Below are 72,089 nucleotides of genomic sequence, written 5' to 3'. Positions count from 1 at the left end.
TTCGAGTCTCGTTCCTCAAATCAACAAATGCGGTCTAAACGACCCTTTCAAACCAAAACGGGTTCAAATACCCATTATTCAATACGTTTTATAAACGATCCCGACCCCGGTTAGCCCGGATATAGGACGGATCAGATGACTATTTGCTCATTCGAAAATCATGTTTGCAAAATGCTTTACTAAGACAAATGGATCACGTTATGCACCATAAACCTAATACGGTAAATGGATGTTTAATTTCCGTCTTGCATGCAAATCAACCATTAATCCAACTCGACATGTTATACTTGATACTTGGATTAAATCAACCGACTTAGAAAGCTCTCACATGTTAGGTTTAAATTCTTGGATGCGCATTCATGCATTTGAACCGTTTTATCAACTTCTGCATTCAACCAACCAAGATCGATCAGTAGAGGCCGCTACCGCGGGCGGGATTGGGTGTCTGATTAAAGGGCTTCCCAATACGTACCTTCACCTCTTACTCAGAAACTTTGGATAGTGGACGATCTTATCCAGGGCGTACGAGAGTCATTCTAGAGATAGGATGCTAAAGAGGGACGATTCCTTATCTTTAGTACTTATGTCAAACCCTGCTTTGTGGTTCGTTTGACCGAGGTATAAAGTGGATTCGAACGGGTTCCAAGCATCCCACAAATGCTTGGTGGCGACTCCGAACATCTCTAATCGTTTTAAGACCCTTACCGAGACGAAACCGACCGATCTAAAACGATCCGGTCGAAAGCATTTTCACGCCGCCGAGCGTGGCTTTCAAAAGACCGTTGTATGTCTACAGATCGGCTGGGCTTGCATGTAGGCCATGTCCACAGAGGGTAAAAGAGGGGGAATGAATAGAGGAGTGATATGTGAGGTGCGTTTTTCATGTTGGGTACGAGAGTAACTATTCACCTCCCAAATATATTACCCTCATGAAGGGGTAATACATTACCCACCCTCCCCCTGGGTAATGATTAAGGGAGTAAAACATCTCCTCAGTAATCATTACTCTTATATGCCAAATCTATCATCAAATAACTCATTACCCCTGTAATTAATTTCCCTAGTAATTATCCCCCAAATAAAATTTACCCCCTGATTATTCCATGGATTCCAGGCAAGCCTTAAGGGTAAATGAGCTTGTTATCTAAAGAATAGATATTAAATCTGCTCAAACATTTGAGGAGTAAGAAGGGAGCAAGAACCCAGAAGGTGAGAGTCGGTCTAAAAGAAGGAAAAAGCGCTCAAGAAGAACGTAAGGAGTTATCATCGGTTATTAAACCGCCACAAGTGATACTCAAATCACACGACGAACATACTTAACCGCATACATACACTCCCCGGATAATAAATGTGCACATCTCCCTTGTGACGGGCCCATAAGGAGAGACTCAACGGGCGGCCCTCCGCATACGATGGTGCCTAAGGAACCCGGTTACCCGTACCGGTTCCCCAATAGCAACAAGATCCAAGATCCAATGCCAATTCAATCTTTACAACAATATCTCAATCAACAATGCATCCATGATGCCCAACAATTATAATCCACTACAAGATATCCAGATTCTTTGTCACAAAGCACTAATAACTCAAGTAAAACGCATAAACACAAGAATCCAAAGTATTGAGTAGAGAAAGTCTCTATCTTTTTGCCATCCAAGTATAATTAAGCCAAACTGGTTGATACATCGCATATAAGTCGTCACCTACATATGTAATCGCATATACTAGCATCAATCTAACAAATCTTAATCATGAACTTTACCAATTTACCAAGAAACTATAGGAACCTTCTTAAAAAGATTAAAGAACTTACCAATGAAGGTTAGAATCGAATATAGAGAAGAATCCTTTGCTAGAGAGAGTTAATCCTTGTCAAATCTCCAATTGGCATCCAAGAAAATGATAACGTACTATTGAGAGAGATTAGGTAGAAGAGAGTTTGAGAGACTTCTAGGATTTCTAAGAAGACAAAGGTCTGCAAACAAAAATGATATGACCCATCAGCCCAAAATCTGGTTTTATATCTGCATTTCCGTGTCCGTGAGGTACGACTCGGCCGAGCCACTCGACTACTCGATCGCGTCCTAGGCTACTCAGTCGAGTCCTTCTTCGAGTTACTCCTGAATGGACTATCACGCGCAAGCAAAGGTTTCCTATCTATAGGCTAACACACATGCATTTCCCTTATAGATTTCCTATTATTCGGGTCGAGTTCTAATTCCAAAAAGTCCGGGTATTACAATCTTCCCTCCTTGAAATGAACTTCGTCCCCGAAGTTCACCCATCATCACTAGTCCCTCGATCTAGAAGTCATAATCTTCTCATAGGCCCTGTTTGGTAAACAACATATTGGCTGAAATTAGTAGATTCTGACCTAAATAGTATGTTGACCAATCAATCTACTAATTTGATTTATTTGGTAAATGGCATATTCTAATAGCATATTGTTAGTCGAAATCTACTGTTTTTGAATATGCTGTTGTTAGCAGCATATTGCAATAGCATATTCAATCTATACATGAAAATGATATAATTGCTCTATAATCTGCTAATTATCACACACTTTTTCTTAAATATGCTAAATTAATTTGCTAGTTAAACCTAGTACAAAAATTTGTTAACCGTATTTTGCTAACGTTATCGGTTATTATAAATTAGTTTCTACTATTTGCCAAACAGGGCCATAACCATTCTTCGCTTACCGATGCTATGCTACTAAGCTTCACCTTCATGGCACATCCTCAATGTACTCACTACACACACTCGCGATTCTCTATGGGGTTTTCTCCAGTATCCTCCCAACTTCTCTAATAGGTCATCTCTTCGAAAGGCTCGTGATGTGAGTACTCACCAACTACACATGAACCCTAACGAAATATTACAATCTACCCTCCATAAGAAAGAACTTTGTCCCCGAAGTTCACATACCTCTCTAGGGTTATTGGTTTTCTACATGATACGATCTCATTAGCGCGCCACTCATTACGCAATGGTCCTCGTTGTAAATTCCCAGATTCACGGAACCGCAAGAGTCTAAGGTAGGGATGACAACGAGTCGGGTCTGGGTCCGAGTTCTTATAAGATCAGGACCCAGACCCGTGACACTCTCCTTAGACCCATATCCGACCCTTACCCGATAGGATCCAAAAATATACAGACCCATACCCATAGCCTATGGGTCTGGGTCGCGTCCGGGTCTACCCGTGGGTCCGATTCTACGCACAAAAAATCAACATAAAAGAAAAATTAAGCCACAAAATTAAAACCGCACAAATTTTTGGCTATTGAAATCGACGCAATAACAAATATTAGCAAATTTCCTCCCCAAAAATGGACATACAATAAAGACAAAATAAAAGATTTAAATAGAATATTGATAATGAATGTTTAAATTAGTAATCTATATCAGAAATCGACAGTTACCATGATTGAGAGGAATAGAAAAGAAAACCTAAAATTATTTTTTTTCCCCAAATAAATGTTGAGAATGAAGCCAGAAACCCTAGAATCTAGTATCGCTACTGCAAGTAGCTGTCAATTGTCGACGTCGGTTATTGATGGTCCCCGATTGCCTGTGATTTGGCAAAGAGATGATCCATTTTGTGCTTGTGTTCGTGAATTAATGAGTATTGAGCAAAGTGAATTGTGATAATTTGTGAGTCATGACTTATGATCGAGAGAAATAGGAGATAGATGCAAATGAGTTAGGTGTGTAAAGTTTAACTAGCATTGGTGGTCGGCCCCGCCCGGGCTACCTCTATTTAGAATTAAAATTTATTTTAAATTAAATAAAACTACTTTAAATTTGCATAACTTATAAATTGATCATTAATATATTTTTCTATGATATATCTTAAAATTTTGATGAAATAAATTATGAGATAAATTCACTACTCTCGCTATTAATATTTTACTTAAATCAATTGGTTAGCTTGTTGTTTATATATACTTTCTTTTGTTGTTAGTCTTGTTACTTTTATTACATTCGTTATTACTATTGTTACTTTCACTACTCCCGCCGTAAATATTGTTACTTTCACTACTACTGCATTAATAATGATAATTTCACTACTCCCGTTGTTACCTCTATTATTTTTACTACTCCCGCTCACTGCTAATATTGATACTTTGACTATTCAAATGAGTGATTACTATCATATTAATATATCCATGGATACTACAATTCTTTTCACTGCTAACATAATTACTTTTACTATTTAGACATGCAATTTTAAGAGGCTTATATATTTATATAAATATATTACATATATGCATTAAATCAAATCGAAATTATTATGGAATATTATATTTTTTTGGAAATTTAGCTTGATTTGTTTACCTTTTCATAGTTTCCAAAATATAACATACTTATATTATATTTGTGTATGTTAAATAATTAACATCTTTATACGAATTAATATCATAAGTGGGGCATATTTATTTTAAGGAAAATCATCATATTAATTCCGGTATTCTCTAAATTTATATTTCAAGCAAAACTATATAATGTTTACATTGAAGTCCCTTGGTCATAACTATCCCATAGTTTAATTAATTTGTATAGATTTATTTACGTTGAAATCCTTTGATTTCCGGATTATATATATAGTATTGATGTAGAGTGTAAACCTAACTTTCTTTAGGTGAATTAGGTCATATTGTCGTAGTTTTTTTTGGCTGGTCTAAGAGTCGGGTCCGAGTCTCATAACTTGGGCTCAGGCTCGAATTATTTTTGGTGGATCCATGCCTGACCCATACCCATTTGGTTTAAAAAAAATGATACCCATACCCGCCCCATTAGAGTCAATGGCGGACCCAGGACTTTATAAATGGGAGTGCGCAATTTTTTTTTGGCGACTAATATCGTAAGTGATTATTAATTAGAAATTTTCCTTGTCATTACAGGTTAACTCGACATCAAAAAATTACAATTACTAAAGAAAATTTTATGTCATAGGATTTGATTACATGTTCTGAAATGCTCGGACAAGAGTACATGTTATCATTATTTTAGGTAAAAAAAATCTCTACCAAGTTGCTAATATTATAGCACAAATAGACAACAAAGTCTTAATAACAAGACTAATGATGAATCGAACACATTATAGAGAACTTGAGATTAACAATCTAAATTTCAAAATTGGAATTGGAAAAAGTTAGCCGTCGGAGCAAATACAATTTGAAATTAACAATCTAAATTATAAAATTGAGAAACTGGAATTTTGATGTCGGTTGTCGGAGGGAACATAAATTTAACAGCATCTTTAAAAACTTAACAAAAAAAAAGGAAGAAGGGAGTCTAAGGAACGTTACCTATGTCTGTAAAACTGAACAAAAAGAAGAGGGTGAAGGGGGAGGGAGATTAGTTTAAAAAAACTAAACAAGAAGGGATCTTATGGGGTTTCGAACTCTCGTCCTTTTCCTATTAGGCAATGACTTTAACCGCTGCACCTAAGTAGCTTTCAGACTCTATTATGCACACAAATCATATACATACTTGTTTTATAATATTTTTTTTTAAAAAAAAAATTCAGAATCCGAGGGTGCGCCGCCCTTGATTAGGGTCCTACCCGACGTATCTGAGTCAACCTACTAATTATGCCGGAATCTACTAGTTCCACTTAATATGTTGTTTACCAAACAAGGCAAAAATTTGTCAAAGCATGAGATGTGATACTTTGGTATAAGAGTCGAGAATGGGCAGGACCTTAGCCACACGAGCCATAACAATCGCTGGAACCATATAACCAATATCCCCATGACCAAAATCATGATCAAGGACAAGCCTGTAATGCTGTTCCAACATCATTCATGACGCAAGTTGAACATATGTGGCTCGGTTTAAACTTGTCGTCAAAAGCTACCAACCAAAACAATATTTATAACTTCATAAACTACTCTTAGCAAAGAGGCAAGTAAAGGTCGGATCCCAAGGGACGAGTATTGATGTAGGATTTTCAATTGCAAATGGTTGTGTCTTAGGGTGTCACAATTTGGGTTGAGATAGGATATCAACTAAACTAATCAACAATATAAAATTAAAGTGATGAAAACAAGAAATATGCTTAAAAGGAGATGTAAACAATTGATTAAAAGCACTAGGGTGTCATGGGTTCATAGGGGATTCATGAGATTTGATCATACAAACATGTTCTCTACTAGATGCAAGCACTTATTATTGTGATGGGATCGAGTTGGTGTATAAGCTTACAATCCCTAAGAAGGTTTGGGTCCCGGAGCCAAATCGATTTGAATGTACAACACCTACAAGTCGACTTAGTCCTTCCTATTCAACTATATGCATGGTCTAATGAGACTCGAGTTGGTGTATAAGCTTACAAGTCTCATTGAAAACATAGGTGATGGGTAAAAAATATAAGGATTCATAGGCTCGCATTTCATCAAACATAAAATGTGCATAAGTTGAAACCAGAAAAAGCAAGCAAATTAATTATGAAAACATATTAGATTAAGCATGAATCAATCCCCATGTTGGTTTCCCCTAATTCCCCATTAACCCTAGTTAAGGAAACTACTCACTCATTATCAAGTTTAACATGTTAATAAGGTTGTCAATCATACTAACAAGGCAAAAGATGATGAATAAATGAAAGTGATTAAAAATAATTAAACAAGGTTAAGAGAGAATTATACCTATGAAAATGATTCCAAATAATAAAGTAAAGAATAATAGAAGTACTTAATGATTGATGGAAGGTTGTCAATCCTCCAAATAAACCCAAATAATCTTCTAATTACCCAAAATAAATGAAGAACAATAGAGAAATTAAGGAAATATTAAGATTGAGAATTGTATTATAACTTGATTAAGAGTTGATTACAAGATTACTACTTGATTAAGGATGGATTAAGAGAACATTAAAGGATGATTACAACTTGATGCTAATATAGGTAGTACAGAGGGGTATTTATACTACAGATTAAGTACAAGGATTAGGGTTACTAAGGTCTTAAATGACTATTAAGTCCCTAAGAAAAGTTGAGGAAATGTTCTTCTCGAAGGAAATGAGCATATCCTCATGCTAGTCCTGCCACGATCCGTGCGTCTTGAAATATGGCACGGGCTCTCTTACTTGCGATCCGAGCGGATTGCCTGGAAGACGCTCGGATCTTTGCACTGCGGGATGCTCGTCTTGGGATCAAGACGCCCGGATGTTGATGATGGGAGATGCCTGGATCGTGTCTGATCCGCTCGGATCCTTGGGCAGTCAGCTACTCTTCTTTTCCTCCTTCACAATCCGCAAGGATCATTTCGGGGATGCAAGGATCCTTTCATCATTGCCCATTTCACTTTATTATCTACTTAGGCCTTCTAGTATTGTCTTCTCTTTGATGCTTGGTCATCAGATGCGATCAATTTAGCTCCATTCCGCCTCATAGATGCAAGGTTAGCACTCCTTTCCTACCAAAGGGGACAAAACCTCAAACAATATGTAAAATGGGAAACTAAAGATAGTAAATGACCCAATTATGTGCTATAAAGCATAGGAACGAGGTTAATTCGGGGACTAAATGTGCTCAAATAAGAGTCACATCAAACATCCCCAAACCGAACCTTTGCTCGTCCCGAGTAAAGAGGTGACTACAACTAGGACCTTTATTTAAACTAACCTACTAATATAGCCGATGTGAGATAATTAGCGTGTAACACCCCCATTTATTCAGGAGCCTTTAGCTAGACATTTCCAAATAAATAGGACTGTTACCATCTCGGTTTCCCGAGGTAGTGTATAACAAAGTACAACAAACCAAAGTACTTTAAATTAAAACTTTAATGATTACATGTTTATTACCAATGATCCAACTAAAACTTAGTAAAAAATATTTACAACTCGCAGCGGAAATAAATAAAGTGATATAAATTGTTCTATGTGATCTAGACTTCAACTATGGTCCAAGTCGAGCTCTCTTCCCAATGCTCCCAAGTCAGCTAACTCCAAACCTGCTATTTAAATCTGCTCCCCATTTAACCGGAAATATTAAATGGTTCACCACAGGATGCCATCAATTAAAGCAGGCATCAATTTTATTTTGACACAGAAGCAAACACGTCAACCAATGGTTGAGTAGGAATAACCAACAACAAGTCAAAGTAAAATGATATGATATATAACGCCGATACAACTGAGCTCATCACCCGAAACACCCATTCATCCCGCCAATCCCTGGCCCGGGGTATTCATCATTCCAACCGAAGTTGAAGTATTCACCATCCCAACCGAAGTTGAGGTATTCACCATCCCAACCGAAGTTGAGGTATTCAATTATACGTCATGCCAATTATCAAAATCATCTCAGACACGAGCTGAGGTATTCAATCCAAACGAAATTCCAATATAAATAATTAAACGATAAACAATCCAACAACCTATAATCCACATCCATTAATTCACCCAATTTCACAACACTTTTATAACTTCCACAAACCAACAAAAATAAGACGAGTTGAGTAGTTATCCTACCACGGCAAGCAATTCCAATTACGCAGCTCAATCAATCCAATAAATAAAGCAATCCAATTCGATTATAATTCTTCACAACCGTCACCTAATCAAAATATTATAATTCAATTCAATTATTTATTACTTCAAATTAATATTTATAAATTAATATTTATTATTCAAATTTATTATTTATTATTATGATTAAAGGTCTACGATACTTAAAAACCCGATTTAATTATAACCCGAGCTACCCAAAATAATTAATTAAAAACCCGTCACAAAACAACCACACATCACCCCATACACGGTTTATAAACCGTGACCAACACCCCTCACAAAACTCACCAAACCCGACACCACAAGCCACCCAGCCCACCACCCAAGCCCGACACCATCAGCCTGCAACCCCACGCACCCAACTCACCCTAAACCACCAGCTAAACCACCACCAACAACCCACAAACCCACGCCCCATCACACGACACCAACCGCGACACCACCTGACACCCCCACAAAACACGCTCGTAACCACCACCTAACGCCACCTTCACCGCCACCTACAACCACCAATCAACTCCCCTATCCTCCCTCGACAAAAGCCACTCAAAAATCACCCTACCCAGACCACCAACAACCCCTAAAACCCCCTCGAAAACCGCCTGCCCAGAACACGGGTTAATCCCCTGTTTTCGCCACCACCGCCATAAATGACCCACCGCCACCATTCCGCCACCACCAAAAGGACCGACCACCTTCCCCCATCACAACCCCTCTATACCCAGGTCAAGTCGAGGTCAATTAGGGGTTCAATTACTCATTCTAATCACCCACAACCAACCCGTATAACCCCTCCTGACCAGCCACCTTTAGCCGCCCTAAACACCACCATACCACGGTCAATTACGGTCAACAAAGGTCGGGTCGAATCTAGGCAGTCCAAGGTTGCTCTAGGTCCAAATCGGAGTCCTATGGGGGTCTATAGAGGTCACACGGTTGTCTTAAAGATGCTTGCATGAAAAAGAATATAAATTGATTTAAGACGGATAATTACCTCGAGCTGATTAATTGGTTTATGTTAATTCCTTCCTCTTCCGTCTCCTAAAGCTTGTTCTTTTTAATTTGTGAATTATTTCTCAGATTTGAGGCGTTATTTATAGTGTAAGATTTAGAGAATACGAGGCCAATTAGGAAACTACATAACTTTCCTTATTCTAATTAGTATAGGAATTGTCATTATAATGAAATCATTATTATTTATCATATACTATTAATCCTATCACAACTATAATTTTCTCATATAATATTTACTATTTTATTATTATTATCATAATTATAATTACCTTTATATAATATTATTCCCATATTATTTATTATTAATTCCCGACTACACTCGTACCAACTTAATAGATTTCGGTCCAAACAACAATGGCACACGGCCCAACGCTAAATATTAGCTAAACCCAATTCCCGACTTGTATTATGAATTTATTATTTAATTAACGTCTTATTATAACTACTATTAGAAATGTCTTTTAATTAATTATTAAATTACATAAATTATCTTCACAATTTATTATTAAAATACGGAGTATTACAGTCTTCCCCCCTTAAAATGAACTTCGTCCCGAAGTTCGCCCACAACTCCCATCATCCAACATTATCATTCAACACCATCATCCATTTACGATTATCATCCATACCAATCGTATCACAATGTACCACAACAACTAAAAACATTCGTAGTATTACATTCCTTCCCCCTAAAATTTAACTTCGTCCTCGAAGTTAGAAATATCAAACAATGGAACAACCAAATCATTATTATAATATAAAACATGAAACACACATTGCAATATAAAACAACTTTCATTTCCAACACTAATTAATGGTTAAATGAATACAAAATATTTGATTTACTTCTAAGCAAAACCAACCATATACGATATTCGAACTAATTTTCATTTAAACTTCAAATTATTAATTTAGCTATCGACGATTACATTACCAGACTAAATAATAATCCATAACAAAATACACACAATTGTTTAGTTTAATCTTTTCTTCAAAATGATATCTAACTTAGACCTGGATACATTTAATGTGAATATATATATAGGCTTAGGGAAACACATTCCGCATATCACTAGACATGGTAATCTACTTCACACAATTCACAATATTAAAATATCAAGAAACAAAAACTTTCATTTGTTCAAGACTAAGGAAAACATGTTATAACTAAAAATCATAAATAATTAACAACATAATTAATTCTTGAAAACTTATACTTTTTTTTTGAAAATAAAGAGAGTTACTAAATCATGAGCGAAAGAATCAAGTCAAAAATTCATAAGGTCAATTTATAATGCATTTTACAAATTGTTTGGTCGAAACAGAAATTTTACAGCAACTTGTCAGAAACTTAGGTCAACTTGTAAAAATCACCATAAATTGTCAAAATATTTTCTTAAAACGTGGCTTACCAATTTAGAAACATACATGAGTCTACTAAACAGTGGCGTTGGAATTATAACAAATAATTAAGTAGTTTTTAAATGACAAATTTTACAAAAACATGGCGCGAAAACGTCACTGTACAGGAACATTTCGACTACTGTCCACAAAAATATTTATTTCTCTTAAACCGTATATTATTTGAACACGAGACCAGTGGCATATGAAAGCTAACTCATAAAGATATTACTCATAAAATTTGCATACGATAATTTTAAACAGGTAGTAAATGGCAGCCAAAACAATCAAGGGTAAAATTTCGAGAAATCAACCAAAATCGTATTCTTCACAATTTCACGCAATTCCTTCAACACTTCACATATTAATCATACTCACACCTCCCACATACATGCCAACATACCTTCCCCATATCAACATGCTCATAACAATACTTAAAAGAATCATCCGCAATCATTAACGAAAACAGTCATACAAACAAGACAAACAAATTCCTAAAGAAAATATACTATATTCATTTTAAATTACCCCACTCTGAAATGTCTCTCAAGGTTCCCGGTTCAAAGCTGAGAGGGCCATGGTACGAATTAAGGCGCGCTTCTTAACCGCACAAAGAGGGGCTCCTAACAGTTTCTACCCGGGGTTCATTTTATTTAGACACATCCTAAGTTCATTATTATTCATTGGTTAGGCCTGAGGATCGTTTTGCTCTGATACCACTTTGTAACACCCCCATTTATTCAGGAGCCTTTAGCTAGACATTTCCAAATAAATAGGACTGTTACCATCTCGGTTTCCCGAGGTAGTGTATAACAAAGTACAACAAACCAAAGTACTTTAAATTAAAACTTTAATGATTACATGTTTATTACCAATGATCCAACTAAAACTTAGTAAAAAATATTTACAACTCGCAGCGGAAATAAATAAAGTGATATAAATTGTTCTATGTGATCTAGACTTCAACTATGGTCCAAGTCGAGCTCTCTTCCCAATGCTCCCAAGTCAGCTAACTCCAAACCTGCTATTTAAATCTGCTCCCCATTTAACCGGAAATATTAAATGGTTCACCACAGGATGCCATCAATTAAAGCAGGCATCAATTTTATTTTGACACAGAAGCAAACACGTCAACCAATGGTTGAGTAGGAATAACCAACAACAAGTCAAAGTAAAATGATATGATATATAACGCCGATACAACTGAGCTCATCACCCGAAACACCCATTCATCCCGCCAATCCCTGGCCCGGGGTATTCATCATTCCAACCGAAGTTGAAGTATTCACCATCCCAACCGAAGTTGAGGTATTCACCATCCCAACCGAAGTTGAGGTATTCAATTATACGTCATGCCAATTATCAAAATCATCTCAGACACGAGCTGAGGTATTCAATCCAAACGAAATTCCAATATAAATAATTAAACGATAAACAATCCAACAACCTATAATCCACATCCATTAATTCACCCAATTTCACAACACTTTTATAACTTCCACAAACCAACAAAAATAAGACGAGTTGAGTAGTTATCCTACCTGGCAAGCAATTCCAATTACGCAGCTCAATCAATCCAATAAATAAAGCAATCCAATTCGATTATAATTCTTCACAACCGTCACCTAATCAAAATATTATAATTCAATTCAATTATTTATTACTTCAAATTAATATTTATAAATTAATATTTATTATTCAAATTTATTATTTATTATTATGATTAAAGGTCTACGATACTTAAAAACCCGATTTAATTATAACCCGAGCTACCCAAAATAATTAATTAAAAACCCGTCACAAAACAACCACACATCACCCCATACACGGTTTATAAACCGTGACCAACACCCCTCACAAAACTCACCAAACCCGACACCACAAGCCACCACAGCCACCACCCAAGCCCGACACCATCAGCCTGCAACCCCACGCACCCAACTCACCCTAAACCACCAGCTAAACCACCACCAACAACCCACAAACCCACGCCCCATCACACGACACCAACCGCGACACCACCTGACACCCCCACAAAACACGCTCGTAACCACCACCTAACGCCACCTTCACCGCCACCTACAACCACCAATCAACTCCCCTATCCTCCCTCGACAAAAGCCACTCAAAAACCACCCTACCCAGACCACCAACAACCCCTAAAACCCCCTCGAAAACCGCCTGCCCAGAACACGGGTTAATCCCCTGTTTTCGCCACCACCGCCATAAACAGCCACCTGCCACCATTCCGCCACCACCAAAAGGACCGACCACCTTCCCCCATCACAACCCCTCTATACCCAGGTCAAGTCGAGGTCAATTAGGGGTTCAATTACTCATTCTAATCACCCACAACCAACCCGTATAACCCCTCCTGACCAGCCACCTTTAGCCGCCCTAAACACCACCATACCACGGTCAATTACGGTCAACAAAGGTCAGGTCAGAATCTAGGCAGTCCAAGGTTGCTCTAGGTCCAAATCTGGAGTCCTATGGGGGTCTATAGAGGTCACACGGTTGTCTTAAAGATGCTTGCATGAAAAAGAATATAAATTGATTTAAGACGGATAATTACCTCGAGCTGATTAATTGGTTTATGTTAATTCCTTCCTCTTCCGTCTCCTAAAGCTTGTTCTTTTTAATTTGTGAATTATTTCTCAGATTTGAGGCGTTATTTATAGTGTAAGATTTAGAGAATACGAGGCCAATTAGGAAACTACATAACTTTCCTTATTCTAATTAGTATAGGAATTGTCATTATAATGAAATCATTATTATTTATCATATACTATTAATCCTATCACAACTATAATTTTCTCATATAATATTTACTATTTTATTATTATTATCATAATTATAATTACCTTTATATAATATTATTCCCATATTATTTATTATTAATTCCCGACTACACTCGTACCAACTTAATAGATTTCGGTCCAAACAACAATGGCACACGGCCCAACGCTAAATATTAGCTAAACCCAATTCCCGACTTGTATTATGAATTTATTATTTAATTAACGTCTTATTATAACTACTATTAGAAATGTCTTTTAATTAATTATTAAATTACATAAATTATCTTCACAATTTATTATTAAAATACGGAGTATTACATAGCGGGTCTCACTCTGCCCCTTTAACTCAAAACAAGACAATCATGAGGTAGGATGCCTTCTTGCAAGGCATGGTGGGGCTTGCCAAAATGGCGACACATCCAAGAATTAAGCAAATAAAGATAAGTAATGGATGCATCTATAAAAATGAATAGCCACTTTCCTCATCTAAGTGGCGGAAATTATCTACAAGGGAAGCAATCTAAGGGTACACACTCCATCATAGATATGGTTTCTTCAAACTACTAAGCATAGAAGGATACCAATAAATCACCTCCAAGTTGTGTCAAGCTATAGTACCTTTGTCCTCAATTGTTAAATGCTTTCGTCAAGAGTAGAATTCCTATGGTGTTAGAAACACTGGAGGATCGCGGAATTCCCCTTCTTTCCTAGACAAGAAGAAGGGTCGTCCCCTCTCTACCATGCACAAAAGTGGATTCGATGGAAAAAGGATCAATATGTTTTGAGTTTCATGTGTAAGTTTGGTTTTGTTTTTGTTATTCCCCCCAATTTCTTGTGGCATTTGATATTTGAGAACACTTTCTTTTTGCCATTTCTTTTGATGTTTGGCAATTCAATACTTGACAACTTTTAACTTTTTGCATTTTCTTTTGAACATTTTCAAAGCCACCCCATTTATAGCGAGGGTGCTTGGTCGTGATCCCTCGTAGGGTTTAGTTTTCAGTACTTGTCGTTAGGAGCACCTAGACCAAAACACAATTTATAACTTCACCAACAACTCTACAATTAGTAAAGAGGCAAGTAAAGGTCGGATCCCAAGGGACGAGAATTGAGATGAGATTTCTATTGCAACTAGTGATGTCTAAGGGTGTCACAATTGGGGTTTGAAGTAGAAGATCACTAAACTAAATAGCAATGAAAGTAAACAAGCAAGATGAATTAAAAGGGATGTAAACAATTGATAAAAAGCACTAGGGAGTCATGGGGTCATAGGGGATTCATGGGAATTGATCATACAAACATGTTCTCAAATTATAAGCAAGCAATTATTGTTGTGATGGATCGAGTTGGTTTATATCTTACAATCCTAGGAAAGTTTGGGTCCCGGAGCCGAATCGATTAGATTGTACAACACCTACAAGTCGACTTAATCTTCCCTACTCAACTATATGCATGGTCTAATAAGACTCGAGTTGGTTTATGTTTTACAAGTCTCATTGAAAATATAGGTGATGGGTAAAAAAACGCAAGGATTCATAGGCTCATATTTCATCAAACATAACATGTGCATAAGTTGAGATCACAACAAGCAAGCAAATAAACTATGAAAGCATATTAATTTAAGCATGAATCATTCCCCATGTTGGTTTCCCCTAATTACCCATTAACCCTAGCTAAGGAAACTACTCACTCATTATCATATTGAACATGTTAGCAAGGTTGTCAATCATACCAACAAAGTGAAACATGATGAATAAATGAAAGTGATTAACAATAATTAAAAAGGGATTAAGAGAATTATACCTACTAATGATTCCAATAATAAAGCAAAGAATAAAAGAAGTACTTGATGCTTGATTGGAAGGTTGTCAATCTCCCAATAATAACCCAAATAATCTTCAATTACCCAAAATAAAGGATGAACAAGAGAGAGATTAAGGAAATAAAACTTGTATTAAAGCTTGATTAAATGTTGATTACAAGATTAAAGAGAGATTTGATTGATATTAACTACACTAAAGATTGCTAAGAAGAACATGCTCTTCTAATTAGACTAATGGGGTATTTATAGTGGGGATTAGGTACATAAATCAGGGTTTACTAAGGGCTTAAATGACGATTAAGTCCTTGAGGAATTGCCAGTCTCTAAGGAGACTCCGGTCTCTTTTTCGCCGGTCTTAGAAAAAGATGCGCATCCTTCCTTGGAGCTTGTAGAAGACGAAAGTACTGTCTGGGAATCCGGGCGTCTTTGGCACGGGATGGGCGGATTTGGGAGTTCCTGGACGGTCATCCAGAGGGGGAAGACGAGCGTCTTGTGGAGGTTTTGCTCGAGCGTCTTGTGGAGGAAGACGCTCGGATTGTGGGAGAGGGACGGGCGTCTTCAGGGCAATCCGCACGGATTGTCAAACAGTTTCATTCCTTCTTCTTTTCTTCCTTTTCTTCATAAAATCCTTGAGGATTTCCTCGGGGATGCAAGGATCTTTTCTCATCATTGCCCATCTACTATAGTATGTACAAAGGCCTTCTAATCTTGTCTCTCCTTGATGCTTGGTCATTGAATTCAATAAATTTAGCCACATTTTGCCATGAAAATGCAAGGTTTGCACTACTTTCCTACCAAGGACACAAAACCTCAAAGAATATGCAAAACAAAGGACTAAAGACAATAAATGACCCAAATATGCACTAAAAAGCATGGGAACAAGGCTAATTCGGGGACTAAATATGCTCTAATTATGGTCACATCAAATATCCCCAAACCGAACCTTTGCTCGTCCCGAGTAAAGAGGTGACAAACACTAGGACCATTATTTAAACTAACCTAATAACATAGCCGATATGAGACAATTAGCGGGTCTCACTCCGCCCTTCAACTCACAACAAGACAACTATGAGGTGGGATGCCTTTTTGCAAGGCAAGGTGGGTCTTGCCAAAATGGCGACACATCCAAACATTAAGCACACGAAATCAAGTAATGGATGCATCTACAAAAGAATAGCCACTTTCCTCATCTAAGTGGCGGAAATTATCTACAAGGGAAGCAATTCAAGGGTACACACTCCTTCATAGATGTAATTTCTTCAAACTACTAAGCCTAGAAGGATACCAATAAATCACCTCCAAATTGTGTCAAGCTAGGGTACCTTTGTCATCAATCGTTAAATGCTTTTGTCAAGAATAGACTCCCTATGGTGTTAGAAACACTGGAGGATCGCGGATTTCCCCTCTTGCCTAGACAAGAAGAAGGGTCATCCCCTCTCTACCATGCACAAAAATGGATACGATGGATAAATGGATCAATAGATATTTGTGTTTCACTTTGGGAGTTTGCTTTTGTTTTTGTTTCCCCCCCAATTTCTTGTGGCATATAACATTTGAGAACACTTTCTTGCCATTTCTTTTGATTTTTGGCTTTTCAACACTTGAATACTTTTCAACTTTTTGCATTTCTCTTTTGAACATTTTCAAAGTCACCCCATATGTAGTGAGGGTGCCTTATATTTGAAGCATTAGGAGTCTATTTTTGCTCCTCTTTTCATTTGATGCATTTTGCAAACTTTCTTTCACTTTTCATTTCTTTGAACTCAAATCAATTTCTTTTTGTGCCCATTCCATTTGATGACAAAATATATGGTAGAACATGGATGATGGATGCATGCATGGTTTCAAGGGTCACCTTGGAATAAACGGTAGCCAAGGAGTTATCACACCACAAGGTACTCTTGACTAGGCCTTAATCCATGGGTCAAAGGATACTAGCATGACACATCCTAGGGTGTTTTACAAGTATTCTAACAAGCAAAGTCTTAAGAAGAAAAAGCATCTACTAGGGCCTATATACACTTGTCAGGTTTTCTAAGTAGACGGTTTCACAAAATTTTCTAACATGCAACTACATACCATGATGCAACTAACATTTATACATCCTAATGCATATGCTTCTACCAACTAATATGACATATAAACTAAATGCAAGTCCTAAGTTCACATTGTTATACCGCATCAATCAAAATAAAGCCACATAGTCATTAACATAAAGAGGAAAAAGGAGATTGGAAAGATCATACCATGCGGTCTTCATGATCCTCATGTCTCGGATGTGGCGTAGTCAATCAATGTGAACAAGGATAGAACAAACATAATATATACAATAATATATACATGACTCCACTACAAAGGAAATGAACTTGTTTTTGGATTTTCAAATTTTCAAATTTTTATGGTTTTTCGAAATTTTTTGATTTTTTTGATTTTATTTTTGAGTAAAAGTTAAGTTAGAATTCCCCATCCCCACACTAATATGGGCATTGTCCTCAATGGCCAAAATGATGGGAAATTATGCAAACATGATGCATGAATTCTATACTAAATGCAAGCTATACTAATCTACACTACATGATGCATGAGTTTTTGTTTATGACGGAGAGCGTAATTTATATTACCTCCTGTTGCGTATGCATGTACTTCCCCAAACTGAGATAGAAATTATTTCTAATGTCCTAAAGTTGTTGGTAGTTCATGCACACAAGATGCAATGCATGAAACTAAATTTGTCATTTTGGTATTTCAAAAGTGGGAACAATGAAATAAGAACACCTCAATGGGGTCGAGGTGTTAGTCCTCTATGTTTCTAGGACTCTCCAACCATGATCAAGATAAAATAAATAAAACAAAGAAAGAAGTAGACAAATTTCAAGAGGGTAGGAGCCTCTAAAGCTTGCTAGTCGTCCACCATGTCATCATTGTCATCATCTTCCTCAATAGAAGTGGACTCATCACCACTTCCCTCTTCACTTCCTTGCTCACTTCCATCATCGTCTTCTTCTTCATTAGCCTCTTCCTCTTCATTTACCTTTTCATCAATGCTTTCATCAACAACCTCATCACTGACAACCTCATCGTCACCCGGTATCTCACCCCTAGATGCACTTGGAAAGAAGACTTCCCTATCCGCCCAACTAGGCAAAGGACATGAAGGATCAAGTAGTCCTTGCCTAGCTAAATGAAGGAGGGGTGGATATTGGGCTTAGTATGCATCTTCCCGATCCTTATAAGCTTGTTTGTGCATTTCTTGCATAAGTAGAGTCATGTAGTCATTGCTTGCTTTAACACCTTCGGGTTTGAACTCTTGATACTTGAATTGATAGGGTGGTGTGACAATGGAGGAGGAGGGCATTTCAATTTCACCCCTTTGTTGACGGATGATGTATTCGGCTTCTTTTGAGAGGGGAAGAAGGTAGTTTGTCCGATGGACACTCAAACGGCACATCTTGGAAGGCAAAGTAAAAGATCTAGCATCATTGGTGAGCCACCCATATTTGGTGTCAAGAGGGTTATGAGTGACCCACTTGTATTGTTAATCATGGCATCCATGTCAATGAGATGACCCCCTTTTTTCGCCACATACTTGTCGTCCTTGTTGAAATTCGGATCAAAGTACTTAGCCAAGAAAGTGACTAGACCTCCATGCATTTACAATAAAAGCGGTGCCTTGCTTTCCACAATCAACATTTAGCCATCTTTCCACCAAAAGCCTTAGAGAATTGTAAGGCTTGGTGAATTCCCTTCCAATATTTAAGGCTGACTCAAGTAGAACACAATCGAGCTTGGTAAAGTGGTTAGTGACTTTTCTTGCAATGATAGTATTCCCGATGACCTTGTGCCATACTCTAATGCCCGGATGGTGGACTAATAGAGCGCGACTAGCATGATAGTTCTCAAATTTCCTCCCGGAAATCGCCTCCCAAAGAGGAGCGGGGTCATATTTTTCGGGCTTCTTGTAATAACTAGGTGAATCACTAAGACCTAATGCTTTACCCAATTCATCAAAGGTGATGCGCCTACTCACATTGGCAAGGCGGAACTCGATGTTTTCTCTAGTCTCTACCTTAGTCACTTTCAAAGAACTCAAGAATTCCAAGGTAAGGGAGGGGTATGTCAATTCTCTTGTAGCAAACAATTTTCCCAACCCCATGGCTTCAAAGAAGGCTTTTGTTTGTTCAAGGACACCCAATTTGTTCAAGGCATCTTCACATATGAATTTGATGGGTAGAAACTGTAACACCCCGATTTATGAAGGAGCCTTTAGCAAGACATTCCCTAATAAACCGGACTGTTACCATCTCAGTTTCCCGAGGTAGTGAATAACAAATTAAACTCCAAGGCAAATTATATAATTACTTTAACTTAATTATTACAAAATCTCTTTTACATCAAATTACACAGAACTAACATAATTAAAAGTGAAAGTCTTCTAAATGATGATCTAGCTACTAAGTCTTCTGATCCAGTGTCTCACGCCCATCAAGCTTCCATCCTATCTCATAAATCTGTCAAATCTGCTCCCCAATATTTGGATCATCACAGGTGTTCACGAATACATAGGGTCAACCACGAGGTTGAGTAGGGAATACAATGAAACAACAAAATATGATATGCATGCTCCTCCGACACCTCCATCTCCATCTCAACTCATATCTCATAACCCGGAGCACCCAGCTATACCGATCCCCGGTAGACTATATATCGACCGTAGCCGATCGCCACCGCAGTTGAGGACACCAGGGCAAGTCCTGCAGAACCCTTTGGGCCTTATCACAACATCATCTTCACCACACCATATCACCACAACATCCTCCATCTCCAATGCATATGAATGCTCAAAAGAAATTAATGCAACACAATATATATATCATTGAACTGATCAATCATAAAATCATGCCGGTTACCAAATGTTGTGATAACATACTCAATATGATCAATTCAGTCAATCACCTTCCAGTATATGAATCATAACATAAATCAACAACCACGAATCAAGTCAACGTTCACAGTTTGGTCATATGAAACACAAACAAGTCAACACAATTCAACATCAACGATAATAAGTCAAGTGTATTTCCCTACCTCAGTACTGCAGTCAAATGGACAGATGCTCAATAATATTCCACAGCAAATTCGCCCTCTGAAAGATAAATAAATGATAAGGGATTACTTAACTATTCTCGTTCCCAAAATAGAAGGTTACTAAAATTAGAAACTTCCTAACATGGGAAGTTTCCTTAAATGGAAACTTCCCCGATATAGCAGTTTTCCATTTTAACCAACCCGACTCAAAACCCGTCTCTAATTATTTAAATAACTCGGGAATTAAATTAAATAATGAATACGATAAATAAAAGATTAAACGAATTATACGATTAAGAAAACCGAAACAAACATTGAAACGCTACTCAAACAATATTTCCATCTCAAATTCAATATCGATATTGTCAAATATTCCATTAAAGGAACTGCTCATCACTTAAAGTACAAGACTTTAAGCTACTCACCCGCGAGTCAAGATCAAAGGAAAGACAATTTAAACACAATATAAATCCAACCAACCACCAATTCGTTATACTGAACCGCTATCACTGACATCATACAAATTATAATATTCCAATGTCAAGAAAGGATGACCACCACCATCATTAGTACTCAAGATAACCAAATCTCATAATTTCACATTGAAGCTAACAATTTGTCCGTACTCAGTGAACCAACCAGCCATCATCATCCTTTTTAATCTACTACTAATTCCTTAACGATGTTCACAATGATATGCCCATATCACGAATAAGGGCTACGTCACGCACACCACCCATCTCACATAACACCAAATTAACAAAATAAATATATAATATATAACAATAATAATTAATATAATATATTTGATAAAACTTCCAGCACATAAATCCGTATCAACAATTAACAAGTATACTCACATACGAATAACTCCAATAAACAAGGTACAATTAGCACATATACATACAACCTCGAACAATAATAAGAGTAATAGGATCGGTAGAATCGTGTTACCTTAACAAATTAAAACTGAAGCAAGAGGGTGGCAGACTAAATAAACACGGATTAGAAGGAATAGCACGAGGAAAACGATCCCCATAACAAGAAAGACGTTGCGACACCGACACAATGCTATTAAATTAATAGCGTGACAAATCGCCGTGCAAAGATTTGCAGTAAGAACAAAATTGTGAATGATCATTATAAAATATATTTAATGATGATGATGGGGTATGATCCAAATAGCATAAAACACATAAGATGGCAGAAGAGGATTTGATTACAAATTGTATATCAACAGGGGAAAAGCTTTGAGTTAGGCGGCTAAAAAGAGACCAAAAATAGAACATGTATATATATACAACGAAAGGGTTAAACCCTATTAGACGAGTAAATCTACTTTAAATAATATTTTCTTTAAAACGAAAGTGAAATATTAGAGAATAGAATAAACTAGTCAAATAAAATATTAAATTATTTGGGATATTACAATCTTCCCCTCTTTAAAGAACTTCGTCCCGAAGTTCGAGTGTAGAAAATTTAAACAAATTTAGAAATTTTGGCGGTGTTACATTTTACCCTCCTTAAAAATAAAGTTCGTCCTCGAACGTAAAATTTTCGAAAATGTATAAAATGACAACTCAAAATTTAAGAAGAGTTTAAAAAGTTAAAAGAGCGGTGCTAAGATGTGACGATCTCAACACCTGACCAACAAACCAAACAACCCGACTCCCACAACCCGTGACTTCACACTCGCCCAAACCCTCACGCGCCGCCTGAACCACCACGACAACTACCAGGCCCGATCCCCAGTTCGACCCAACCGTCGACAACCGACCCCAACCTGGTCGACTGTTGCCGGCGAGTCAAACCAGGGCTGCCAACAGCCCTGACACACCGCCTAGCAGGGGTTGCCGCCACTATCAGCCTCCCCTTGCAACCCTATAGCCACCACCGTCATCAACAATCTACGAATACTCGATCTTACGATATCAACACGATTAAATAGCTTAGCGTAATAAATCGATATAACCCGTCTTAATTAGTCATATAAAATACGGAGTATTACAGTCTTCCCCCCTTAACATGAACTTCGTCCCGAAGTTCGCCACCCCGTAACGATAACCAAACATCCACAAGCATATGACAAACACAAGTAGTACATATACATAAGCTCTAAAACGCGAAGTGTTATATTCTATCCCCCTTAAGAAACTTTGTCCCCAAAGTTGAACATACGACAGAAGTATGTGGCACTTAAAGAACCACAACATTGACCGAATAATAACAAACAAAAGTATGTGACACTTAAAGAGCCACAACATTGACCGAATAATAACAATTAAAATAGCAGACTCCATGCATGGTCAATTCTCAGTCAGCCAATCATAACATACCACTTAGCCAGATCGTAAACCATCAAGATTTTACAATCCTATCCTCCTTAAAACATGGTTACGTCCCCGTAACCCCATTATAAAATTCCACATCCAATGTTCAAGAAGATTACTGAAACAATAGACACAAATCATCTGATAAGCTAATTACTCTATACTGGCAACTGACATCCGACTTTTCAAGCAACAAAACACACTTGTCAATTTCATGCTACGCATTACACAAAATCAAGGTAACAAATGCTTGGATGCTTTGACACCAAATTAACACATTTACATCAATGTAGACAATCAACTAACTCATAGTTCATACTTGACGAATTAAAATATTTCATATCAGTAATCATATCATAGAAGTAAAATCCATATTTCTGCAAATCAGGTTTAGAGAAAGACACTAGGCAAAATTCAAGCAATGTAATAGCGTTTGTATAATTGAGACTACTTTACATAAAACTCACCGAAACGAATAAGATTATATTATCATATAACAAGGTTCATACTCATATCATATGCCTACCGTTCATGCTACAGAATTCATATCAGAGTATTACATGGTTACATCTCATAATTCATATTTGATTAAACTTTTATATGAACTCACATAACTTACAATTTCAACAATCAAACATCATGCAACAACTTTCAAAATTCATAATTAAATAACCGCTTGGCTATTTGGCGAGCTATTATCGTTTTTAGGAAATATAATGAATTAACTAATCATAGGAAAGAGAATAAATTGCAGAGCTTAAGGAAATTTATTTATAACAAATTTTACAACTCAGTTGGTCGGAACAAAAACTTTACAGCAATTAGACAGAAAATTGGGCAACTTGCAAAAATCACTATTAAATAACGACTCGTTAAGATTTTACGTGGCTTATCATTTTGAAAACGTGAATGAATATTCTACATAAACAATAAACATGTTTTAAATGGTTTCTTTTTCAAAAATATGGGTCGAAACAGAACTGTGCAGTAACAATCTGACCACTGTCAACTAAAATATTTATTCCTCTCAAAATATAATTCATGTTAGCATGAAACTAAAAGCATTGAAAAGCTAAATCAGCATGTTATCACACATAAAATTTTCACCATCATATAGAGAACACATTTTAAATGGCAGCCTGTACAAACAAGGTAACATTCTGGAATTTATTAAAATTTTTGGTTCCTTTAAATTACTTCACATTATCATACAACCATTATTCCTCCAACACATGTTACATATCATTTGAGGCACTGAAATCACGTTGCACCATATACATGTAATTGCCATCTAGAAACGGTAAAGATTGCGAAACCGAAAATAAAATCAACTAAATAACTCAATAATCATGTATGTATAGACAATGCATTAGTTTCTCATCGTAACAATCACAACTTATTTAAATACGAAAATATATCCTAGAAATCACTAAGGTGTCACTTATTGAATACTAACCTTATAACTAAATTAAATGTATATAATTAGACGTAAAAATTGGCATGAAATTTTCAACACACAACTATATAACATTCATGGCTTAGGCCTTAGGGCAACACATTCCACATACCACTAGACATGGATTGCTAAGGCAATTAGTAAAATAATAACAATCATAAATCTCAAAATTCGATCACATTTGCCTAGTAAGCAAAACAGTAAACTCTTGCAAAGAATAAGACATTCAACAAGAAGTATATACACACTTAGAATAACAGCAAAACAATTATCAACGGACACGACACCCGTTTCGGTCTACTAGCTTTACACATAGGACTTAACTTGATTCTTCATCCTGTAATAACATAGCCTGGTTGGCTCTACTAACCATTCCAGTCAATCATGGTCATATCCCTCATACATCTAACCTCTTAGGTAGCTATAGCTTATGGTGCCTCTATGATCAACTCATTAAACATATCATTATATTATATTTCTACCTAAGGGTCCAGGGATCAGAAAACCACATGCATATCATCATATAATTCTTAATTCACAACTCATGTCATCCATACACTAAAATTTCACTCAATTATTCAAATACGTCAGCATTCCAATATCAACCATATTCTTTCATTGCACATCTTTAACCATGTATCACATCATTACTTACCTCATTCCGCTCCTGCAAAACTGTTAGTATAATATAGGTAAGGTCTGATCCTTTATTTTGTTACTACCCACTCTCTGCATCACTCAAGGGTTACCAGGTTAGACTGAAAGGGCCAGTGGCTTGGTTTGAGGGGGGCCCTAACTCATTCCAATCCCGGGGGCTCCTAACAGTTACTAGCCTGGGTTCATTTTATTTGACTCTTCCTATGTTCATTATTTTTGTTCATTTGTTTTTAGGCATGAGGATCGTTCGCTCTGTTACCACTTTGTAACACCCCGATTTATGAAGGAGCCTTTAGCAAGACATTCCCTAATAAATCGGACTGTTACCATCTCAGTTTCCCGAGGTAGTGAATAACAAATTAAACTCCAAGGCAAATTATATAATTACTTTAACTTAATTATTACAAAATCTCTTTTACATCAAATTACAAAGAACTAACATAATTAAAAGTGAAATTCTTCTAAATGATGATCTAGCTACTAAGTCTTCTGATCCAGTGTCTCACGCCCATCAAGCTCCCATCCTATCTAATAAATCTGTCAAATCTGCTCCCCAATATTTGGATCATCACAGGTGTTCACGAATACACAGGGTCAACCACGAGGTTGAGTAGGGAATACAATGAAACAACAAAATATGATATGCATGCTCCTCCGACACCTCCATCTCCATCTCAACTCATCCCCCTAAAACTTAAAGAATAAGAAAACACCAACTTTTTCCCGCTCAAATGCTCACACCTATAAGTGGGCCTTTTTTTTACATATTACTATGCTGGGCTTAGTGTACACTGTCAAATTATCTATAACATATACACGTCCACTAAAATCTACTGTATAACATTAGTACGCTGTCAAATAATCCTAAATGGAGTAATAGATCATAGAGGAATGTATATGCACCAAATAAGTCCACCAATATCAATTAAAATATGCACTAAAAATATCCAAATTTTACATATCTTTGTAATAAAAATATACAGCAAAATTATTCCTAATTATACTACTCAATAAAATTTTACATATCTTTGTAAAAATACATTCCTAATTATACTACTCAATAAAATCTTTCAATATACCCCTAACAACCTCTCCTTAGTTAAGATCTTTTGATGAATTAGAGATGGTAGCATAAACATGTCGTAAAAAATATATTGAGATGGTAGCATATACTTATTTATGAATATTTTTTGCTGAAATTTTATTCTCTCCCAAAATACCAATTTCTATTGCTATATATCACTAATATTATAACGTACATTAGAACTTATAATAACTACAGCTCATTTATACAAATATCTTAAATGACCACTATATAAGCAAAACTCACAAATATCGTTCTTTAGCTCTCAAATACCGTGCTTTAGCACGGGATCTCAACTAGTATCTCATAACCCGGAACACCCAGCCATACCGATCCCCGGTAGACTATATATCGACCGTAGCCGATCTGCCAGCTCGCAGCTGAGGACACCAGGGCAAGTCCTGCAGAACCCGCCTGGGCCTTATCACAACATCATCTTCACCACACCACATCAACACAACATCCTCCATCTCCAATGCATATGAATGCTCAAAAGAAATTAATGCAACACAATATATATATCATTGAACTGATCAATCATAAAATCATGCCGGTTACCAAATGTTGTGATAACATACTCAATATGATCAATTCAGTCAATCACCTTCCAGTATATGAATCATAACATAAATCAACAACCACGAATCAAGTCAACGTTCACATTTTGGTCATATGAAACACAAACAAGTCAACACAATTCAACATCAACGATAATAAGTCAAGTGTATTTCCCTACCTCAGTACTGCAGTCAAATGGACAGATGCTCAATAATATTCCACAGCAAATTCGCCTTCTGAAAGATAAATAAATGATAAGGGATTACTTAACTATTCCCGTTCCCAAAATAGAAGGTTACTAAAATTAGAAACTTCCTAACATGGGAAGTTTCCTTAAATGGAAACTTCCCCGATATAGCAGTTTTCCATTTTAACCAACCCGACTCAAAACCCGTCTCTAATTATTTAAATAACTCGGGAATTAAATTAAATAACGAATACGATAAATAAAAGATTAAACGAATTATACGATTAAGAAAACCGAAACAAACATTGAAACGCTACTCAAACAATATTTCCATCTCAAATTCAATATCGATATTGTCAAATATTCCATTAAAGGAACTGCTCATCACTTAAAGTACAAGACTTTAAGCTACTCACCCGCGAGTCAAGATCAAAGGAAAGACAATTTAAACACAATATAAATCCAACCAACCACCAATTCGTTATACTGAACCGCTATCACTGACATCATACAAATTATAATATTCCAATGTCAAGAAAGGATGATCACCACCATCATTAGTACTCAAGATAACCAAATCTCATAATTTCACATTGAAGCTAACAATTTGTCCGTACTCAGTGAACCAACCAGCCATCATCATCCTTTTTAATCTACTACTAATTCCTTAACGATGTTCACAATGATATGCCCATATCACGAATAAGGGCTACGTCACGCACACCACCCATCTCACATAACACCAAATTAACAAAATAAATATATAATATATAACAATAATAATTAATATAATATATTTGATAAAACTTCCAGCACATAAATCCGTATCAACAATTAACAAGTATACTCACATACGAATAACTCCAATAAATAAAGTACAATTAGCACATATACATACAACCTCGAACAATAATAAGAGTAATAGGATCGGTAGAATCGTGTTACCTTAACAAATTAAAACTGAAGCAAGAGGGTGGCGGACTAAATAAACACGGATCAGAAGGAATAGCACGAGGAAAGCGATCCCCATAACAAGAAAGACGTTGCGACACCGACACAATGCTATTAAATTAATAGCGTGACAAATCGCCGTGCAAAGATTTGCAGTAAGAACAAAATTGTGAATGATCATTATAAAATATATTTAATGATGATGATGGGGTATGATCCAAATAGCATAAAACACATAAGATGGCAGAAGAGGATTTGATTACAAATTGTATATCAACAGGGGAAAAGCTTTGAGTTAGGCGGCTAAAAAGAGACCAAAAATAGAACATGTATATATATACAACGAAAGGGTTAAACCCTATTAGACGAGTAAATCTACTTTAAATAATATTTTCTTTAAAACGAAAGTGAAATATTAGAGAATAGAATAAACTAGTCAAATAAAATATTAAATTATTTGGGATATTACAATCTTCCCCTCTTTAAAGAACTTCGTCCCGAAGTTCGAGTGTAGAAAATTTAAACAAATTTAGAAATTTTGGCGGTGTTACAGAAACGATTTCCTAGCATACTTGGCAAATGTATCCCTATGGGAGTTAGAAATGAAAATTACCTCCGGATAGTTTGATAATTGAGCAATTTTCGGAGTTGTTGATGTTGTTGCTTCCAAGGGAGGAATTTGTTGTTGAACTTCCAAGTTTGAACTAGCTACCACCATAGCCAATGAGGCTTTTTTTGCTTGAAGACATTGTTGTCTTGTTGAGAGTGCCTTTGCCTTAGGTGCCTTTGTTGATCCTTTTGTCCTTGCCATTGATGAAAATACCAAGAAAAGAGTGAAAATCTTCAATTTCCAAGTATACCCAAATCGATTTTAAGATGAAAGGCTTTGCCTTTATAATTCAAAAATCGACTCAAAGGTTGAAGATTTTGGTGCTTGGTTTGATTTTTGTTGGAAGAGGAGTGATTAATTGTTTTTAAAAGGAGGTTTGGATTTGATTTTGTTGAATTTAGTTGAGGAAATCTTGTTTTGGTGATGGAGAGGATGAGGGTTTTGAGTTTTGGGGTTTATGGGTAGTGTTTTGAATGAATGAATGAAGAAATGAATGTGGTATGGGGTATTTAAAATACCCGAAAATTTTGAAACTGCAGGGGAAGATGGGCGTCTTTCCTTCGGGACGCTCGGATTCTGCCTATTTTGGGTTCAGGATTCTCGCCTAAAGACGGGCGTCTTTCAGCAAAGACGCTCGGATTTCTCGATTGTAGGACGCGCGGATTCCTCTGAAGATGGGCGGATTCTGAGACAGCAAGCTTTCTTTTTTTTCACAGGCAAAACGACGGGCGTCTTCCTGCAAAGACGGGCGGATTTCTGAAGACGAGCGTCTTCTTTACCAGGACGCTCGGATTCTTCGACAGTCCCAAAATTTCAAATTTCAAGTTAAAATGGACGGGCGGATTTTGTCAAAGACGCTCGGATTTCCCGTAGACGAGCGGATTCCCCTTGAAGACAATCCGATTCTCCCTGTTTTACCCGGATTCAGTTCCATCCGTGCACTTGCATATCCCTTGTCATTTTTCATTCTTGAAATCCCGTGTTCCTCATTGTAGGGGCATTACTAAGGCATGAATAGCCTAGGCAATTGCTATCCCCACACTAAGCTAAAGCACTACACATCAATTAAATCATTAGTCTCTCCCTCACTTCTCTCAAAAATGATAATTACCTTGATCAAAGCATAAAAATCCAAAAATGACAAAAACTGCAATGTAAGAATTAAAATGCAAGTTAGGGAGTTAGAAATATTTACAAATGGTGGTTTAGGGAGGACTCCACCAAACTCTCATCCTTAGTGAGATGTCATGGGGGCATGTCCAAGGTGTTGTTGATGTTGTTCAACACCTTGAAGAAGTAGTCAAAAGCTTGTTCATTATCTTGATAAAGATCTTCTATAGACCTTTGCCCTTGTTGTGCTTTATGTTGGTCTTTATCGATAGCATTACCAATATGGGGATTGAAAATCCCTTCAAACTCACCGTCCCAAAGACCACAAACTTCATCTACTTGATCACTAAAGATCTCTTGAGTTGATAGAGACAATTCTCCCACTTTCTTGTCTTGGCCAATGAGGCCATCCTCTTCATTGCTTGACTTTGGTGAGCTTTTCAAGCTCTCTTTGTTACAATTCACTTGCTTTTTGAATGGAGCATCATCAATTTTTTTCTTCCATTGGAATTCCGACTTCTTTCTATCATCCTTCCAGCTATAATGATCAACCATAAAACATGGTTCATACAAATGGGGAGCTCTCATGGTCTTGTCAAGATTGAAAGTTATGCTCTCATCTCCCACTTCTAGAGTGAGCTCTCCATGCTTCACATCAATCACCGCACCCGCGGTGTGTAAGAAAGGTCTTCCTAGAATGATTGGAATGTTGGAGTCTTCTTCCATGTCAACAATGACAAAGTCCACCAGGATGAAAAATTTTCCAACTCTTACGGGAACATCTTCCCATATCCCTAATGGTGTCTTCGTCGATCTATCGGCCATTTGGAGTGTGATATTGGTGCATTTAAGCTCACCCATCCCTAACCTTTTACTCACCGAGTACAGCATAACACTCACACAAGCCCCTAGATCACATAAGGCTTTGTTGATCGTGGTGTCGCCAATGGTACACGGTATTGAGAAGCTTCCTGACACGCCTGTCGTTGACCTGTCAAAAATAAACCTAACGGTCTCAGCTAAATATGTAGTAGAGGCAGTCGAGTATCGAATCCTCAGGGAGGTAATGCAACTACAGCTGTCTATCTCTAATTCTATGGTAACAATGGGGTTGATTGAATTTTTGGTTCTAAACTACGGAGTAAAAGGAAGAGAAATAAGGTAAGAGCAGTAAAGCAAGAAATACGAATTAACTATCAATAAAAGGGGGACATGCCGGGAACTCGGTTCACTACGGTAGTTTAACAACTTAGCAGTAAATGACTCAGACGAACTAATGCGAGACGGATATTAGAAGGTCCTTTCGGTCCACTTCCCACCCTAAAATACCACTAACTTAACTTTCGTCCTCATTAGGGCAGTCTACTGTTTATAGCAGGCCTATTTAATCCAATCTTTCGATCCAGGACTAATTGTAGCCAGTTTAATAGGTGACATAGAAGCGTGCACTCAACTAGGTCGGTGATTACAGTTATATTGCTATAGTGACAGAGTCTCTTAGTCAATTCGTCTAATTCATTCGCTACGTCGTCATTATTCTACCGCAGATCCCCTAATCCCAACATGAAGGGGAATTAGCTACTCATATTCATAACTAATCTAACAGCACATAAAATCCCAGCAGAAGACATAACGGAATAATAAATAAACGCGATGATAGAAATTAGGGCAGGTAACAACAAATGCATAAACAATAATTAAAGGCAACAAGAAGGTTAATTATTATTAAGAAAAGGAGGAGATTACAATCTGAGCAATCCGGCGTAAAGAACGACGAAATCCGAGTGCAATAATCCCAAGGTGAAAAGCAACGTAAAAGTAACAGTAGGTTCTTCTAATATCCAATTGATAGTAAAAGAGATAGTCTAAGAGTAAAAAGTAGATTAAAAAAGATCCTCTAATTAACCTAGTAATCCTCGGTTAAATAGGAAAAGTCTAAGTGTTTATGCGGAAATACTAAAACACGGACTGATTAAGCCCACGAAGTCAAAAGTCTCTCGATCGAGTAGATTAGACTACTCGATCGACCATCAGCTCAGGGGAAACTCCTCGATCGACCTTCAGGGAACTCGATCGAGGACTGGTCATGTGTGGATCACTCGATCGAGTAAGCAGTAGCTCGATCGAGTCTTGGGAAGCTTAGGAATCACTCGATAGACCACCTAACAGCTCGATAGACCAACTGGGTCTTCAATTCAGCTCACGTCTTCACCAAAATGCCTCGTAATGCGTGCAACGACTCTTCAAGTCTGACATCTCACTGGGATAATCCCGTCTCCTCTAAATGCATGCAAAAAGGACGAAATAGAGCATGGTTTCGCTACTTCCGCGATTATTCCTACAAAAAGGACAAAATACACCAAAGTAGCCAATTCGGGGCAAAATACTATAAAAACAGTATATAAATGCATGGAAATACGTGCTGAAATAGGCCAAAAAGACCGTACATTAGGCACGTATCAAATCTTCCCAAACCAAACCTTTACTCGCCCTCGAGTAAACTCAAAACTAAACTAATGGAACGGAAATGATAACTCAGAGCTAGCCTAACTTGTCCACTTGAACCACTTTAATGCAACAAAATCAACAGTTAAAGCTAGATAGTCAATACGCAACCGAATTAAAAGCTGTTCAGAAATAAAGCTGACCTATCGACCTTGCAAGACCAACAAAACCGGACTCTCACGTGGTCACTCTTCTCTCATGAAGCAAAGGGCGAATGTTATATGTAAAAGAGAGAAGAAAAACAGTCACTCACCTAACTGCGACCTACATAGCATGCATGCAACAAAAATGAAAGACAATTCAAGTACTAATGCACACACTCCAACCAAAAATGTCCGTCACAGCCGAGGGTTTGCAAATAATATGGGAATAGTGAGGTTCAGGTGAGAAAAGGCAAACATGTTATGGAAATGTGGAGGTAAAAGCGTCAAGCTAGTTCCTAACAGGACCATAATAAACCATCCGGATCTCAAACTGAATGAAAGATAAACACGGGTGCCCTTCACTTGGCACAAAACTCACTAGACTGGAAACACAATCTCCTCAAAAAATGTAAAATAAGAGTGGAGGAGTCAGACGGTCACAAAGTTCCCCTTTTTTTTAAACACATCGTCTGAATTAACTAACTGTAACAACTAACCCTCTTGTCGATTGTACGTCTTCAAACATCTTCTCAACTCTGACAAGAGGGTCCGATTTTTCACAATCTATCTCTTTTTTTTCTTTTGTTCACTGTACACGTGAATCTCAATTTTTTCTTTTTTTTTTCTTCTTTCTTCACGTTTTTCCTCTTTTTTCAATACTTTTTTTTTTCTTTTTTTTTTTTTCTTTTCACTTCCTCCTTCCTCAATCCAAACACCAACTCCAAACGAGAATTACGGACCAAACTGCAACTGAAAACATACCACAAAAGGACAGACTAACTAGCTTGACTAGGCAGGCTTAGTTTGGAATGTAGCTAATGGGTCAAAAAGGCAAGTTTTGGTCAATGTGGAGCTAAATGGGTGATAGATATAAAGAAAGGGTAATTGCAAGACCCTCCCTGCATGTGACACCAACCACAAACCCGAATATGTGCATTTGACAAGAAATTGAATGTCATAAATGTGCAAATGAGACGAACATGCTATGCAAGGAGTACTACTCAAAATTCCTAATGAACTGGTCATGAATGTCACCAGTTATGGGCTCTAAAACTCAGAATTTTTAAGTAGTTTGCCAGTTTATCAGGTCAAGTCTAAACAGTCAGCTATTATTTGAACAGAAATTCGTAGACTATGCGAATTGACAAGGCTAAAAACCATCAATAATGTGCAAGGCTCAAGTGAATTGACAAGTTAAGTGCAATATCATCACGGGAATCTACCGTTCCGACTCAACCTATATGCAAAAATAAACGTGAAATTTTTTTGAATTTTTAACATTTTTCTAATTTTTTTTCGGATTTTTTGATTTTTAAAGAAAATAAACAACAAATGCAAACTGAAAAATTAAACGTGAATGCAAAACAAATGCAGATGCAGACTCAAAAGGATGCAATACCCTCCCCAAACCAAAACGGACAACGCCCTCGTTGTCCTCCAGCATACACCAGCAGAAAATGGGGGATGGGGGTATACAACCAATAAAAAGAAAAATAAAGGAGACGAAAAAATAAAAAGAGTGAGAGAACATACAAAACACGAACTTCCCCAAACCAGCCAGAAAACTGGGGAAGTGAGTAGACCAGTAGCTACTCGTCGTCGGCACCGTCTCTCGTGCACTCGGACTCAACAAAATGGTCTCCCCAAACCAAAGCAACAAACAAGGGGAGACTCAGTCATCTCCATCCTGATCCTCCGGACCGGGTACGAACGGAGGGTCACTCGCCTCCTCTCTGGCAGCTCTCGCGGCCGCCTGCTCTGCCCGTAACCGCACCTCTCGTTCTACCGCTGTCTCCTCCTTCTCCTCATCGAAGGCATCTTCGGTAGAGGTGTGAGTGCGCCCTCCCTCGTAGAAACAGCCTCAGAAGGGCTGAAAGTAACGGCTAACTGGCTAGCCTGTGTCTGGCTAGCCCGCGGGTGTGGCCTCGGTGGTAGCATACCGGGTTGCTGGTAGCGGGGAGTGCGTCCACAGTCCAGCAAAGAGAAAGGCTTAGGAGTGCTGGTAACGGCGGAAGCTAAGGTGGTTACCAAGGCAGAAGTGGTGACAGCAGGGACCACTAACTCCTTCCCGGACGAGCTGGAAGAGCTGGAGGACGTGCTAGTAGAAGACAAGGAACTCGCGTCCATCCTGCAAATTATCAAAAGGGCATGAATGAGAAATATGCTGCTAACCGTGATTAAAACGATCGCTAACCAACATGTGACAGCAAAAGAGCAGCCCTATTAGTCGAAAATTCGACTTCCAGAATACAAAACCAACAATTCCTCAATAATTTTCGAAAAACAGCAAGTGAGTGGTGATAACACGATAAAACAGTGACTGCCAAAGGGCTAAACAGCATGAAACCAGAAATGGGGGCATGTATGACTCTGGCAGTCGAATATAATCACTCACAGCGCGAGATTTCCCAATAATTTACATCAAGTAATGGCAATAGGGGACGGGAAACAGATAACAGCAGCAAAAGGCAATCAAGAGCTGCAGTTATGCAAGCAAAGCAATAGAAAAACCGTCGGACAGTCGATGAATTCGACTTACAGGGACCCTAGTTGCGGAAATCGCGAAAAAATTCGAATTTATCATGCAAGATCAGTGAGGAATTGTGACAACATCAACAATAAGCTAATCAAGGGCAAATAAACACAATACAATCGAAACAAGTCGACTAGTCATGGAATTTTCGAGCCCTAAATCAATCACCTCAAAACAATTCTAATTAAATCAAGAGAAATAGCAAGGAGTGTGATATAAATACTTACTTGATGATGATTGACCTACAAAAAGTAATTAAACTCCAAAAACAGACAGCAATGGCGGAAATTTGATCGACAAAACCGCAAACCCTAATCCCCTTTGAAAACCGTAAAAACGAGCACAAAAGAGGGGAAAATTAAGGGGTTATGGAAGATTAATTAACTAGCAAGAGAATGTAGGTGTTTGATTAGGTGATTTTTGGGCAAGAGATGGGGATTTGGGGGAAATCAATCACAATTAGGGGAGGAAGTTAGAGGGAAATTATAAATGAAATGAAATAAGATTAGGGAATTAAAGAGTTTAAGATAGAAAACTCCCTCGGTCCCTGTTCAATCCACTCGATCGAGTGGTTTTAAGTCACTCGATCGAGGACTTGTTGATGTCTCCTTACTCGATCGAGTAACCAACCTCTCGATCGAGCTGTTCTGTCGTGGCCTTCCTCGATCGAGTAATCAGCAGACTCGATCGAACCATCTTTCACTCGATCGAGTACAAAAATACTCGATCGAGGACTTCCTCGTGCATATTTCCTTGAATTTCTACCGTTTCTTCCTCGAAATGCGTGCATTTCCCCAAACCTGCGTAAAACAAATCCCAAAATACCAAATATGCAGAAATACAGTCTATAGTCTTAGTCTTACGCTAAAAATTGTCTAATCTAATTGTCCTAATTAAATGTAATAAATAAAAATTCAAAAATAATTCAACGAATATCTATTACAATTTGTTACACGGGGCATTTCCCCGTTTAATTCCCATCAGCTGTCAGTAGCCCCTTCGTGGGCTTCTGACTGGAGGACGTCACTTCAGCGACACTGACTGTCCTCTTTGACTTCCATGAACTTGAATTTCTGAGAGGAGGAGGAACATAATTCCAATCTATGTAGGTCCGAACTACCTTCGTTTTCGCCCCTCTGTCATCTTCCTTGGCATCCTTCGCTCCAGGTTGATTGATAATGATCTTACCACGTCCTTTGACAGCTCCTTTCTTGCCTTCATCTGTACCTGCAGTAAGGGAAACAGACGGATCTTCCTCCTTTTTGCTCTCAGTATGAGGCGGAGGGTTAGCAACAATAGCAATATTCTCCAAAATTGGAGTGTCAATAATGGGGTCAACAGAAGAGAGGGCATTGCAAGGCCGAGCCGCATGGGAGCCCTCCGAACTTGGGTCGATGAAAGGTCGGCTCCTCATCCCCTACCGGAAGGTCAAAGTCTTCCCGACATCTATCACTTTGCACGGGCAGTGGACAAAAATGGTCTCCCTAAAATGATAGGGGTATGCACATCTTCTTGGATATCAAGGACGACAAAGTCAACGGGAATAAAGAACTTCCCGATCCTACAGTACGTCTTCCGCTACACCTAGTGGCCGTGATAGACTACGGTCGGCCATCCGGACGATCATATTGGTGCAACTCGGCTTGGTCACACCAAGTCTCTTAGCTAGAGACAAGGGTAAAACACTTACGCTAGCGCCTAAATCGCATAGCGCATTATCAATCAACTGCATTCCTATGTGACATGGGATCGAAAAACTACCCGGGTCTGATTGCTTGAGAGGTAGCTTATTTTGAGACAGGGTGGACCCCATCTCAGTCAAAGCGACAGTCTCATTATCGTTAATGGTCCTCTTACGTGCTAAAATATCTTTCATAAATCGTAAATAAGAGGGTACCTTCATAAGCAATTGATGAACGGTACGAAACTTCCAAACTCTTCAACAGTTCAACAAATTTGCTAAATTGTTGATTAATCCTGGTATTCTGCAGCCGCCTCGGGAAGGGAACAGTAATTGGAATCTCAAGTCCCTTATTTCTCGCCTCCAAAGTGTCTTCCGGCGCAAGTTCGGTGTCCTTTGGGCGTTTCTTACCTCTCGAACGAGGCCTTTCTGGTAATTCATCGCTTAAACGAGCACTAGCAGGCTCTCGAATAAGCTTCCGTCGATAATATCACTCGATCGAGCAATGTGTCCACTCGATCGAGCTACGTTTTTTTCAAGAACCTCGTCGATCGAGCAACAGTACCACTCGATCGACCATCCTCAGCTTCCAGTGCACTCGATCGAGCAGAGTGACTACTCGATCGACCAAGATCTTCACCATTTTCACTCGATCGAACTGGTTCGAACACGGACTTGATCGATCGAGTAATCGCTTCGTCGTGAGTCCCTTTTTCTTTCCGAACACTTTGTTCATCGACGATTCTGACTTCAGTCCGATTTCGTCATTTCTGGTCCTTCATAAGAAAGACCGCTTCTCAACTCTATCAAATGTACCGTCTCATTTGGGTTCTTGTCATTTTGAGTCGGTAAATGACCTGGCTTCCTCGAGGATTGATTCTCAGCTAATTGCGCAACTTGAGTTTCAAGTGCCTTGAATGCCGTGTCCTTTTGCTGTAACTGCTTTGCAATGGACTGCATCATGGTCTTCAACTCACCCATCTCACTCACCCCACTAGATGACGAGGCACCTTGGTTAGGAGGGTTGAAATACGGGGGCTTCTGATAGCCTTGTTGCTTCTGGTGTGGCGGAATGTAAGGCTGCTGCTGCTGATTTGGAGGAGCGGTGGGGTTAAGTATGTTGTTCTGATTACTCCACCTCAGATTGGGGTGGATGTTTGACTCGTAATGAGTGTTGTTTTGCCTGTAATGTTGGAAGGCAGCACATTGCTCATAAGGAGTAGGACAGTATTCAGAGACATGTCCTTCTACCCCGCACCTCGTACAGACGAAAGGACCGTCTGTCATAGCATTAACCTGGTACATCCCTGGCTTGAAAGATCCCCCTAGCTCATACTTATCGAACCTAGCAGTAAGGGCTTCTAGTGCAGCCACTGAAGATGACTCAGCAGCTCTCCTTTGGTTTCCCCTCGAATTCCCGTATTCGGCCCTGTGAGTGGCTAAATCGTCAATGATTTTCCAGCCCTTCGTCGGCCCCAAGTTGTCAGAAAATCGACCGTTGGCTGCTGCATCAAGTATGGCTCTCTGATCATCATATAAACCATTGTAAAAATGGTTACATAGGCTCCATTTCTCGAAACCGTGGTGCGGTATGGTTCGCACTAGTTTCTTAAAACGAAGCCATGCCTCATGGAAATTCTCGTCGGGCCCTTGTTTGGCGGTTATCGGGCTCGATGGCTATGGTTCTCGAAGCAGAGAAATACTTTTTGTAGAACGCCAAAGCTAGCGAATTCCAATCCGTTATGGCGTGAGCAGCTCGGTCCAAATCCCTGTACCACTCCCTTGCAGCATCGCGGAGTGAGAAAATGAACATAGTTTCTTTGATCTGATCAGCTGTGACACCAGCGGGAGGAGGTATGGAGCAGCAGTAATCAATGAAGGTCTCCATATGCTGAGCTGCATCTTCTTTCGCAGCTCCCCCGAACTGGTTTTTCTCCACCATGCTGATGTAAGAGGGCTTTGGTTCGAACTTTCTGGCATCTCCCGGCAGTTCGAACCCTTTATAAAGATTGTCAGCTGTGGGCTCGGAGTGACTAGCAATGGTTGCTTCCTCGGCCATTTCTGGAAGTTCTGGAAAGGTGATAGACTCGAGTGAGTAATCGGAAACTGGAGAGGACGGCGGGTTATTTTCGAAAAGCTCGTTCTCGTAAAAACTGCCGCGAGAACTAGGCTCTTCCTCTTCCTGTTGCTCTCGAAATAGTCTCCTTTTTGCGCGACAGGATCTCTCAATCTCGGGATCAAAAGGTAGCAGTGGACCACCTTGCGACCTGCGCATAAGACGAAACTACAAGCAAGATATGAGAATAGTCTAAGGAACGATGTTCCCTAAACTAAAAAGAAGAATTAAAAATAAAAACAGCTAGTAATTGGAACAATTGCCTCCCCGGCAACGGCGCCAAAATTTGACACGCCTGTCGTTGACCTGTCAAAAATAAACCTAACGGTCTCAGCTAAATATGTAGTAGAGGCAGTCGAGTATCGAATCCTCAGGGAGGTAATGCAACTACAGCTGTCTATCTCTAATTCTATGGTAACAATGGGGTTGATTGAATTTTTGGTTCTAAACTACGGAGTAAAAGGAAGAGAAATAAGGTAAGAGCAGTAAAGCAAGAAATACGAATTAACTATCAATAAAAGAGGGACATGCCGGGAACTCGGTTCACTACGGTAGTTTAACAACTTAGCAGTAAATGACTCAGACGAACTAATGCGAGACGGATATTAGAAGGTCCTTTCGGTCCACTTCCCACCCTAAAATACCACTAACTTAACTTTCGTCCTCATTAGGGCAGTCTACTGTTTATAGCAGGCCTATTTAATCCAATCTTTCGATCCAGGACTAATTGTAGCCAGTTTAATAGGTGACATAGAAGCGTGCACTCAACTAGGTCGGTGATTACAGTTATATTGCTATAGTGACAGAGTCTCTTAGTCAATTCGTCTAATTCATTCGCTACGTCGTCATTATTCTACCGCAGATCCCCTAATCCCAACATGAAGGGGAATTAGCTACTCATATTCATAACTAATCTAACAGCACATAAAATCCCAGCAGAAGACATAACGGAATAATAAATAAACGCGATGATAGAAATTAGGGCAGGTAACAACAAATGCATAAACAGTAATTAAAGGCAACAAGAAGGTTAATTATTATTAAGAAAAGGAGGAGATTACAATCTGAGCAATCCGGCGTAAAGAACGACGAAATCCGAGTGCAATAATCCCAAGGTGAAAAGCAACGTAAAAGTAACAGTAGGTTCTTCTAATATCCAATTGATAGTAAAAGAGATAGTCTAAGAGTAAAAAGTAGATTAAAAAAGATCCTCTAATTAACCTAGTAATCCTCGGTTAAATAGGAAAAGTCTAAGTGTTTATGCGGAAATACTAAAACACGGACTGATTAAGCCCACGAAGTCAAAAGTCTCTCGATCGAGTAGATTAGACTACTCGATCGACCATCAGCTCAGGGGAAACTCCTCGATCGACCTTCAGGGAACTCGATCGAGGACTGGTCATGTGTGGATCACTCGATCGAGTAAGCAGTAGCTCGATCGAGTCTTGGGAAGCTTAGGAATCACTCGATAGACCACCTAACAGCTCGATAGACCAACTGGGTCTTCAATTCAGCTCACGTCTTCACCAAAATGCCTCGTAATGCGTGCAACGACTCTTCAAGTACAGCATCTCACTCTGGGATAATCCCGTCTCCTCTAAATGCATGCAAAAAGGACGAAATAGAGCATGGTTTCGCTACTTCCGCGATTATTCCTACAAAAAGGACAAAATACACCAAAGTAGCCAATTCGGGGCAAAATACTATAAAAACAGTATATAAATGCATGGAAATACGTGCTGAAATAGGCCAAAAAGACCGTACATTAGGCACGTATCACTTCCCGGATCTTTGAGTTTTGGAGGTGAACTCCCGTGAAGGATTGCACTACTCACCTTAGTGAAGGCGATAGTTTCAAGGTTCCGGATTGACTTCTTCTTTCTGAGGATGTCTTTCATGTATTTTGCATAGGCCGGCACGTGATTGATTAATTCCGTGAAAGGAATCGAGATTTCCAAATTCTTCACAATTTCCATAAATTTTCCAAGTTGGTCATCAAATTTGGGCTTGGCTTGACGACTTGGAAAAGGAAGGCTAATCATAATGGGCTCATTCTCCTTGATCTTGTCTTCATTTTTCTTTGAAATTTCTTCTTTTGATGGTTCTCCATCTTTGGAGTTTTTCACAATTTCTTCCTTGTCACTAGCTTCCACAACTTCATCCTCAACTTGCTTCTTCGGTGCTTCATACCTTGTACCACTCCTCAAGTGAATGGCACTAACCGTTTCATATCTTGGGGGATTACTTTGAGGTGGTAATTGCCCCTTTTATCTTTGTGAGCTTGAAGATGCTAGTTGAGTCAATTGGGTTTCCAACATTTTGGTGTGAGCTAGGATGTTGTTGATGGTGATTTCCTTTGCTTGACTATCCTTTTGCATTTGAGTGAAAAATTCTTGTTGATTCTTTTGCATTTGGAGGACCGCTTTTTGAACATCAAAACCTTGGTCATTTTGTTGATTGTATGGAGTTTGATTTTGGTAACCTTGGTTTTGGTTGTAAAAGGGTCTTTGATTTTGGTTTCTCATGGGAGGTGGGGTGTATGTTGGTTGAGGGTTTTGAACATTTTGGCTTTTGTATGAGAGATTTGGATGGAAGTTGGTGTTTTCATTGTAATAGTTTGAATAAGGGGTACCACTCTTGTATGCTTGAAAAGCATTCACTTGTTCATTTGTTCCCCTACATTCACTTTGGTCATGTCCCAAAGTTCCACAATTCTCACATACCCCACTTGGGATTGATGAAGATGCCGTCATGGCATTAACATGATGCTTTGGTGATTTTGAGGCTTCTTCAAGTCTAGCCATAGCTTTTTCAAACTTCAAATTGATGGTATCAATGTGAGCACTAAGTTGGGCACCTAATTGAGTAATGGAGTCCACTTCATGCTTTCCTCCTCTAGTAGCCTTGCGAGGTCTACTATATTGTGAGTTATGGACCGCCATTTCCTCTATTTTGTTCCAAGTTTGATTGTCATCAACTTCGGTGAACATTCCATTTGATCCCATGTTGAGAATGTTCCTTGAATCTTTAAAAGACCGTTCCAAAATTGTTGTACCAAGAACCACTCGCTAAGTCCATGATAAGGACATGAGCGACAAATTCCCTTGAATCGCTCCCAAGCTTCATACAAAGATTCCTCATCCCTTTGCTTAAAGCCCGTAATTTGAGCTCTTAGCATGTTAGTATTTTCCGGTGGATAGAACTTTTTGTAGAAAGCTAGAGCCAACTTTTTCCAAGAATCAATTCCGAGAGTAGCCTTATCAAGGCCTTTCAACCATTGTTTCGCGGTGCCAATTAGAGAAAGAGGAAATAAGACCCATCGAATTTGGTCTTGAGTTACACCAGTTTAAGAAATCGCATCACAATAGTCACAAAAAGTCTCCATATGAGAATGAGGGTTTTCACTAGGCATCCCCCCAAATTGGCTTCTTTCGACTAATTGGATAAATGCGAATTTGGCAATAAAATTTCCGGTTAGATGTTGTGGTGTGGGAGTACCATTGGGTAGGTTCTCCTCGGTGGGTACGGAATGTAATGAAAACTTAGGCATTGTGGGTTGATTTTGTGTTGGATTTTGTGTTGGGTTCTCCTCACCTTCTCTTGCAAAAGGGTTGATGAACTCAATAGTATTTTGTTGAATATCTACAACCTCACCAATACCTCTCAAAGTTCTCCTAGCAAGTCTTCTATTGGTTGTTAAAGTCCTTTCAATTTCATGATCGAAGGGTAACAAGTCACCTTGTGACCTTCTAGACATGCAAAATATCAAACAATTCGAAAATAATTAGAACAAACCTTGAGGAGTTTTACTTCCCCAAGGCAAAGAAAGACACAACTAATAACAATACAAGAAAATCTAAAATCAAGTTAACACCGTCCCCGGCAACGGCGCCATTTTTGGTCGTCATCCCTCGTGGGGTTTAGTTTTCAGTACTTGTCGTTAGGAGCACCTAGACCAAAACACAATTTATAACTTCACCAACAACTCTACAATTAGTAAAGAGGCAAGTAAAGGTCGGATCCCAAGGGACGGGAATTGAGATGAGATTTCTATTGCAACTATTGGTGTCTAAGGGTGTCACAATTAGGGTTTGAAGTAGAAGATCACTAAACTAAATAGCAATGAAAGTAAACAAGCAAGATGAATTAAAAGGGATGTAAACAATTGATAAAAAGCACTAGGGTGTCATGGGGTCATAAGGGATTCTTTGGAATTGATCATACAAACATGTTCTCAAATTATAAGCAAGCAATTATTGTTGTGATGGATCGAGTTGGTTTATATCTTACAATCCTAGGAAAGTTTGGGTCCCGGAGCCGAATCGATTAGATTGTACAACACCTACAAGTCGACTTAATCTTCCCTACTCAACTATATGCATGGTCTAATGAGACTCGAGTTAGTTTATGTCTTACAAGTCTCATTGAAAAGATAAGTGATGGGTAAATAAATGCAAGGATTCATAGGCTCGCATTTCATCAAATATATTTTTTTTGGTGAAATGTGAATTCTCATTAATTAAAAGATAGCACACATACAATCCTTTCCATACATTATATCACCAACACTACTTGCTAGGTCAAACTAGAGCTAGTCTATCTATCCAAGACCTATTGAGTCTAGTGCTCCCTTTCACATGGTTAAAACGCCCCTACAGGTTACATTTAATCCATCTCAGAATTGCATTAGGATGTTGAATAACACCCTCAAGTCTCGCTGTATTTCTATTCTGCCAGATACTGTAAATCAGCGTAGCCACCGGTGCCATTATTACTTTCTTCCTCAACAGAGATTTACATCTCCAGGTAATAATCCAAGTACTGAAGTCCCCAGTCCAGTCTATGTCTAACCATTGATTCAGCAATGTCAAACATCTCTGGCTGTAACTACAGTCAAAGAACAGATGTGAATGAGTTTCCTGAGCACTCCCACAAAGATCACACATATCAGAGATAACAACACCATGCCTCAGCAGACGATCCTTTGTCATGAGCCTGTGCAATACATACAACCAGCAGATAAAATTAACTTTAGGCAAACACGGCCTGTTCCATACCAGTGGCACCCAGGAGACTGTTACATGCTCCATGATCAGCCACAGGTATACTGCATGAGTGGAATAGGCAACATTCATCCAACCATTGAGACTGAAACCAGAACACAAAGTGTCCCTGACTTTGCAAATCTGGCGCCAACTCCAGCTGGAATTAGCAGAGGGGTGATAAGTCCTATGAAAGCATAACATGTGCATAAGTTGAGATCACAACAAGCAAGCAAATAAACTATGAAAGCATATTAATTTAAGCATGAATCATTCCCCATGTTGGTTTTCCCTAATTACCCATTAACCCTAGCTAAGGAAACTACTCACTCATTATCATATTGAACATGTTAGCAAGGTTGTCAATCATACCAACAAAGTGAAACATGATGAATAAATGAAAGTGATTTAACAATAATTAAAAAAGGATTAAGAGAATTATACCTAATAATGATTCCAATAATAAAACAAAGAATAAAAGAAGTACTTGATGCTTGATTGGAAGGTTGTCAATCTCCCAATAATAACCCAAATAATCTTCAATTACCCAAAATAAAGGATGAACAAGAGAGATTAAGGAAATAAAACTTGTATTAAAACTTGATTAAATGTTGATTACAAGATTAAAGAGAGATTGATTGATATTAACTACACTAAAGATTGCTAAGAAGAACATGCTCTTCTAATTAGACTAATGGGGTATTTATAGTGGGGATTAGGTACATAAATTAGGGTTTACTAAGGGCTTAACTGACGATTAAGTCCTTGAGGAATCGCCGGTCTCTAGGGAGACTCCGGTCTCTTTTTCGCCGGTCTTAGAAAAAGATGTGCATCCTTCCTTGAAGCTTGTAGAAGACGAAAGTACTGTCTGGGAATCCGGGCGTCTTTGGCACGGGACGGGTGGATTTGGGAGTTCCTGGACGGGCGTCCAGAGGGGGAAGATGGGCGTCTTGTGGAGGTTTTGCTCGGGTGTCTTGTGGAGGAAGACGCTCGGATTGTGGGAGAGGGACGGGCGTCTTCAGGGCAATCCGCACGGATTGTCAAACAGTTTCATTCCTTCTTCTTTTCTTCCTTTTTCTTCATAAAATCCTTGAGGATTTTCTCGGGGATGCAAGGATCTTTTCTCATCATTGCCCATGTACTATAGTATGTACAAAGGCCTTCTAATCTTGTCTCTCCTTCATGCTTGGTCATTGAATTCAATCAATTTAGCCTCATTTTGCCATGAAAACGCAAGGTTTGCTCTCCCTTCCTACCAAGGACACAAACCTCAAAGAATATGAAAAACAAAGGACTAAAGACAATAAATGACCCAAATATGCACTAAAAAGCATGAGAACAAGGCTAATTTGGGGACTAAATATGCTCTAATTATGGTCACATCAGTGCTTATATTTGAAGCATAGGAGTTCTTATTTTGGTACTCCTCTTTTCATTGATGCATATTGCAAACTTTTTGACTTTCATTTCAATGCTTGACTCAAATTTGAACAATTTTTTTTCCCATTCCCTTTTGTTGACAAAATGTGGTAGAATGTGGAAGATGGTTGCATGGTTTCAAGGGTCACCTTGGAATAAACGGTAGCCAAGGAGTTATGACACCAGAAGGTACTCTTGACTAGACCTTAATGAAGGAAATGTAGATTCATATACATACTAACATACTCATATATGTCGAAATTAATTTGTCATAAAATTAAATGTGGATTTTATGCATGCAAACAAATAAACAAAATAGAGAAGAAATCATATTCTTACAATGGGTATTTCGGTTTATATGGGCACAAAAGAGATCTCCTTCTCTTTTGTTCTTGAGCTCTCCAAATGGAAGAACAAGGATTCAAATGTAGAATCCCTCCTAAAAGCATATACCCAAGGAATACATCTTAATAACCAATATTATTTAGATCTAGTAATAATATTAGTTTTTGCTATAAAATTGATACAAAATAAATTGTATTTTTGGCTCTTGAATCACTCGGTCAAGAGGGAGTATATGTGAGATTTTATTTCTCTAGAAAATTCATATATTGTAGAGATTCTCTACTTTCTTACACTAGAAAATGTTATACGTAAAAATGATGAATGAATGAATTGAAAAGAAAAAGCTCTTTTTCTTTTCTTGTATGGTTGGCCGAAAATTGGCTTGGGTAGGATGCCCAATACTTTTTGATTTTGCTCTTCTCAAAAGCATAGATGGGCATGGCTAGAGATTAGACTTTAATAATTATGTTTTCTCTTATTAAAATAATCAACATAATTATTCCACTAATACTCCTAATTTTCGGTTTATACAAGATAAAATGGAAGGTCCATTTTATTTGTCATTTGTCAAGTGTGACATATGTGACATGTTACTTGACATGTGAATTTGTAATGTATTTTTAACATATTAAAAATCAACATACTCATAAAATATGTCATTTACAAAATCGACTAGTAATTCGTAATTACTTGTACCAAAAATGTTTCCAAATTATAAACTACAACATTCTGTATTTATAATAATTTATTCATTCCATTTCAATTGTTTCTGTAAACAATAATTTCATCTAAGTAATAAAACAATTCGATTACTTAGACCGTGTCTCATTTAATCATATTTACAATGAGATACGTAAATTATACTCACAAAATTATCCGTCAATTTTAAGCAATTTAATTAACTCGTATCGGTATACGATTAATTAAATAATCAATTAAGAGTATTTCCCTATAGGTATGACCTAAGGGGATCAATAGATCACCACCGTCGCACGACAATAATGTCAAACTCTAGTCACCAATCATTACCGATATGTGTGGACCAGTTGACTTGTAAAATATTACATCCCACATGTATTCTTAAAATGAGATTTAATAATGATATTTAAATCATGTGATCGCACTATTGTTGAGGACACATTTCCCAACAATCTCCCACTTGTCCTCGACAAGTGTGCGTCACAAATTCTTTTGTCCTATTACTATCTCCCACTCAATGCAAGGTGTCTTTCAGGTCGTACTTGCAAGTGATCATATCGAGAGTGGTTTCCTCGATCTGGAGAATAACTGATTGACCGGATTTATCTATCATAGATACCTTCCGAGCGTGGCCACGCATTTCCAGTTCATTACTCCTCGAGTGGCCCTGAGATATTGTTTTAACCCTGACAAGGGGATGGACAATTCCTATCGCACTCATTCCCTTCGACTAGCCACAACCATCATAACCCAAAATATGCCCATTTGACCCCATTTACGAAGGTCGTAGTAACACAAATCAAAGTTAATCTGAAACTGAGCCATCTTAGGTGAATAGTCTTTAGTCAAAAGAATCGACTCATTTGAATACTATAGCAGCTCTCGCCACGACCAGGCTATATAAATTTGCCAGAACTCTATAAGCGGTCATAAGGCCCGACAAAGTGTTCCTAACAATCTGCCTATGTGATCGACTAGTCATCTCACATGACTGTATGGCACTTGAACTTGCCATCAATCGCATCACACTCTAGTCACTTCGAGACGTCACCTCATACAAGTGACTATGGGCGAATACAATGCTAATCCGCGTTCACTTTAACGGGGTTCAATTGTCTTTACAACCCGTTTGGATGTAACAAAGTATAATAAAAGAGTTTTGAAGTAAAAACTCGAACGACAAATGTGATTATCACATATGAATAGTCAATGCCTGATTACTATTTCATGTTCTATAATCTAATTTGATCTTGTATGTAGTTGCTCATTTCAATTCGATTGAAATGACATGGCTCATCATGTCAAGCCTATGAGAAGGCTTTGGTTAGTAGGTTTTATCAATCTTCTTTTACCTTACTCAACCTTATTACATACTCGTTTTCCTTTGTAATGTATACATTTGCATTACAAAACTTTCTGAGTACGTGTCGAGATCCAATCAAGACATAGGTCCTCTAGCCTAAGAATAGCTCCCACTGTTTTCGCAGTGTGCGGGACTCTTCCTTCTTGCACATCCCATGATTGCAAGTGTACTCAATTTCCGTTATAAATATCTCTCATTGTTCTTTATTGCCTAGAACGATTCTAGAAAATCTACTTCTTAATTAACATTGCCACAATGGTATCTTAACCATCCTAATGTGTTTTGATTATGGTATTGTCGGAAACCATGCGCAATCTCAATTGTCAATTGTCACTTGTGTAACACCCTTACACAAAATTGCATCATAAACACTTTGCTTTACTTCCTTAATGCTTCTGCAAGCACTTAAGGGTAATCTTTACAGCTTACTTGGTAAAGATTACTTAAATTCGATTTTTTTTTTTTTGAAAACAATTCATCATACTTAAAGCATATGAAGTGTTATACATCATTTCTTTTTAATTGATTCGGCAGCGGAAGCAAATGAAATCAATCAAATATGTTCAATTTAATTGAACTAGTCATGAATCTTATCAACATAAGACTTCTTACTGACGCTAATATCATGTGGATTTATCTTCATAAATCCGGATATTCAAGATGTATTATAATACTCCAAAAGTCTTAAATCATTCTCAATGATCAATATGTCATCCACATATCGGACTAATTAAAACTTCCGTAACTCCCACTAAACTCCATGTATAAACAAAACTTCTCGACTTATCGAGAAACGTTTTATAACATGATCAAATCATTGATTCCAACTCATTGATGCCCTACTTAAGATTCTCTCTTAAGTTTCACATAATCTTAGGATTGCAAGAATCTACAAAACTCAAGACATGTATTGAATACATTCCTTCTTTTGAAGAAGCGGGTTTTAGATTCACTTGCTACGTATTTCATAACCTCATAATGAAACACAATCCTTAAGAAGATCCAAATAGTCTTAAGCATTTTAATTAGTGCAAAACCCTTTGAAACCAATCTTGCTTTGAAATATCTCTTTATTAGTGCAAAACCCTTTGTCACTAATCAAGCCTTTTTGTTTCGGATTTTCATGGTTCTAAGCCTTGTATTGAGTTGTGACTTTAAACACTCTTATGTAAGTCATATGTTCATTACTTTCTAGAAGTAATCAACTTGAATCAAACAATTTCTTTTGTAAGTTATAAGCTCTTTACTTTCTTAAAAGTTGCATGAATTTATCATTTTTAACAAGTGACGAATTTAACCTCCTAGGTTTTGAAGAAACAACGTCTTACACAAAACGTCTCATGTAGCCAAGAAAGACCAGTTTCTTGCGACATAATATTCTTTGTGGCATTCTTTGTGGCTCTTGAAAAATTTCTCCCACTCTGTCTTCTAGAAATAAACTTGTATTTTAGAAAGACAGCTTCATGAGCCGCAAACCCGTCGTGCTCGTGATAATTGAAAAGGGGAAAAATGAGCATTTGTTTCTTGTGAAAACTTACAACCATGGTACCCTTACCATTTCATATCTCATATGATTCGATTTAGTGGAAAAATAATTTAGACAAAAATGATAAAATCCCCAAAAGGATCAAGTAACTCAAAGTAACTTGATTGAAGTTCAAACCATATCGAATAGCGTTTGATTTCTTATCCAACCACACATTATTTCATAATGCGTGATAAGAGAGATTAACTTGTGATATTATATCACATTTCCTTTGGCTTATATCAAAGTCTTCACTTTGATAATCCCATCACGACTAAATCGTGATTCCTTGAACTCTTTGAAATTCTTCAAAGATTTCTCTATTTACCTTATTAAGTGAACATATTAGCGTCAACTTAAATCGTTGATAAAAGAGAATGATCAACCTATTTTGGATCAATGATTTACAACCTCGGTCTCCTTTTCAACCAAAAGGCACGAGACATCTTGCTTTGAATACAAGATACGCATATACCATTAACAATCTAATGGTTTCAAGAGTACTCGATAACTCTTTACGTTCATCATTCCAAAATTTAAGGTTTAATCTTGGGTTACCAATTTGAATCTTACATCATCTACATGATATATCATTCTAGTTTGTTTTAGAATATAATCACCTTGATAATGGGCTAGCCATACATCAAATCGTGGTGTATAGGGTCACAAAAGTGAAAACCCTTTTTGTATCTTAACAAGTTTATATTCTTATTTAGAGTTTATGCACTTAATAGTCACAATTAAGTACAACTTTAAATCCAAAAACTAGATTGAGTACACAATTACTCTATCTCTCGACATTATTGTTGCTAGTCGTCATATTCTAATCATCCTATGTATCAAGTACAATGATGAAAACCTCCACTGGTTTCTAATATTGACGAAGTGGTACTAGCAAAATTTATGTTTAATCAAATAAACATTTAAAGAAGAAGGTCCCATTAGATGTCCCACAACTAACTTGTTGATTCTTCAATAATTTGGGGCAGTTTCCTTTCTTGTGTCCAACATTTAAGACAATGAAAACTTTATTGGTCGGGATTGATAGGTTTAGTATCGTCATTCCTCAATGACTTTACTTTCAACATTACCTTGTATCAATTCCATTATTATCTTTACTTCTTGAACCTCGTCCTCATCTTAACGGTTTAAGAGAATGCTCCCACTTATTTCAATGAGTCTTTGCTTTGAGAAGCAAAATTGAATTCATGAATATTACTCTTCATTTGTTCGTTTTAGTCTTAAAACTTTCGTTGAAGTGGTTGCGTTATTTTGGTCAATTATGAATTCCAACAAATCTAATTACCAAAACAATTTATCATTTCAAGGTACTTAATTCAATTAAGTATATGAAACATAACAATCCATTGTAAGTAGATGTGTTAGTCAAGAATCAAAAACCTGTTTGATAATGAATAACCTTTATCTATACTCTTTACAAGAGATCCTTAGCAATGGTTCACTTGAGGTTTTAGAAGCAAATTCATATTTGTCTTTAGTTACGATGTTTTAATGGAGATTTGAATCAAAAACGAAATGATATCGTATATGAATTTTGGTAAAGAAATAGAACAATATAATAACGGAATAGTGAAAACAAAACATTTATCGTTATATTAATACTTGTAAATAACAAGTAAAGCATTTACATAGTGACCTCTACCCAACTATGATAAATGATTCCAAGACCCAAATTCATATAGACTTAGGCACGGGGTAGCCGATTCAACCTTTATCAATATAACTGGGTGGATTAACCTTTTAATCGATTCTACTTTTAGAACTCTTGGTCGATAAAATTACTCTAATGTTTATCTATAGCCCAAAACACATCAACAAGGGCACGGGGTAGCCGATGCAACGCTTATCAATAACTTTTGTTGAGTTCAATCCAAATTCGAATAAATGTGTCCATTATCCAAACCCACATCAACTTGGGCACGGGGTAGCCGATGCAACCCTCATCAACATGAATTCGGTGGATAGACATTTATCACCCACTTCCCCTACGTAACAAGGTTTGTACCGGCCGAGTGCACTCCCTCACGAAATAGGTTTTCATGGTTTCTACTATTTGGTAAGGCTATGTCTCAATTGTTTGTTTTAGCGAGAGGTCATGTCAATTTATTATCTATCACGTTTTAAGTGAACTAAAGCGGTGAACTACAATAATTCGAATTGACACGGTCGATAAACTCGATAAAATAAGGATGCATGTTTTAGTTATGGCGATTTAGCGATGCATGCGACATAAAATAAAATGCAAGCATAAAATAAATAAATCCTAGTATGGCCTTTCCTAAAATAGAAAAACTATTTAACTATTACATATTCGGAAACCAACTCCATTGGTCCCTTGAACTTCGGTTGTGGCACGCATCTCGAGGTAACACCGTCTTTATGTATCGCCATTCTTGAAGAAATCCGTCTTTGGGAACTCCGGAATGAATAAAATTACATAATAAATTACATAATTTCCTATTATACATTTGTAACTAAAATAAAATAAATCTATTAAATTACAAAACGGTGATACGAGATCACAATAAAAATTACAACCGAATCGATATTCCCATACATTTCGGGCAATATCAATTAAAACTAAGGCCATACTAAGTAAAATTACATAATTCAAAATTACATAAATTAAAATTATGACAATCATAAAGAAAATGCAGCATTATAATATGTATGAACATGCTCAATTTTATGCTAAATCGCCTTTAATTAGCCAATATCGTATATTACTCGGTTTTTACGGATTTGCGTGATTTCAACATTTTATAATCACAAAAATACATAAACTCATATTTATGCATATGTTAATTATCCTAACCTCTTAGGACTCAAAATTTAGTCTTCACTAATAATTTGACCATAATTAACCCATATTTTATAAAATTGTTCATAAATGGACTAAAAAATAACAAAAATAAGCTATTAAACTTCAAATAAATCACAAAATTTCAAATAAATTCAAAATTTGAAATTTAAACTCATGAACATTCTGGAAAATTTCCATGACACTCATAATGTTCAAAATCTTAGGTTAAAAATTTCGAAATTTTTCCGGAAAAACAATGTTGCGGTTTATCGATTTTAATAAAATAATCATAAAAACATGGAAAAATTATTTTCATTAACTTTTTAATTTTAGATCTGGAAAAATATAATAAAATGCAACATTAGACGTTTTTCCTAAGTCATAGATTATGTTTTATTAATTTTCCACTAATAATGTAACTATTTATGCTATTTTTCTTCAAAAATCCATAAATCATGCAAAAAAACTTCTTTATAGCCAATTATTTTACACACATCTTGTAAAATTGCATGTGATAACATATTAATGTTCTATGACCAGATTCGAAATTTAACTCATATTAACCTATTTTTCACTTAAATCCGAATTTAATAATGAAAAATTCATTTTTCGAGCATAACAAGTCCAAAAATTATGAAAATTTACAGGTTATCTTAAAATAATATATGTGACAACATATCCAAAAGTCAACTTAAAATTCGAAGTATAGCTAATTGTAGACCAAAAATGACATTTTTACTCATAAAATCATATTTAAATGCCATTATTGTAAAATATGAACAATAAAAATCCGAAAAATTAACCAAAATATCCTAAAACATTTTAGGACCATAAATTTTAACATGCATGGATTAATTTCGTGATATATCATAATAACACAAAATTTACAAGTTTTATTTGTTATTCTTGTAACTCGGAAAAACTTTTAACCGATTTGCATGCAAACAACCGTGGCTCTTGATACCGATTGAAGGAAATGTAGATTCATATACATACTAACATACTCATATATGTCGAAATTAATTTGTCATAAGATTAAATGTGGATTTAATGCATGCAAACAAATAAACAAAATAGAGAAGAAATCATATTCTTACAATGGGTATTTCGGTTTATATGGGCACAAAAGAGATCTCCTTCTCTTTAGTTCTTGAGCTCTCCAAATGGAAGAACAAGGATTCAAATGTAGAATCCCTCCCAAAAGCATATACCCAAGGAATACATCTTAATAACCAATATTATTTAGATCTAGTAATAATATTAGTTTTTGCTATAAAATTGATACAAAATAAATTGTATTTTTTGCTCTTGAATCACTCGGTCAAGAGGGAGTATATGTGAGATTTTATTTCTCTAGAAAATTCATATATTGTAGAGATTCTCTACTTTCTTACACTAGAAAATGTTATATGTAAAAATGATGAATGAATGAATTGAAAAGAAAAAGCTCTTTTTCTTTTCTTGTATGGTTGGCCGAAAATTGGCTTGGGTAGGATGCCCAATACTTTTTGATTTTGCTCTTCTCAAAAGCATAGGTGGGCATGGCTAGAGATTAGACTTTAATAATTATGTTTTCTCTTATTAAAATAATCAACATAATTATTCCACTAATACTCCTAATTTTCGGTTTATACAAGATAAAATGGAAGGTCCATTTTATTTGTCATTTGTCAAGTGTGACATATGTGACATGTTACTTGACATGTGAATTTGTAATGTATTTTTAACATATTAAAAATCAACATACTCATAAAATATGTCATTTACAAAATCGACTAGTAATTCGTAATTACTTGTACCAAAAATGTTTCCAAATTATAAACTACAACATTCTGTATTTATAATAATTTATTCATTCCATTTCAATTGTTTCTGTAAACAATAATTTCATCTAAGTAATAAAACAATTCGATTACTTAGACCGTGTCTCATTTAATCATATTTACAATGAGATACGTAAATTATACTCACAAAATTATCCGTCAATTTTAAGCAATTTAATTAACTCGTATCGGTATACGATTAATTAAATAATCAATTAAGAGTATTTCTCTATAGGTATGACCTAAGGGGATCAACTGATCACCACCGTCGCACGACAGTAATGTCAAACTCTAGTCAGCCAATCATTACCGATATGTGTGGACCAGTTGACTTGTAAAATATTACATCCCACATGTATTCTTAAAATGAGATTTAATAATGATATTTAAATCATGTGATCGCACTATTGTTGAGGACACATTTCCCAACACTTAATCCATGGGTCAAAGGATACTAGCATGACACATCCTATGGTGTTTTACAAGTATTCTAATGAGCAAAGTCTTAAGAAGAAAAAATATCTACAAGGGCCTTATATACATTTGTCAAGCTTCCCAAATAGATGTTTTCACAAAAAATTTCCTAAAATGCAACTACATGCCATGATGCAACTAACATATATACATCCTAATGCAAATGCTTCTACCAACTAGTATGCCATATAATCTAAATGCAATTCCTAAGATCACATTGGTGTATACCACATCAACCAAAATAAAGCCACATAGTCATTAACATAGAGAAGAAAAAGGATATTGGAAATATCATACCATGCGGTTTTCATAATCCTCATGTCTCGGATGTGGCATAGTCGATCAATGTGATAGAAGGACAAACAAACATAATATATACAAAATATATACAATTCTATGCTATAAAGGAATGAACATGTTTTTGGTTTTTCAATTTTTATCATTTTTTAATTTAAACGTCAAGTTAGAATTTCCCATCCCCACACTAGTATGGGCATTGTCCTCAATGGCCAATACGATAGGAAATTAGGCAAGCTAAATGAGAATGCATGATTTCTATACTAATGTGCAATCTATATGACATATACACAAGTGATGAATTCTAAATCTAAACTATATGATGCATGAATTTATTGGTTGGAGAGCTAATTTAGATTAACTCCCACTGCTTGTGCTTAAACTTCCCCAAACCAAATGAGACACTATTTCTAGTGTAAAAATGGGGGAGTTCATGCACAAGTATGCAATGCATGAAACTATTTTGTCATTTTGGATTTTCTAAAGTGGGAACAAGATAAGACACCTCAATGGGATCCAGGTGGGAGTCCTTTGAGTGTTGCTAGGACTAAAACAATTGATCAAGATAAAAGTTATTGAAAACAAGAGAAATGAACAAAGTTAAAGGAGGTGTAGGAGACTTACAATGGGTATGTTGCATCCTCCAAAAAGCTTGCTAATCCTCAATTGTCGCTCATGGCGACATCCTCATCACTTCGATCGTCATCGTCATCAATATCCTCATTATCATCATTATCATCTACCTCCATGGACCCGGATGCTTCACCATCATCACTTGAACTTTGAACATCTTCTTCTTCTTCTTCCTCTTCTTCTTCTTCCTCACTCTCAACAATAATCTCTTTCCCCTTGGTAACTTCATCATCCATGCTAGCATCTCTAGGAGCATTAGGAAAGAACACTTCTCTATCCGCCCAAATAGGCAAAGGACATGATGGATCAAGGAGTCCTTGCCTAGCTAAGTGTAAGAGGGGCGGATATTGAGCCCGGTAAGCATTGACTCGGTCATCATAAGCTTCCCTATGCATGTGTTGCATCAATTGGGTTAAGTAATCGTTACCTACCTCAACATCTTTGGGTCGGAGTTCTTGGTAGGTAAACGGATAGGGTGGAGTCACAATAGAGGAGGAGGAGGAGGAGGGATCGACAATAGTTTCCCTATGTTGTTGCATAATCAACTCGGCTTCATCGGAAAGTGGAAGAAGATAGTTTGGGCTTCGGACATTGAGTCATCAAATCTTGTTGGGTAGAATAAACTACTTAGCTTCCTTAGTGAGCCGCTCATAATTGTTGTCAAGATTATCATTCTTGACCCAATGAAATTTGTGAATTATAGTGGCTAAATCAAGAAGGTTGCCTCCTTTAACCGGTGTGTATGTGTTGTCTTTGTTGAAATCCGGGTTAAAGTGTTTGGCTAACCATGTCACTAATCCTCCATTCACAATAAAAGCCGCTCCTTCTTTTCCATGGTCAATTATAAGCCACCGATCAATTAGGAGTTGAAGTATGTTGTATTCCTTGGTGAAATTTTTGTTGACATTGATGGTGGATTCAAGGTAGATAAAGTCGAGTTCGGTAAAATGATTTGTGCATTTCCTTGCATTTAAAGTGTTGCAAGGAAATAAAGAACCTTATGCCACACTCGTATGCCCGGGTGGTGGACATAAAGAACACGACACTCATGGAAGGACTCAAATTTTCTCCCGGTGATTGCGTTCCATAGAGGTGCGGGTTCATATTTCGAAGGCTTCTTCATATAAGTATAATGGTCCTTAAGACCAAACACCTTGCCAAACTCTTCCAAAGACATTTTTCTATCCTTGTTTTCTAGGCGGAATTCAACATTTTTCCGAGTCTCTACCTTAATGACTTTCAAAGAGCTTATAAACTCTAAGGTAAGGGAAGGGTAAGTCAATTCTTGCATATCAAAGAGTTTATTCAACTTCATAGACTCAAAAAAATTATTAGTCCTCTCAAGAACACCCAATTTGGCTAAAGCATCTTGACATATAAATTTGGTCGGCAAAATTGTCTTTCTAGCAAGGGATATAAATGCTTTTCTATGAGAATCGCTTATGAAAGTTACCTCTGGATAGTCTTGCAATTGTTTAATGACCGGAATAGGAGTAGTAACCTCTTGAATTTCCACCCTTGCTTGATGCACTACCATAGCCTTGGAAGCTTGAAGAGCTTGTTGCCTTTTTGAAAGATTTGATTTTGTGGGTGCCTTGTTTCCACCTTTAGCCCTTGCCATAATGCTTCTCCTTGTTAAGATTGTATCAACAAACCAAAGTCTTGCTTGAATGCTTCTAATCTTCTCAAGCTTCCATGAATCCCTAATCGATTTGGGGTTTTCGGATTTTGCCTTGAAACCTAGAAAATCAATTCAATTTTTGAGGATTTTGATGTTTGGTTGGTGTTTTGTTGATGAAGGAGTAATTTGATTGTGTTTTGAGGAAGTTTGGATTTGATTTGGGTGAATTTGGTTGAGGAATTTGTGTTTTGTTGATGAGGGGATTGATGGTTTTGGATGTGTTTGTGTTTTGAAAGAAGGAAATGAATTGGGAAAAGAGGGATTTTAATCCCGTGTTTTAGGCTTCAGCAGCAGGAGACAGACGTCTTGGGTAGGAGACGCTCGGATCCATAGTTAGTCAACTGAGAAATTTCTAACCCGTGCTGAGACGCGCGGATTCTGAAGGAGACGGGAGGATTTTTGCTGGAGACGAGCGTCTTCATCTGGGGACGCTCAGATTCATAGGCAGTATGAAATTTCAGTTTTTTCATAGGTCACGACGCGCAGATTTCTCCTGAGACGAGCGGATTCCAGCAGAGACGAGCGTCTTGTATATAATCTGGTCGGATTGTAAAACAGTCCCAATTTTTTCAATGCTAGCACTCTCAAGACGAGCGTCTTAGAGTCAGGAGGCTTGGACCATGCCCAAGACAAGCGAATTCCCTCTGGGACGCTCAGATCTTCTTCTATACTCACGGGTTCAGTTCCACCCGCGGGGATTCTTCATTTCCCATGTCATTTCTTATTCATTCCTTTGGACTTCATTGTGGGTGGACTATGATGGCTCGGATAGCCTAGGCATTTGCTATCCCCACACTAGGTCAAACACTACACATCAAAAAACATTAAAATACCTCCCTCACTTTCTCTCATAATGATAATCTTGATCAAAGCGTAAAATTGGAAATCCAAAATTGACAAAAATGCAATACAAGAAGTAAAATGCAAGTTAAAGGGTTAGAATATTTACAAATGGTGGTTTAGGGAGGACTCCACGAAACTCTCATTCTTGAATGAGATGTGAAGAGGGTATAGCAAAGGTGTTGTTGATGTTTCTCAACACCTTGTAGAAGTAGTCGAAGGCTTGTTCATTTTCATTATAAACATCTTCAATAGAGCTTTACACATTATGTTCTTCATGGTGGTGACTTGAGTCAAGATGGTCACCAAAGCCTTTGTCTAAGGTCATAGCATTACCAATGTAAGGATTGACTAATCCTTCAAATTCGTCATCCCATAGACCACATACTTCACTAGCTTGCTTCCCAATGATGTCATGAGTTGACAAGAGCAACTCCTCTTTCTTGTTATCATGGCCAATGAGGCCTTCTTCCTTACTTGTCATGATTGGTGGTGAGCTATTCAAGTTCTCATTCTTGTTGAAATTTCCTTGCTCTCCGGCTAGAGCACCTTGAGGATTATTGTGGACGCGGGCCCACCGGGGCAAAAAGCGAGCAAGCTTTTCTTGTGCATTTGTGGAGTCGCCACCAATTTATTGTGGAAAATTGGAAACCGTTCGAATACCTCGTGCCATGTCAAGACACAAAGTAGTGACATGAACACCAAGAACTCATTACCCTTAACATTCTATGTCTAGAATGACTCTCGTGGATGCCAATGAACACGGATGTTCACAGAGATCTGGAGTAAGGGGTGAGGGTACATATTAGGAAGCTCTTTTGATCGAACACCTAATCCTGCCCGCCTTGATAGCGGGCTCTACTAATGATTAGGGAAATTGTGTATACTCGATATGTTGTCGATTTATATGCATGCAATGCAACATTCATTAGATTAATCCTAGCATGTGAGAATTAATACTAAGTCGGTTATCACGTAATTTAACATGTAATTGAGTCGAAGTAGGAATTTAAGATCGATTACATGTGAGAGCATACAAGCAATATGATAAAAGAAATACAATAAAAATACAATAAAGAAAATTACAATAATTACATTGGATTAATTGATTTATGTCAAAAATACATTTAAAACGGATAATTTTAGAAAAGAATAAATAAATAAATAAACGAACAGATTATTAGGTGATAATACGATTAATAGTAAATTAAATACGTAAACTAATAAACTAGGTCAAGGCAGAAACGGGAGTTCAGAGACAGAACTCAATCAGGAACAGGCGTAGTAGAGCTGCGTTCTATGGAAAAGGCGCAACAGACGCTGCATCTGTTCCTGAGTTCAGTTCTGGTTGTGAAGCCGGAATTGCAAATCGTTAATATTCATTGGTGATATTAATGCTTGATTATATTATTTGACTCGGATAGAAGTGGTTTAAAAGATTACTTACATGTGATTAAGGTCATAAAAACGATAAAACATGGATAAAAACTAATTAGGATGAATTATTTACAAGATTAAAAGATTAATTATGCGAATTAATAACATAAATTAAACAAATTTATTAGGTTAAAGACGAATTAATGATGGCAACGATAAATAACGAATGAAAATATATCAAAGATGAATTCCAGGGACTCAGTATGGATAAATCGAACCTCTAAAAACCCGAATTGATTTATATGACGAAAACCCGTAAATATGGATGATAAGGGATTTAAGTTGAGATGTTAATGATGATAAGTTATTAATGAATTACAGGTTAAAATTATCATATTAGAATTATTGTGTTGAAAGAAACATGAACAATTGAAAGCAAAATAAAACATACAGACGAACAAAAGACGAAGGAAGAAGAAAGGAAGCAGGAACTGCGGCAGCCTCAGGAAGAGGCACAGCGGGTGCTGCGTCCCTTTGAAGTGGCGAAGCAGTTGATGCGTCCTTTCTCGACGTTTGTCTCCTGATAATCCGTAAAAAAGGTTTGAAATAAGGTTTTACAAATCGGTTTTAAGCGTATTTTCGACATAAATATTACAATAATAATTACAAAAATAAAGAACAATAGTTAAAAGAGAAGGATTTACACCCTTAGACTTACATGTTTGACGAAACGAGATGAACTAAGTTAACGTTTAGTGATGCTCGACTCGAATGTACGACGAAAGTGCCCTCTTAGAGGAATTAAACAGATTGATTAAGTTGATTGATTGTGGAGTTGGTCAAATTGGTCAGTCAGTCAAAACGAGGCTGGTACTTAGAAGGATCTGAGCTTACGTGGTAGAAAGTTCAGGCACGTAGACGCCAAAAAGTAAGAACGTGGTCTAGAATGCAAAGGGAGAAGAGAAGGGCGGACACTCGCGTGAGAAATATGTGAGACCGAAGGTCTCTTTTTGTACTAATCACACGACGGAAATTAGGGTTTTCGGAGAAACTTTGGAAGTGAATCTCGAAAATATACGAAAAATACGCAGAAAAGGATTGAGGAAGAGGCGCAGCAAGCACTGCGTCTCTTGGAAGAGGCGCAGCACCTGCTGCGTATTTTCCCAAGTGGTCTCCTCCTGCGGAAGAAAGATTTTCGTGTTTCTATTATGAAGTAGCGGATTAATCTTATTTCCTTAATATTTTATATGATAATTTTAGGATATATTTTACCAAAGATTAAAAGATTGGAAAATATGGAATAGAAATATCCGGAACATTCCAGAACATTCTGACTCGACATTTTAAACGGTTATTAGAAAATGAAGACGGTTATTGACCCGGACTCCAAATGTACTCTAATTACATTCAAAATGACCGTATTGGCGTGTAGATGACGACTATGAGGTAGACACAAGTGTTTGAGCGATCACTTGACGATAAACTTACGAACTGTCACAAATCGTTCCGTGTACCAAACATGTGGCCCAATCATCACCGGGTGGTTTGCGGGAGGTGCAGAAATGAGGTATCTACAGAGCCCCCACTTTGACTGAGGCTTGGACAAGGCGAAATTCAAAGTATAACCATCAGGTCAATCGAAGATTTCAACCTGACGACTATGGCGACGCGAAGCGGTTCAAGGGGTCTGAACCAAGGACCTGTCGTCGGGAACATTTTAGAGTCTGTCGACTATCGGGGAGGGTCGTTTAAACTCCATTAGACTACGTAAGGAGGCTCGCTAGCCATAAGAAGAGACCATACCTTAAATTCCTTGAAACTCCAAAGGGAAATAAAACGCGATATTGGAAGAGGCAGCAAGACGTAAGCAGGAACCGCTAGGAGAAATCTGCATGGGTCGGCTTTCAAACAAACTTCGGAAGAGCTTTGGGTCTATGTTTCTCTCCACGTGTTGAGAGGGACAAATGTCTATCCGTATACTCTCTTCGGGGAACATAATCGGGAACTGATCTCCATGTCTCGAGAGGGACGATTGGCTGTCCTTGTACCCTCGCTGGGGGAACAGAACCGGGAACTGATCTCCATGTCTCGAGAGGGACGATTGGCTGTCCGTGTACTCTCGTTGGGGGAACAAAATAAAGGTGTGTTGAAACACCTGTCAGAAAATATCCGCTCGTTGTGGCAAGCAAAGTCTTGGTAAAAAAAAATATATATTACGACAGTTTGCAATTGGCTTGGAAATGCGAGTCTGGGCGAAGAAGAAATGTCAAATGGACCAAATATACGATGTGTGGTATCAAGGAAGAGGCGCACCAAAGATGGGACCACAAATAACGAACTTATAACGAATCTTCAAAAATTCATTTGGAGGGAAACTGCGGAAGAGACGTTCCTCTACGGGAGGTTGGCGTACTGGCCAGTCGTGGTAAGTGCTTTATTCTTTTTCGATTGACATGAAAACATGATGAATGATCATCAATTAATGAAAACCATTTGAATTTTGCAGGAGGTTGAGGTGGCGGGCATCGAGTTCCCAGCATACCCCGAGACCCTCGAGTACACTGATGCAACGGGGATGACGACGATCTCCGAGCTTCGCGACTTTGACGCGGCGGTGAGAGATTTTGGTCTAGACGAGTGGCAGCATCTGATTCGGAGGGTATGCTCCCCAATTTAATCAGCTTTCGTATAAGAATACACTTGTTTAAAGTTATCAAATTATTGAGGATCCTTGAAATGTAGGTTGCGCCATCCCGGTTCGTGGCTTTGTGGAGGGTAGCCAACCGGCTACGGGCTACTGCCATCGAGGCACTTGCTAGCGGTCGAGGACATCAGGTATGAACCTTTCGTTTACTTCATTTTTGAATTTTCTAACTCTCTTTATGTTTGAAATGATTGACATGAGCCAATTCTTGTCGTTTGCAGAGGGAGCGTGACTTGAAGCGAGAGCTAGCTCAGTCCCGGGAGGAGACACCTCGCCTGCTGAGGGAGCTAGAGGTCCACGACGCCGAGATCACTGCTCTCGAGGCAAGAGTTACCGAGTTGGGCGGCGACTAGCAGTAGTTTGTTGCTTTTTGTTGTTTTTGTTGTTGGTTGTACTGTACTTCACACACCTTTGTACATTTCGGACCTTCATTTTGCACTTTATACACTTTGTTTCGGGCTCGAGCCCCCAGTTTGGTGTACATATACCTTTTGGTTGTATATATGATGGCCTGAGTGCCTTTGCTGTTGGGTTGCTTTGTTTGTACCTGCAGGTTAGCTTTTGAACAGGTTTTGTAGATGACGGTTTACGCCGTCATGCTGCCGAAATGTACACAGAGATTCACATAGGATATACATTTGTACACATGGCCTAAATTAGCGCAAGACAATGATTTGAAAATGCAAAAAAATTACTGAAAATGACCGGACGGTAGGGAGGGTTACCCCCTAAAAAGATGAAAATAGAAACATATAAGTTTGAAATGTGAAATGGAATGGGAGTGAAATAATTCCCCCAAAATAGAAAATTAAAAAAGAAATGTGTAAGTTTGAAAATGAATATCTAAATTGGTGAAATAATCCCCCCCCCCCCAAAAAAAATAAAAATTAAAAAAAATGTATAAGTGTGCTGAAATGACGAAAATGGCGATATTTCCTCGAAATGCGTGCCCATAGAATTTAGGAAACGCGCAACATGGTCATTTGACGGATTTACCAAAATAATAACCCGTATGAATACAAAATTATTCTTGGAGGAATTAGGAAAGATCCAACGCGGAAAATCACAGAAAGAAGGCTTAGGAAGAGGCGCAGCAGGAGCTGCGTCCCTTTGAAGAGGCGCGGCAGTGTGCGCTGTTTCTGATGTGGGTCCTGACAGATTTTAGGAAACAACTTTTAATATAAATATAGACGTCGAAAGAGGTTTTATTCACATAATTCTTCCGTCTTTCTCTCGTCTTATTACATAAAAGCTCTCTAATTAAGCATACATCATGAATACTCTTGAAATCCGTCTGAAAGAGTGGACAAATGAGTTCTCTAATGTGGAGAAACACTATATGGGCGCCTATAGTTTTGGATCAATCTTGAGTTTGAAGCTGATCAAGGTAGTCAAACCGTTCCTAGATGCTTATCTTGATTATTGGGACCCGAATTATCACGTATTTGCCTTTCCTGGAGGCGATATTTGCCCATTTCCCGAAGAAATTGCTGCGATCGGTGGTTGGGACCCGGAACATTTGCCTGCTATACCCTCTACTTCTCAAGGGTATAAGAATAAGTTCAGAGATTTGCTTGGGTTGACAAGAGCTGAGGTTGACCGTCTTGTGACCTCAAAAGGAGTGCAAATGTTGGACTTCATCGATCGATTCATAAACAGGGCAGGTCCTACCATTTCCTATGTTGCAAGGCGAAGGGCATTCGGATTTTGCCTATTGCATGTATATGTCCTTCAAGGGCATGTTGATGAGGATTTGAGAGGTGACCCTCATTACTTGAGCTTAATTGAGCAAATGGAGCTGCGCAGGAGCCCAGCTTGCCTGTGTTTAGGAGAGATCCTGTTGGGGTTAAATAACAGGAAAGCCAACCGTGACCTTCCTTATTTGGGAAGTCCCATCATATTGCAGGTAACGGAACGAAGCTTTTTTATTTTTATTTTTTCTTTTTTTTTCGATTTTTTCCTTTTTTGATTCTAATACCTGCGTTTTGGTAGGTCTGGCTTATGGAGCGTCTTCGATTGATCGAGCCCCCAGTTAATGTTCCTGCTTATCACGTTCGCTCAATTGCAATGAGGACTAGACTTTACATGGTGGACTTCACTCGAGTCTGCAACTATTGGGAGAACAAATTGAAAAGTGACGATGGTCCCCTGATTAGATGGATCGTACCATGGTGGCATCTCAAATATGTCACTGGAGTATCGTCCTTGGATCCTACCCGATCGGTGCGCATTCCTGGCTTGGAGTTTATGATATGCATCTTCCCAGAGAGGTTGATGAGGCAGGTTAGATTGAAGCAGATGATTCTGAAGCTTGATACCGTCCCGCAGACCGCTATGGCCCTTACCATTGAGAGCCGAAGAGAATGGGCCATTAAATGGGCTCAAAGAAACGTGTGGTTCTTGAATTCTTCTGTTAGTGCTCTATGGGTATCTGATTCCTATACGCGGTGGAGGAAAGCTACTACTCCGGAGGAGCGCGAGAGATTGAGGAAGCGCGAGCCTGTTGACTACAAGGTTCGTGATGTAGAACCGGAAAAAGAGAAGCATCTGATTGAGGGAGAGGAAGAATCCGGGTTTCAAGTTGTTCATCCTTCGAAGAAACCGAAGACTTCTCCTGCCGTGGAAAAGGTGGTTGACAAGAATGGCAAGGCAAGACCACGAGAGAGACCGTTGCTGATTAGGTCTGAAGTGGCGCAAGTGCGTCCGGCTCGAGGTCGAGACAAGAAATATGATAAAAATGACAAAGGTAAAGGGAAAATGGAAGAATAGCCCGAGTCTTTATTATTATTATTTATTATTTGTTATAAAATATGTATAGTGGATGACCATGATACCCCTACATCCCCAACCATTGTATCTATTCCCAACCATTGTAACTTTCCATCTCCTTATCCTTTAGGAACCATTGTTACCTTTCACCAAGAGGTATCTTTGTAATCTATATATATGTATCACATGTACATGGATGAAAATATATACAACAACAATACTCACTTTCTCTTATATTGTTTTCTCTCTTTAATCTTCTCTTATCAAAGTAGAATTATAATACGTTATCAGCACGATTCTCTATTCAAGATCAATAACACATTTGGGAGAATTATCAAATTTAGGTTTGTTGCAAACTTATAGTTTTTCGCCTTTGATTTCGATTTTAGATCCTTGCTTAACAAATCTACCAAATTAATTTGTAAATTTTCTATCTATACTAAATTTATATTATTGTGATTATGACACAAGTTTTTACACATTCACTTGTATATATGAATTCTTTTGTTCACATAATCTTTGCATGTACATAATCATACATATAACCGTAGTTAAACTCTTCAATGATAAATAATTGATATTAAAGATAATGATAACTTGCATTATGAGACTCCATTTGCATATTACACAATTTGTTTGATAAATTTGTTGATTTTCATGTTACACATCTATATACTATATTCTTTCATACATAATTAATTTAATATATTTGGTCTACTGTATACTTTGTATACAGATTACCGCTAACATTGGTGTCTACTATGCACTTTGTGTATAGATTACTCAAGAAAAATTTTATTTTATTTTATTTTTGTTTTGTTTTGTTATTTTTTTTATTTTATGATAATTTTCATGCCCTAATTTAAATTATTATATTGTTAATAGTGAAAATCATGTCAAACCTTGCAAAACTTGAATTTGCGGCCCTTGAAATTTCGGGAAAGAATTATTTACCTTGGGTGTTAGATGCTGAAATACACCTAGATGCAAAAGGGCTTGGTGAGACGATAAAAGATGGAAATAAAACAACATGTCAAGATAAGGCTAATGCTATGATATTTCTTCGCCGTCACCTCCACGAGGGTCTTAAAAACGAATATTTAACTATTAAAGACCCGCAAATCCTTTGGAGCAATCTAAAGGAAAGGTATGATCACCAGAAAACCGTCATATTGCCAAACGCTCGCTATGATTGGATGCATTTGAGATTGCAAGATTTCAAATCACGGTGAATATAATTCACCATGTTCAAAATTACTTCTCAATTGAAGTTATGTCGCGAGAAAGTCACAGATATGGATATGTTAGAAAAAACATATTCTACTTTTCACGCTAATAATATTGTCCTGCAGACACAATATCGTGAAAAGGGCTTTAAGAAATATTCTGAATTAATATCTTGTTTGTTGGTGGCTGAGCAAAATAATGAGCTTTTGATGAAAAATCATGAATCACGTCCTACTGGTTCTACCCCATTGCCAGAAGCAAACATTATGTCCTATAATGAAAAGGGGAATTATAGGGACCATGCCAGCAGCAGTGGTCAAGGCCGTGGCCGTGGACAATGGCGAGGCCGTGGGGGTGGACGTGGACGTAGATTTGGTGGTCGTAATGGAGGTCGTGGAGGTTATTTCAAAAAGACACATTCCCACTTGCAGTGGAACCGAAAATATCATACGGGTGAGAAAGATAAAAGCGAAACTATGACCAATATATGTTATCGTTGTGGTGCAAAAGGGCATTGGTCACGTGTTTGTCGCACACCCAAACACCTTGTTGATCTTTATCTTCAATCAGTAAAGCAGAAAAGAAAGAATACCGAAACAAATATGGTGATTGAAGATGGCGAAGGTGACTTTGATTCAGGCGATACAACTCACCTAGAAGTGGATGATTTCTTCCCGACCCCCGAAGGGAATTAGATAATAATTATGAACTTTTAAGACTATCAAATTATCTATATCAATTCGTGTTAGGACGTTTTATGCTTGTTTTATCATTTATATGGTGTGTTTAGAATTTAAAGGATCCTATGTATAGTTTATATGTATTTTTCAATATGGTATTTTTATTTAAATCTATATTTATCATTCTTATTATATTTATGTTTGTTTTAGTGACGAATATTTTATTTCCTTGAAGAAAATGAATACCCCACGAATTCGAATGGGAATAAATGATGAAGAATTATGTATTGCTGACAGTGCAGCTACCCATACAATACTTAAGAATATGAAATATTTTTCTCATTTGACGATGAAAAAGACTAGTGTGAGTACTATATCGGGTAGTACAAACATTATTGAAGGCTCCGGAAGAGCAGGTATATTATTACCTTGGGGAACTAAAATTGAAGTTGTTGATGCATTATACTCTCCTAAGTCTCAAAGAAACTTGTTAAGCTTTAAAGATATTCGCCGAAATGGATATCATATTGAGACAATAAGTGAAGGGAATAATGAATTCCTTCAAATCACGAGTATAACCCAAGGCACGAAACACGTAATAGAAAAGTTGCCTACATTCTCTACTGGTTTGTACTACACGAAAATTAATACGATTGAAGTCAATGCTATTTTAAACCAGAAGTTTAGCGATAACTCTATAATTTGGCACGACCGGTTAGGCCATCCTGGTTCAACAATGATGCGAAGGATAGTGCAAAATTCATGTGGACATTCTTTGAAGAACCAGAAGTTTCTTCCTAATAATTTTCCCTGTGCTGCTTGTTCACAAGGGAAACTTATAATTCGTCCTTCACCAGTTAAGATAAATTTTGAATCAATTAGTTTTCTGGAACGTATACAAGGGGATATTTGTGGACCAATACATCCATCAAGTGGACCATTTAGATATTTTATGGTTTTAATCGATGCATCGACTAGATGGTCCCATGTATGCTTGTTATCAACTCGAAACCTGGCGTTTGCGAGATTACTTGCTCAATTAATAAAATTACGAGCACACTTTCCAGATACACCTATCAAGAATATTCGTCTTGATAATGCTAGTGAATTTACTTCCCAAACTTTTAATGATTATTGCATGTCGATTGGGATAAATGTTGAACATCCTGTAGCCCATGTTCATACACAAAACGGTCTAGCTGAATCTTTAATCAAACGACTTCAACTAATTGCTAGACCATTACTTATGAGGTCTAAACTCCCAATTTCTGCTTGGGGACATGCTATACTACATGCTGAATCACTTATTCGCATCAGACCAACGAGTTATCATAAATTCTCCCCGTCTCAATTGGTTCATGGTCAGGAACCAAATATTTCCCATCTTAGAGTTTTTGGTTGTGCGGTTTATGTACCAATAGCTCCACCACAACGCACAAAGATGGGTCCCCAAAGAATGGTTGGGAATAGATACAATGGTTGGGGATGTAGGGGTATCATGGTCATCCACTATACATATTTTATAACACTCCCCCTTGGATGACCATTCCTTAAAATAACATAATGTCTGGTGATGCGCATGGAATGCTGCCTCGTTAAAACCTTACCAGGAAAACCCAATGGGAAAAACCATGGTGAAGGAAAAAGAGTACAGCGCGCAAAAACTCCCATTGGGTTTTCCTTGTAAGGTTTTAACGAGGCAGCATTCCATGCGCATCACCAGACATTATGTTATTTTAAGGAATGGTCATCAAAGGGGGAGTGTTATAAAATATGTATAGTGGATGACCATGATACCCCTACATCCCCAACCATTGTATCTATTCCCAACCATTGTAACTTTCCATCTCCTTATCCTTTAGGAACCATTGTTACCTTTCACCAAGAGGTATCTTTGTAATCTATATATATGTATCACATGTACATGGATGAAAATATATACAACAACAATACTCACTTTCTCTTATATTGTTTTCTCTCTTTAATCTTCTCTTATCAAAGTAGAATTATAATATTATTATTATTATTATTATTGTTGTTTGTAATAAGAAGGTGGGGTTTTTAGAATCCTAGTCTTTTTTTTAGCTTTATTTTTATTATGTAGCGTATTATTATTAAAAGAAATGAAATAAAAGAGGTTGATTGGTTATGAAACCGTTGGGATTTTCTATTATTATTCTTGTCGAATTCCAAATGCATATGCAAATGTCCTTCTATTTACATTTAAAATAATGGGTTGTATCCTGTGAAGGATTGCCTACGTATTCATTTAAAAAAATTAAATCAAACCCTTGCGCGTAGTTGTAATACTACATATTTATGAGTCTCTGGGTACTCTATCGAGTAGGCCTTACTCTGTCGAGTACGGGCGAGTTGCAGATTAAAATAGTTTCTGACCTGTTGGGTACTCGATCGAGTAACGTGGATACTCGATCAAGTAAGGGGGTACTCGATCGAGTACCTTAGCTACTCGATCGAGTAATAGGTTTTCTGAGGGATGATTTCTCGGGTTTTGTTAATAATGCGATTAAGTATATAATAATTTCCATCATTGTTCTTAAACACTTTTTAAAACCTAAATTACTGTCAAGAGAGAAAACAAAGTACGTCATTCGCTTTAATCGCATTATTGGCAAATCCCGGAGCTTGGAAGGCCGGATTTCACCTTTCTTTATACCGTTGTGATCCTTGCGTCGAGGGTAAGACCTATATACCATTTTTATAATGTTTCTTTAAAGTTGTTTAAACCCTAATTTGGGGATTTGGGGATTTTGTTGTTTGTATGATTGGTAGTGATTATGTGCTTGTATATTAGGAGGAGGATTCGTAGAGGAAGCGTTTTTATATCAGCTGTGAGATCGTCTGATTGTTGTGCTTTCCAGGTAGGGTTTCCCTACTCAGTATTATTTACATGATGTGTGGTGATTGTGCTGTAGTTGGTGATTATTGATTGATTCAGACGGTTGTTGATGTTGTAGTGTAATTGTGATTGTTTGTCTCTGGTTCTCGAGATGCGTTCTCGGCTGAGTGGAGTCACTTGCGGGAGTGGCTTCACGCCCTAGTTTCGCCCTTCGTGGAACCCGCCACGGAAGGGGATGTGCACATTTATGGGACAGGGTTATCGCTCGGTATGATGAGCGGGGATTTGGTGGGTTCGGCTGCGGTCCCCCACTGGCAGGGCTGGTCCAGTTGACAGTCGGTGACGGAGATTGATTGGTGTGGGTGATTGTGTGTGACTCATGAGCTGTGTTGTTTACTGTACTGTTGATTATATAAATTGTGTGAATAGTACTAACCCCGATTTATTGTTTTAATACCTACGGTGATCCATTCGGGGATGGTGAGCAGATATTGAGCAGGTATGAGTTGAGTACTGGGATAGCTGGGATGTGCCCCGGTCTGATGATAGAAGTCTTCCGCTGTAGCTTAGTAGTATTCATAAACATTTCAATTAGCTGATTAGACAGTTGGTTTGAGACATGTACTCGTATTTTGGTTTGGTTTTTGGATTGTAACCTTTCACTAAAGTATTTATATTTAAACGTTGTTTCATTATTGTTTATTTGATTATCGTTGCCTCGGGTAACCGAGATGGTAACATCCTTATACCTGGGTGGTCCTGGTAAGGCACTTGGAGTATGGGGGTGTTATAAATTGGTATCAGTGCGACGATCCTGAAACCTATAACCATTGAATCCAATGAATATAGGGAGTCAATTAAAATGAACCCGGGGTAAAGGTTGTAGGCGCTAATAGAAAGGCTTGGGAGACGTCCTAAAGTCGCGAAATCGCCCTACAATTTTGAACCGGTCACATGGGGGGTGTATGTCAAGTCATATGTGTTGGTTGTTCGCTTGTGTGTGGATGTGATGAAGTATGTTGTAATTGTTGGATGTTTGAAGTAGAAGGTTGAGAATATGAATGAAAGATTGATGAGACATATAGAACTGTTGTTGGAATAAGGAGCATGTTGGATGTTTACTATGTGGCGTTTGATAACATGATATAGTTGTTTCGTTATTCATATGAAGAGTTGAGTAGCATAGTATGCTTAACTATGATATAATGTTGTGTTTATAAAGTTGTTTATATGTTGGGATATGATATAGCATACGGTATCATTTTCGAGTTAGCATGACTCGATCGAGTGGGTCTGACTCGATCGAGTGGGTATTTGACGTTTTTGCAACCAGAATCGACTTTTTGGGCACTCGATCGAGTACCTCGGGCACTCGATCGAGTAGGGGGTCACTCGATCAAGTAGCCTGGCTACTCGGTCGAGTATGTTAGAGATCAGAAGGTCTGTTTGGGGTCTGATGTCGAGGCACTCGATTGAGTAGCCTCTTTCTCGATCGAGTAGGGTTAGACACTCGATCGAGTGTGTGCTGGACAGTCCACTTTCGTGTTTTGAGGTTTTAGTGCGTATGTGTGGGGTAATATCCGTATAAAACCCTTAAATTTTAGGACTATAACGCAAAATTTAACATGTGATTATTGTCATAAAACAAAATTACAAGAGAAAAACGATAAAGCACAAGAATGAACCTTGGGTCCTTGAGAATTCGGCCTAAGATAGAAATCAACGTAGATTTCCTCCTAATCGTTGCACCCAAGACCGTCTGAGACTATGCCCCTTGTGCTAGAAATACTCTCTAATTGACTTGCAATATTGAGAGAGCTTTTGTCAATTTTCTTGATGTGAGATCTAGGATTTTCAGAGGAAAAATGCTCTCAAAACCCTAATTTAATCTTTGAAAATAAATTAGGTTCCAAAAGGAGAGAAAACTCTCCTTTTTGTTCTCCTTGGTTCGGCCAACCGAGAGCCTCATGGGGAAGTGGGCTTTCACTTCCTCTTTATTTTTGTAACACCCCCATATCCAGAGGAGCCTTAACTAGGCCTTCCTTAGCATATAAGGGCATTACCATCTCGGTTGCCCGAGGAAAGCAGTTATCAAACGTCAATAAAAGAACTATTAAGTTATATTACAAGTGATTCAAACCAAAATACAATACAAAGGTACAACTCAAAGACTACTCGCTATGACCATCATATCTCGTGAAGACTCATCCCTGCCCAGACTTCAGCTATCAACAACACCAACCACCTGCTAAGACCGACTGCTCACCATAAGGGATCACGGCAGACACATAACAAACAAACAACCAAACAAGTCAGTACTGAGACAAGACAAGACAATGGCAACTACAATCAACAATACAAACAACGACACCAGTCCCAACCGCAATCACACTAAACCGACCAAACCTGTCACTGACTGTCCACTGGACCAGCCCTGCCAGTGGGGGACCGCAGCCGTTCCCACCTAAGCCCCGCTCATCGTACGAGCGATAACCCTGTCCCATTAATGTGCACATCCCCTTCCGTGGCGGGTTCCACGAAGGGCGAAACTAGGGCGTGAAGTCACTCCCGCAAGTGACCCCACTCAGCCGAGAACGCATCTCGAGAACCATCAACAATGATCACCGCCACAATCACAATACCACACAATTACTATATCAAACAATCACAATACTACTATAACGACCGACACACTAGACCATCTACAGAAACTAAGTAGGCGAACCTACCTTTAAGCAACCGCAACCAATCCATGTCGACAGATAACACGTCCAGCAATCAAGCAACGCCTATAGCCACCATACAAATATCTATTACTAACAAGCAAACCCTAACTATAGAGACAAAGGCACGGATGATGATTGTGACATACCTACTAGGGGGAAACTCAGCAAAAGACCGCTACCCGACTCAAGAGGCGCTCTCCTAGGCACAAGAATAT

The 72,089-nt window shown here is 37.8% G+C and overlaps 1 protein-coding gene and 1 non-coding gene across 2 annotated transcripts; both read left to right on the top strand.

Moving 5' to 3' along the window:
• The first annotated feature begins 41,637 nt into the window (after positions 1–41,637).
• On the top strand, positions 41,638–41,744 carry LOC141616641 (small nucleolar RNA R71). The gene has a single exon (XR_012530973.1). It is a non-coding gene; the product is annotated as a small nucleolar RNA R71 (small nucleolar RNA).
• A 23,932-nt stretch (positions 41,745–65,676) lies between these two features.
• On the top strand, positions 65,677–66,303 carry LOC141614347 (uncharacterized). The gene has a single exon (XM_074433100.1). It carries the CDS (start codon positions 65,677–65,679, stop codon positions 66,301–66,303), a length of 627 nt encoding a protein of 208 aa, XP_074289201.1.
• Positions 66,304–72,089: the final 5,786 nt, after the last annotated feature.

Source organism: Silene latifolia, chromosome 11 (genome assembly GCF_048544455.1).
Source record: "Silene latifolia isolate original U9 population chromosome 11, ASM4854445v1, whole genome shotgun sequence".
Lineage (NCBI taxonomy): Eukaryota > Viridiplantae > Streptophyta > Magnoliopsida > Caryophyllales > Caryophyllaceae > Silene > Silene latifolia.
The sequence above is the reverse complement of the archived record's forward strand: the minus strand, read 5'-3'. Positions and strand labels throughout refer to the sequence as shown.

Bases quoted from the DNA above. Each gene is read 5' to 3' on its own strand.
- LOC141614347 (XM_074433100.1), top strand. From the start codon at position 65,677: ATGGATATGTTAGAAAAAACATATTCTACTTTTCACGCTAATAATATT.